This window comes from Zootoca vivipara, chromosome 4 (assembly GCF_965207765.1).
Source record: "Zootoca vivipara chromosome 4, rZooViv2.hap1.1, whole genome shotgun sequence".
Classification (NCBI taxonomy): Eukaryota; Metazoa; Chordata; class Lepidosauria; order Squamata; family Lacertidae; genus Zootoca; species Zootoca vivipara.
The window spans coordinates 23,915,133-23,987,221 of record NC_142587.1 but is presented as its reverse complement, the minus strand read 5'-3'; positions in this window follow the sequence as shown (position 1 = coordinate 23,987,221).

Below are 72,089 nucleotides of genomic sequence, written 5' to 3'. Positions count from 1 at the left end.
CTTGTTGTACATCATAGTAACAGTGGCAGCCGTCTCAGATCTTAGGTGTCGATTTACTGTATTCTCTGGCAAGTATGCACTTACTAGACAATATTAGGAGCTGTGAGAAGGCTTTCTTTTCTTCCTAAAGCCTGGTACTCACCAGTCAGAGCAGAACAAAATAGTCTGCTTCTATAGCACCGGCACACTCATTAAACCCCTGGAAAGGAAAGGGGTGGAAAAGGGGGGACGAGAATAATGTCTGCATATTCGGCTGATCTCTCTTGTAGTCCTCAAAATGTGACATGAGAAAAACATGGAGAATAGAAGCACTATTACTCTGGAGATCCATCTGCGCTTATCTCTCTAAAAGGGTCTCTATGTGAAGTCTTTTGCCATGTGACACAAAGGGAGGCCCGGGTTTTTAACCTAGCCTATTTCACATTTCACTGATTCCATGAATGAACTGTGAAAATTGTTTCCTGTTTTTTCTAACCACTGAGATGCTAGTTTGCAAAGTATGCGGGGGCAGGGGGAGAGTTAGAGATAGAAGGAGACCCCTCCTTGGTTTCAAGAAATAACATTCCTTCTTGGGAGTTAATTTCAAAGTTAATTTGGTTGAGGGAAGAGCTCAGTCCTTGGTACGTTTGAAGTAATCCATCTTCCTTAGAACCAGCATCATTACACAGCCACCGCCTGTTTACCACATCCAATTTATAGGAAGGGGTGGCGGTGGTGGGAAAATAGCAACAGGAAAATCAGACCTTCAGCTCTTTTGGATAACATAGAATCATAGAATTGTAGCATTGGAAGGGGACCCCATCGGCCATCTAGTCCAACCCCCTGCAGTGCACAAATCTTTCTCCCATTGTGAAGCTCGAACCCACAACCCTGAGGTTAGTTCAGAAAAACGTGTACTGGAGAAGACGTCAGAAAATCGGGGGGAAATTCAACAAGGACACTTATTTTAGCTAGAAGCCCAATTTTCTTGAGATGAAACTTTTTTAAAAAAAAATGTAGGATAATGTTGAGAATGGTTTGTTTGAAAATCCCTGCACTGACAAGAGCAGAGCCAAATATCCAAAACATTCATCTGGATGCAGATGCAGTCAAGTCACAGCCAGAATGTTGAGGTCTGGAATGCTTATTATCACAGGCAGTCAACGTATGGTTGGTTTTTACCATAGGCCTATCCCAGAGGCCAATTTAAAATCTACATTTCAATCAGAAGAGATGCTCCTTCCATTCAAAGAAAAAGAAGAGGAGAAGGGCAATCCCATGGACTTTTGGAAATATTGGGGTGGGGTGAACATGTGTAAATTGACAAGCAGGGGGGGGCACCCTGGGTAAATCTGTAACTGTGGGATGTAGGCAAAGGATCTCCCCCAATGCTTCTTTATGAAACCTGTTAGAGGTCAAATGGCCCAGCGTACCTTCAAATGAGAACTTATTTCTGCCCACCATCACCTTTGAACACTGTTGTGGTGATGATGCTAGTTTCAAGGCTTCCTGTTAATTAATGCAATGATAAAAACAACATTCCCCATATCTGGTGCTGCCAGTATCCTATCACGAATCTGATAGCATGCCCCAGTCACTGGTAGTTGACTTAAAAGATTAGCATTTAAATCAGCCTGGTAAAAGCTTGATAGGCAAAAGGTAGAGAGGGGTTCCTAGACCTTCTTCTGTGGCAATGAGGTGAAAGCTTTGGAAGTACTTTGGATTCAGCTCCAAAGCATAGCTGCCAAGTTATCCCTTTTTTAAAGGGATTTTCCCTTATGCTGAATAGGCTTCATCGCGAGAAAAGGGAAAACTTGGCAGCCATGCTCCAAAGATACTCCAAGGATGACAAAGCAAACCATCTATTGAAGTCTGTTACTCCATTCAGCTTATGTCGGTTGAGCAGAATTATAACATCAGTCTAGCATGTCCAAAAAGGTTAGATCATCGTGAAAGAATATTGCAGAATCTTGACTGGAAGCCTGGCATTATTTTTTGGAAAGGAAATTATATTTAATAAGATAGCATCAGGAGTTGAGTTGACAAGATGAAAAGGAGAGGCGAGAGCAGGGGGGTAGTAAAGCAGCTGTTGGGTGCTTCTGTGGGAAAGGAAAAACTAAATCAGCACATGGAAGGAATCAAGTGTGATTGAAAACAAGGACTGGGGTCACAGGTATGCAATAACACACCTGGAATTACACATCCCCATAGAACTATAGATTCACAGCTACTGAAAAGTGATTTTTAAAAAATGTAATGCTTTCCTCTGTCATCCTAATGTGCAGTTGATTTCTTTAATTTTTTTAATTTTTTGCTTTAAAGAGAAGCTTCCAAACCTGGGCATACCGTGCTTATGACTATAATGTGCTGTGCCCCATTCTTTTCAGAGACATTACGGTGGAATGATTGAGGATGATTTAATCACATGAGCTTTCGTAGCCAAGTCACAACTGGTGTGTGCTGAATGTAGCCCATGCAGGGAAAAGATATTAGAACTCTACTACAAGGGGTAATAAAGAAGAGATATGACTGAAATGTACAAAACCACGAGTGAGTGAAAACCACAGTTTACCATTTGACCGAATGCTGGGGCAACTGGGAGACTTGATGGCAGCCAATGAAACTAACAGGCAGCAAGGTTTTGTTTTGTTTTGTTTTTTTAAAAAAAGACTGACATAGTGTGAATGCAATCTAAGGGGTTCTCTGCCACAATGTACCGTATAACTATATAACTCCAACTCCCCCAGTAGCATGTGGCTTGGCTTACTTTCCTGAGTCATCTATACCTATTGTTTTAATACTCGATTGGCTGGGGAGACTCAACCAGATGGGCGGGGTACAAACAATAAATTGTTGTTGTTGTTGTTGTTGTTGTTGTTGTTGTTGTTGTTGTTATTAATCTATTACCTGTGTATCACACATTGGTATTTGATATTTATCACCTATTAGTCTTATGACAGAGTAAGCTTGATGGCTCTTAAATTTCTTAAATTTCTGCAGTCTAATAAATTGCATTCCAATCAAGACTAGACAACTTTTCAGGACCACCAACAGCTCCTCGGGATGGTGGTTATTCCATCAGTCCTAGTGACTTTTGTCCCTAAATCCCTTAGTGCAGGGGTCTGCAACCTGCGGCTCCAGAGCCGCATGTGGCTCTTTTACACCTTTGCTGCGGCTCCGGAGCGGATACGAGGGGAGGAGGCGTCCGAGCCATGCGCCGCCTGAGCCATGCGGCGGCGCCTGCCACTCCCGCCAGATACTCGCGCGGTGCCCACCGCCACCGGAGCACACAGTTGCGACTGCACGGCACCCGCCAGAGTCCACAACTCCGCTGTGCGCGTGCGCTGTGCAAAAAGGACGCAAGGTGACGTTAGCAGCCCGGGGAGCGTGGTCGGCCCCCTCCCTGCATCAGCCCCTCCCCGCCGCATTTCTGCAGCCAATAGGCTCACGGGGGCGGGGGCGGAGTTATTTATTTTTTAAAACGGGCGCGCTTCTTCCCGCCCAGCAGCAGAAAAGGCTTGCGGGCTCGGAGCGCGTTTGCTGCTGCTGCTGCTCCTGCCTGCGGCCTGCCTGTGGCCTCCTGCCGGCCTGGTCAGGAGATTGAGGTAGATGTATTAATCAATGGGTTGATTCAATATGAGGAAATTTTATAAGTTCACTTGATGGGAGCAACACACATGAAACCATACAGGTGTCCTAATAAGGGAGTCAGAGTTTTGCCCATTCCCAGTAATCAAGGCAGCCCAAACTCATAAGGCAGTGGTTGCTGGTGCCCGTTCCCAGTCATAGCTGCCAAGTTTTCCCTTTTCTCATGAGGAAGCCTATTCAGCATAAGGGAATTTCCCTTTAAAAAAGGGAGAACTTGGCAGCTATGTCCCCAGTAATCAAGGCAGCCCAAACTCAAAGTTATTTTTATAATGACGAGGATGACATTGGGCCCTCATTATTAATTATTATTTACATCAGGCACTGATTATGATTTATGGTACACTGGGGCCCTGATTAATTTTCTATGGCATTTTGGGACATTTATTATTGGGCATAGCAAATTTTGCTATGGGGCCCTCTGATTTCTAATTACGTCCCTGTTTTGCGGCTCCCAGTTTATTTTTTTTCTTCAGAAACGGGTCCAAGTGGCTCTTTCTGTCTTAAAGGTTGCAGACCCCTGCCTTAGTGGGATTAAAGAAGCCTGCCTTGGAAGAGTCATGGTGAGAACAGGTTACTGGCTGTAGGGTAAGCTGAGTCAATTTTGTTACTGTCTTCTTTCAATCTTACCAGAACCTACTTTTTAAATAATATAATTTTGACTATAAAAGTATACAATAAGAAGTATTTTTTAAAATAACAAAAGAGAAAATTCTTCCAGTCCAGTGGGGAAACATACGAAATTTAAGATTATTGATGTATAACCAATTACCTGGGAATCAATAAGTGAAAATTATTCTAGTGGTTGATATATAAACTCTTGCTTCTCAAATGAGCCTCCTTGTTAAAATCTTTTGCAATATGTAGGGCCATGACCTAAACACTCTCAAACGAATTAAAGGTGAACTTGGAGATTTCCAAAATGATGATGCCAAACTTCTCTAATTGCCATCAGTAATTAACTCTGCATCTTCCTCCAAAATAATATCTTTGAAGCATCCAAAAAGTGCAGCCTTAGGAGCAAAGAGAATGTCACAACCAGTAATGTATTTGGTTGCCAGTAACATTGCTTATTCTGCAAAACTCTTTTTTAAAAAAAAAAAATTCTTCAACTACAAGTATAGGATGGATAGAAACAAAAGTACATAATGCTTGGGGTGTTAATAATACCCCAAACTACTGGGAAACTGGGAGAATATGGGCTGTAATAACATAAAGAGATGCAATGGCCCAGCATCCTTTTCTCACAGTGGACAACCAGATGCCTATGAGGAACCCCCATGCAGGAATTGGGCAAAACAGCATTCTCCCCTCCTATAGTTTCAGGCAACTGATATTCAGAACAAGCACCGTCTCTGCCCAGAGCCATTGTGACATGCAGCCACTGCTTGTCTTAACCTTCATGAAGTCATCTAATCCTCTTTCAGAAGGCATCCAGTTTGGTGGTCATTGCTGCCTCTCATGGGAGTGGGTTCTGTAATTATTTTGTGATGTGTGCCATACATTTGCATCTTGCTTTTCCATCCAGGAGCTCAAGGTTGTATACACACTCTCCACGCCCTTTTAATAATTGCAACAGTGCTGTGAGGTAGGCTAGGGGAAGTTAGCATATGTACTGGTGACTGGGAGCGGCCGCCAAGACCACATAACGCCGGTCTTGAAAGATCTACATTGGCTCCCAGTACGTTTCTGGGCACAATTCAAAGTGTTGGTGCTGACCTTTAAAGCCCTAAACGGACTCGGTCCAGTATACCTGAAGGAGCGTCTCCACCCCCATCGTTCTGCCCGGATACCGAGGTCCAGTGCCAAGGGCCTTCTGGCGGTTCCCTCGCTGCGAGAAGCCAAGTTACAGGGAACCAGGCAGAGGGCCTTCTCAGTAGTGGCGTCCACCCTGTGGAACGCCCTCCCATCAGATGTCAAAGAGAAAAACAGCTACCAGATTTTTTAGAAGACATCTGAAGGCAGCCCTGTTTAGGGAGGTTTTTAATGTTTAATTGATTGTTTTATTTTATTTTTCTGTTGGAAGCCGCCCAGAGTGGCTGGGGAAACCCAGCCAGATGGGCGGGGTATAAATAATAAAATTATTATTATTATTATTATTATTATTATTATTATTATTACATAAACAGCAGTTTTTGCTGGTAGATTGTGGAGAGGGAGGGCAGGATGAGGGCCCGCCAATTCACATACAATGCACTGGGCCCAATAAATCATGTTGGTATTCCTGGTGACATGTGTGAGAGAGGTTGGATGGAGTGGAAACGGCACCCTCCCGGTGATGTCGGCACTTTGTTTGCCAGGAGGGGGCGAGGCAGTGGCAAGGTCAGGGGAACTCCAGGTTGCTGGTGATGCTTGCTGCCTGGCCAGCCTCTAGACTTCCTCTTCTGCCATTGAAAAACAAAACAAAACTTGTCGCAGGCCTGTGTTTAGAGCCCTGTCAAGGACCTGTATATAACCCTGTTCTATTAACCTGCTACGATATCAGAACCTATACAGATATTGAATAAGTAACTGAGATTTAGCAGGCAACGTAAGGATCTGCAGAGCTGAAGGGACACGAGGTTCCCATGTGAAATGATTGACAAAACGTTTGGCTGTAGACCTATCTTTTCAACTAATGCATGGATGTAAATAAAACTGCCCTGATTCTTGACTGATCTAGCAGCCAAAAAAATTCTATTGTACATTTGAGCATCTGTTTATTTGCTACACAGTGACAGGACTTCTTTCCCCCATCCAATCCTTTGATTTCTTCCTCTCTCTATATACATATTGCTTACATGGCTTTTCATAATCCATCTATGAACAGGCCCTCAGTTTTGTCAGTCTTCAGGTAACAGCTTGGGGTAAGCTGGAACGGGTCCATAAAAATACAATGTGTAATCTCGAGGACTTCCTGCACAGGAAGGCATAAGTTCAGACCAAACGGCACCAAGCAAACAATGTGACCCGTGATGACTTTGTGAGAATAAACACACCAGGTGAAGAGTTAACTTTCTGCTGGGGGTTTCCTCAGCAGTTCTGAAAGGATTAATACTTAGCTCTGTGGAATGTAAAATTGCAATTTGTTTCCACCAGTATTAAATAAACCTGTTCACTGGGTTGTTAAGGAGAGAGTTGGATTTCCCTTGCTACGTTTCAGAAACACCACAATCATTTCCCACTGCTTTAACTTCTTTTTTTATCTTAGCATTGCTATCAGCTCTGATAAAACAATGGCTGTGTTTCCAGCTTCTCTAAGCTCCATACTCTCATTCTTTATGTTAAATGTAAGTGGTTTGCACACCTGCACTGGATTCTTAAGGTAAAGATAAAGGTACCTCTGACCATTAGGTCCAGTCGCAGACGACTCTGGAGTTGAGCGCTCATCTCGCTATATAGGCTGAGGGAGCCGGCGTTTGTCCGCAGACAGCTTCCGGGTCATGTGGCCAGCATGACTAAGCTGCTTCTGGAGAACCAGAGCAGTGCACGGAAACGCTATTTACCTTCCCACCAGAGCAGTACCTATTTATCTACTTGCACTCTGATGTGCTTTCGAACTGCTAGGTTGGCAGGAGCTGGGACCAAGCAATGGGAGCTCACACCGTCGCGGGGATTCGAACCACCGACCTTCTGGTCGGCAAGCCCTAGGCTCTGTGGTTTAGACCACAGCGCCACCCGCGTCCCTCTAGGATTCCTCTTTTACACAACATTAAAAATCACCTGTCCGCAGCTTCCCCCCTTTGATCTGCAGGCACTTAGGGAAGGTTGCCTTCATGAGCGCTTGACGTCTCGTGACTACTGCTTTTTAAAAAAAATCCGCACTAAGTCACACACCAGGGAAATGTGAGATCTTCCCTGAAAATGTGAACACTGAGCCACTCCGAGGCAAATGATTCTCCATGGTTGGAGGCACACATGACTCCTTTTTATTATTATTGTTTTCACCTGTGTGTTTTCAATCACTTTAAAGGTTTCAGACCACTCTCTGGGGCTGTTTTACATGCTACCCCGAAGTCGGGGTGGGGGTGGGAGTGAAACAAGAGAACTCAATACATTTTGAAGCCTGACACAAAAACCCCAAAGGGTAAAAATACAACACTAAACTAAATAATGTTATGATTTGCTGCCCTTTTAATGGTTTCCTAGTTCATTATCAGAGCTTTGCACAGCTCCCCATTTTATTTTATTTTATTTTTTGGAAAGTGTTTGGTTTTCCCCAAATCTAACCGCCTGATACGTTCCAAGCACTGAACATATTTTATGAGTGCTAGCAGTTTGATACCCGCCCAGTGGCTGAATCAGGACAGAGGCCTCAGTTGCTCTTAAACATTCATACACACATTTCAATAAACATTATATACAATAAATATTCTATATAACTTTATAGAATGTAAGGGATACAACGTGGGTCTTGTGTCTTCAGGGATATTCCAGAAATTCCTTTCAAAAATGAAGTCTAACCTTTTCATTTGTGGGGCTATATGGGAAAAGGATATAGGGAGCAGCCTTGTCCACTAAGTAGTCAAATTTGCTCCCACCTTCCAGTTTTTTGGTTTGGTTTGGTTTGCCACTGAGTGAAAAGGCATTGATATAACCGAGAAGCACAAAGTGCTTGTTTTTTTCAATTTCATTATTTAAAAAACTTTTATTAGCATGCAAAGCAAATGAGACTGCAATCTTATACACACTTTTCTGGGAGTCTTGTTGAACTTTCTTTCTGAGTAGTCATATATGGAATTGCATTGTAAGTCATTTTAAATGCATTTCTATTCTGGCTATTTTGCAATTATTTCTTTACCAACACCAACACCCCGATACCTTTTCCATGGGGTAAAGGTAAAGGTAAAGTTATCCCTAGAAAGTTAAGTCCGGTCAAATTCAACTATGGAGTGCGATGCTCTCTCCGCTTTCAGGTCAAGGGAGCCGACATTTGTCTGCAGACAGCTTTCTGGGTCATGACTAAACCGCTTCTGATGCAACGGAACACCTGACGGATGCCAGAGCACAGGGAAACGGCATTTACCTACCCGCCACAGTGGTACCTATTTATCTACTTGCACTGATATGCTTTTGAACTGGCAGATTGGCAGAAGCTGGGACAGAGCAACAGGAGCTCACCCCGTCACGTGGATTTGAACTACCAACCTTACAATCAGCAAGCTCAAGAGGCTGAGTAGCTTAGGCCACAGCACCACCCGTGTCCCAGCTAGAGGCCTGCTTGCAATTGAGGAGAAAGTTCAATAAACAGTTCAGAAGTCTCACTTAGGAAAATGAGATATGCTGTACTTCTTAGAGACAGTCAACTCTCTCGGTCCCCACCCCCCATTCTAGCTAATTTGTTTAGAGACAGATGTCTTCCCAATTGGACCTTAAGCTGCATTCACACAGTAGCATTGACATGGAAATTCTGCATCCCAGGCAGAAGACAGTGATGAGCAGCACTGCATGTTGCAACAGCAGCAGCATGGAAATGTCATAAGCAGCTCTTTCTTGCCTCCTGTTAGCCTCTGCTTTCCTTTTCCTACCACCAACCTATCCCCCTGGCTCATCTTTCAAATTTTAGTCTGTGAGCTCCTTGGAGCAGAGACCTGCTTTCTTTCTTTTATGATTATGGTGCTAAAAGAAAATAAAGACTGATAGCACTTTATAAATAATATAAGCAAGAAGAATCAGGGGGCTGTATCCAGCAGTTCTGTTAGTGCCAGTCCTTTTGGCTGTGCAATGAAACCCTTCCCTTCTCCACCCCCCACCCTCCATCCACTCTTGAGGGTTTGGGAAAACCCACTTCTGTAGCACTCTCAAAAGTGCTTGTGGAACTGTTTCGTTGGGTGCTGCCCTTGTGGACCTCGGGATGATAAGGAGGGGAGCTGATGTCCATTCATTAAGAGAACTTAATGGGCTGCAGGCTGCAGCCAGAATTTGCCTTCGGTAGATGGTAAGGCTCTTTTGTTCATGAAAGCCTTGCAATCCAGCAAAAGGATCCCACTGGCAGGAGACACAACCTTTGCTGATTTCTGCCCTCCCTCTTAAAGTCTCCAGTGCTGCCTCCTTTAACAGCATGAGAGGTGGCACTGGGGGCTGCGAAGTAAAAGAAGAATCAGCAAAAGTAGCCTCCCTCCCTCCCTCCACCAGTTGGAATGGTCTCTGAGTGAAACTGGTCAAGAGAAGTTGGCTCAGTTGAATAGAGCGTGGTGCTAATAATGCCAAGGTTGGAGGTTCAATCCCCACATGGGATAGCTGCCTATTCCTACATTGCAGGGAGTTGGACTAGATCAGTGTTTCCCAAACTTGGGTCGCTAGCTGTTTTTGGACTACAACTCCCATAATCCCTAACTAGCAAGGTGAGTGGTCAGGGATGATGGGGATTGTAGTCCATAAACAGCTGGAGACCCAGTTTGGGAAAAACTGGACTAGATCAGGGTCCCTTCCAACTCTAGAATTCTATTATTCCATGAAGTGAAATCTAGACCCACATGACGCATATTTTATTAAATGGAAGCAACCATTTGTATGAATTTGGCCATCATTTCAGAAAGCCCTTTTATCTGCCCAGTATAAGATGGAGTTCTTGACGATTAAAAGAAGTCACACACACCCCTTCAGAGTAGGTCACGTGGTGTTTGAACTCTTTTCCACACCCTGATAATAAATATCTTGACATTTCCTCCCCTTGCACATACTTCACTTTTGCTTTGACTCCTGGTCACCAGGTGCTCAGCACCTCCTCGTAAGAAATGATAAGCTCTCAGCATCCTGTCAAACAAGGCCCGGCTTATGTAAACACAGTGGATTTGAATTATATCTGCGACTTTGAACACCAGGATGAGGTGCTTAGCTAAATGTGACTAAAAAGAAAGGGAAGATGCAGTCCGAAAGCCTCTCAATTACTATTTTGAAGGGCCTCATTCCAGAAAGAGACAGAAGTCCACATTAAAAGAATACCATCTTGTGGACAGCAGCTAACTAGACCTAAAATAGGGTCTTCCTTTTCTCCTTTGAACTGGCTTCAAAGCAGAGCAAGATAAGCAGGACTTCTTTAAGAGAGATATTTGTGACAAAAGGCCTGGTTTTTAAGAAAGGGGAAGGGCAATTTTTGCTCAGGAATAGCTCCTTTCCTTCAGAAGACAGGGGTGCATTTTAATTTATCCCACCGTTGGGATAAACAAACTTTTCACTCTCTTGAGGATCTTTCTAAAAGGGAACTCAAGAGTCTGTGCCCTTCTGTGTGCACCATGCCACCACCAATGAATCACAAACTCTTCAGGGATTTATTTTTTTCCAAAAATTAGTTTGGAATTAGTGCCTTAATGGCCTTCAGATATGCTTTGTTTTCAAAGTGGAAGCAGCATAAGGGTGACTATTTAGCTGCCAATAGGGAAGTGGACATCAGCATTGATTTTATTATTCAATTAGTGCTGAAAATAAACAGCACATGTGCGTTGGGGGGAGAATGGTACAGGAAAATCAGGATTATCTAGCTACAGCAGGAAATGGATGCTAATTATTCAAACATAAACACTGGGGATATTAATAAAGGTTTACCAAAAAACAACACCAACACTATTACACAAGGCCTTCTATAATGAGGTAGTTCTGGTTTGCGCCATGCCTTTTAGCAGAATGCATTTTCTGCTCGCCAGAAGGCTATCCTAACCTTACGGTAACCCTATGAACAAATTTTGGTTACAGGTAGGTAGCCGTGTTGGTCTGGGTCGAAGTAAAATAAAAAAAGTCCTTCAGTAGCACCTTAAAGACCAACTAAGTTTTTATTTTGGTATGAACTTTCGTGTGCATGCTTTCGTGAAGAAGTGTGCATGCACACGAAAGCTCATACCAAAATAAAAACTTAGTTGGTCTTTAAGGTGCTACTGAAGGAATTTTCCTATGAACAAATAGTAAACTCAGCTCTCCAAGTGTGGCCAAAGGGTGCAAAGCCCAAGGGGACAGTGTCTGCATGCAGGATTGTTGGAGGCACCATGTCCCAAATACACTCAGAACAAAGAGGACGAGTGACTGGATTTCTAGTTCTTTATTGGCAAAGCGCTCAGTTACATCAGCTCCTAATGTGCAAGTGAATGCAACAACACTCCAAGCTATCTAGGCACCTAAGATTACGGATGGTTGGAGCAACTGTGTGCCTCTGCCTTTTTAAAACTCCCTTGCCCAAAGCAGTGTGCTCTTCCTCAGTGGTAGCTCTAGTTGCTCCCAGTCCTTCCTTGAGAGTGGAGACAATGGAGCAGGGGACCTGGGGGGTTCCAAGGCCATGGCTGCCTCTGGAAGCACCTCAGGCTCTTCAGCATCCAAGAGATGGCAGCCACACTTTATTAATAAAATGAAGCTTCCTTCTTGCCCAGATTAAACGGGTGAAGTTTAAACCTTCCTCTGGGGCTGGCAGTATGCTCTGTAGCCTTAAAATAATAATAATAATTAATAATAATAATAATAATTTATTATTTATACCCCGCCCATCTGTTCTCCCTTAACTTGTGTCTGTTTTAGAGTGTCCAAAGGATTGCCAGTGATTGGTGATGGCAATTTCTGAGAAAGTACTTTCTAACAGATGAAAACACTATGCAGGCTTGGACAGAGTGCTTTCCTCTCATGCAAATACAGCCAGAAGTTTAAAGGCAGTAAAAAAGGGGGGGTACGGGGTTAAGAAGTCAATTTCCGATGCTACAAAGAGGCATGAAAACAGGAAGTGCGAGTCACTCACGTTTCCGTGCCCTCTACACAGGTTCACAAACATGTGGAACTACTCTGATACTTCAAACCAGACACATTATTCATATTCTAGATGGTGGGAGAATAGATCTCAGTCTTTGTGCAACATGGAAAGGATGCCAACTAAATACAGGGTGATACAAAGGGTACAGGAGAACAAGAACCTCTCCTTGCCTAGAAAGCTTCCAGCCTAACTATGTTCCACATGCCAGCTTTAAAGAAGACTGTCCCATATTTGAAGGGCTCTCAGAGGAAAGCCCTCTTTTTGGAGGAGTCCTCTGTTTGAAAGGTTATCCGCTCCAAGCTGGTTTAAAGGCATAAAGCCAAAAGAAGGGAGAGCAGGGGCATGGAAGTTGCCCATCAACAGCTAGATGGACAGCAAACTGAGCCAACATCGAGGTCTTAGAATCATAGGATTGCAGAGTTGGAAGCGAACCTGAGGATCATCTAGTCCAACCCCCTGCAGTAAAAAAAAAAGGCAAAGGTAAAGGACCCCTGGACGGTTACTGTAAGTCCAGTCAAATTTAACTATGGGGTGCGGCACTCATCTCCGCTTTCAGGCCTAGGGAGCCAGTGTTTGCCCGCAGACAGCTTTCCGGGCCACTTCTCGAGCAACAGGACACCGTGACAGAAGCCAGAGCATACGAAAATGCCGGTTACCTTCCTGCTGCACCGGTACCTATCTATCTACTTGCACTGGTGTGCTTTTTAACTGCTAGGTTGTCAGCACCTGGGCCTGAGCAACGGGAGCTCACCCCCATTGCATGGATTCAAACTGCCAGCCTTGCAATTCCCAAGCCCAAGAGGCTTGGTGGTTTAGACCGCAGCTCTACTTGTGTCCCTACTTAAACCCACTTCAATGCAGGAATATGCCGCAGTCCCATACAGGGTTTGAACCTGCAACCTTGGCATTATCAGCACCGTGCTCTAACCAACTGAGCTATCAGCTAGTCACAATATCCCCCGCTATGGTATGGTTACTTCACTCAAGTCATTATTCTACATTTACATCAGTAAACATGAATCGCATATGCAAGCTTTATAGAAATATGTGTTGTTGTTTGCCCTCTTTTTTATAATTAGGCCTATTTAGGCTGCCTTATCTGTAGAGCTGAGGTCCTCATCACTTAGGATCCAATATACAGTGAGTTTTACATAAATAAAGGATTGATCTGATCTATGGAATTAAATCTTGCGAGACTTGCTTGCAAATAGATGCATCTCAAGGACCACATGGTCAGGAGAGTCAAACTGCCTAATTCCCCCAAATTTCACCACCGTTTGTTGTGTGATATTTAGATTTGCAAGTCCAGCAAGCGGGAGCCTGGAAAAGTGACAGCTGGCTGTGATAGACTTGACAGCCACTGGGAAATTAGCATTACCTGAACCAAATTAGTCAAATGAAACACGAGGTTGAAATTGCATAAATGTTTTTCCCTCCCCAAAGCCTGACAAAAAGGAGCCCCCCCCCTCCTGCAACCCCATCTCGTGTTTCGTATGTAGTGGGGGGTCAATTGAGTGTGAGTGACGATTGTGCATGTTAAAGAGCCCCATTATTCTTTTGCTGATTTTTCTTTTTTGTCTCTGGATACTGCTCTCTTGTTTTTTTATCTGTGCTCTATTGTGGAAGAAAAGAGTGTAGGACATGCAGGGAAGGGCTGCAACCCAGATGTTCCAAGCCACCCACAGATCCTAGTCAATGGGCCATAAATCAACGAGGAAGAGAAAGATTTGCAAAAGAATCAAGAGGCAACCACCAGGGGAGGCTTGGATAAATGGGAAACTACTAGGGGCATGGTACCAGTAGATGGACAGGCTGAGAATTATTATTATTTTCCTAGGGTAAGGCTGTGCTCCCTAATGGTCCTGAATTTAAACAACACACATCAAGAATAATTGCCTTGCATGCTTAGACTCCTCATCAAATTGTCATATAACAAAGTCATGCAATAAACATCAGGGTCATTGAGCGACTGAATGCTAAATGCTGGCTAACAATTGTGTAAATACTAAGTGGGACTTTCCCAGTAAAGGGGGGGGGGTGTTTGGCAGCAGCAGTGGCGGAGGAAATATGCCTCCTTTTAAAATGCTGTTTAAAGTGTTGGTTGAATCGGGGCAAATGGTAGTGATGGCAAAGTAAACTTCAGCTCCTATTGTCTTCTGAAAGACCTGCTGGTGGCTGGCTGGCTGGCCAACTGGGAAGGGAGGAAGGAGGAAGAGGCATAGCTGCCAAGTTATCCCTTTTTTACAGGGATTTTCCCTTATGCTGAATAGGCTTCCTCACGAGAAAAGGGAAAACTTGGCAGCTATGGGAAGAGGTAAGATAAAATTCCCTGCAAACAGGGTTCTAACTGTTCTGTTTAACCACCCCGGGTATAGCACCAGCATTTGTGGCACTGGGTTGCATGACCAGCCCCCTGCAATAATTACTATTGCAATGATTGATCATTGCCATGCATCACAATCAACAGCATTCGTGATATGCCAGCAGTGTTGTGCATATGAGACCAGAGTTTGATCTGCCTATTATTCTCTGTTTACATTATCAAATATTTACAGATGCAGGTGTGATGAGCAATAGTTCAGCTATGTTTTTAAACTGTAAGATGTTCCATGACCCAGTGCACTGTGGGACTCAGGCCTGGCTTCAATAAAAATAAAATTTTTGGTTTAGAAGTAATAAGCACTTTGCCTTTCTTCCACTGAAAACTATGGTACATATATGCAACAGAGTAATGTCTATAACATTCCATTCCATTTGCAACACATTTGCACATACGGGTTTTAGGAACTATTCTAGATAAAAAGCTTTTAGCTCATTTGTAAGGTTCAGAGTGTGTACAGATAAGTTCTAACAATATATGCATGTTGGACTGCCTTGTGATGTTCTTAACTGGAAAATGAAATCTTGGGTGACCTTGTTCCATTTAATTGCCCTGATGAGATACCCTTGATTTTAAATCAAATGTCACTTAGAGTTATTTATAGGGCAATGGTGGAAGTCAAGCCACTCACTGAGAGTTAGCAGATATTAGATTTTACATCATACATTTTCACTAATGGGTTTAAGTTAACAAGTATAGAAATCCTCCAGTGATTCGAGCTATTTGAAAATTATCCATTCATAACTTTTACCAAACATATGTCTGAAACTTGCATTAAAACTCTGTATTTTCTCTCCTAATGGGAGTCTATTTGGTGACAATATCATTCTGAAAACATCAAACTTCTGATGCATCACTAAGTGCTGGTGGCTAAAAGTTTAATTGCCTGTGTCAGGATCTCCCCCCTCCCAAAAAAATTAGGCACTAAAATCCATCAATATGCTACAACACTTCAACTACTAACGTTAGAGTCTCTTAAAAACTCATTGCCATCTGCCCTGTCATAGTAATAAATGAAGCACTGAGATTTCCATGGGACAGTCTTTCAAATTAGTGAAAGTTTGGGGGAAAGAGTTATGCGTTTCAGAGCTAGATGGAGATCTCACAGCAGGAGTGGAAGTCAACAAAGTGGGTAGCAAGGGGATTCCATCAATTCACAGGATCCCTGGGCAGAGCTAAATGGATCAAGTGACAAGAAGACTAAACATTAAATACCATTGCTTTATATGACATTGTCTTTGTGTAATGTAAATGCAGGGCTGGTGTCAGAATTTACCCTTAGACGAAACAAGAACATTCTAGTGAATGTTCCGCAGGCACAATGTAGAATTCCGCTGCTGAAGCTAAGCAGACCTGATACCTTGTAACTTGCCTGGATAGAAGTGGCTTGGATGGAACTGCCTTTGATTGAATATCTTTAGCTTTTCCAGCAGCAGCAAAGTTGAGCTCAGAGGTGTTCACATCAATAACAAAGGAAGTGTGCTGCTCTGAGGATTTTTTTTGGGGGGGGGAGAGCAGGTTAATAGGAATAATTGATTAATCAATGAATGGCTGGATGAGGAGTCTGTAGTAAAGCTGCTCCCTTTGCTTGTGTTCATGTTTGCAATTAACTAAAATGTCATTTTAAAACCCTCTCGCTATGGTTTCTTGCAGCAATGGACAATTTGCAATGTGTATATAGCATGGCATTTGTGAGCTGTAATGTGTCCAGGGTGCAATGAGGACATCATCATGTGCCAAATTCCCTTAACATATCCAGGTACGGCTGGGAGAGACCCCTGTTTGAAATCCTGAAGAGCCACTGCCAGACACTGCAGACAGTGGCATTGCTACAGGGAAGAGAAGGGCAAGTTTTCCCAACTGCCTGCAGTGGATGGGTGGGTGGGTGGGTGGGGGTATTGTTTTTGCTGCTTTTTCATATAATAATAGAATTGTAGAGTTGGAAGGGACCACGAAGGTCACCCCTTGCAATGCAGGAATCTTTTGCCCAAAGTGGGGCTCAAACCCACAACCCTGAGTTCTCATTTTTGTATCTTATTGTTAGGAAGTGTTTATTAACATGAAACATTTGTTTTCCCTACTAATATTACTATGACTTTTTGTGGCTGCTGGTTTATTTTTGGACCTGCAAAAGAGGAGACAAATTTGCAGATGATACAAAACACAAGCAAATTGGAAGGCTCAATCCATATCCAGCACCCTGGGTTCAGGAAATCCTGTTGCCCTCCTTGCACCATGTAGGGAAATTACTCTTGTTTATCTTCTTAGTATTACGGCAACAATTCCTACATAAAATATCAGGATATGTTGGTGGTTCAATACTTGGCTTCGCTGCTTCCAGCTCCATCACTTGTGATCCATTGATTGTAATTAAAGTGAGCTTCATATAAAGCCTTGTTGCTAATGGGAGCTTTTGTAATTCCCCACCCCATCCTGCCTTTAGCCTTGCATCACACAAGACCCACTATCCTGCATCTAAACAACATTTAAATCACAGAGGGGGATATTAAAGCAGATAGATGAAATCTGCCAACTTAGTAAATTTTCCTTTTGAGTCCCTGCTATAAGGATAAAAACCAGATGCATTGATCCTTATCAAATTGAACGATCAAATCTAGGGGGGGGGCAAGCCATGGTCGTTCAGGTTGTGACATTTCAGCACGGAAAAGGCGAATGAAACCAAAATTTTAAGAAAATTATATATACCGTGTTTCTCCGAATATAAGACACTGTCTTATATTTATTTTCCTCAAGAAAATAAGCCTATGGCTTATTTTCGGGGGGTGTCTTATGGCGATTCCCACCTAAAATAAGCAGAGCAAAAAACGCCTGACCACGCACTACGATGTACTCTTAAAGCGAACAATTTAGGCTACCACAAACAATAATACAAACGCCTCCCTCTAGAACAGAGAAATAGCCACAGATCGCAGCAAACTGCCCCAACTGCTGCCCCGGGAACAACACAATTACTAGACGCAGTAACGGTTCCCGCTAGGGAGCTAAGGACCTTCAGGCACTAGCCCCCCCCCAACCAAACACCCCCTTTCCTTACACCAAGCCCCAGAACCAGCAAATCAAAATAATGGCAATGAACAAACATTGTACAGCAAATACCGGTAGCAAGGAGAAACTCAGGCTATGATTTAGAGCAGGGGTGGCCAACTTCCAGGAGACTGCGATCTACTCGCAGAGTTATCAATTGGAGGTGATCTACCCCGTTTTAGTGGGGTTCAGTGGGCTTTTTTTAGAGAGGGGAAATGACCTGTTTCATCACCCATTTTATTGGGGTGCAGGGTTAAAATTTCAGTTGGGAGGCCACCTAACTTTCAGGGGCAAGGGGATTACTTGCTCACCAAAATATCACTGCAAAAACTCTGTTCTTCATTCCACGGAACATTTTAAAATGCAGGGAGGGGAGAGGGGGTGGGGCTGGGTGCTCTTAGACAAAAGCAAAGGAAAAGGAGCCCGCAATCTAGCCAAGAGCGATGGGAGAAAGATAAGGGTCGGGGAAGAGATGGAGGGAGGTGAGGGTCAGAAGGGAAGGAATGGAAGAGGGAACGGGTGGGGGGGAATTGGATCGGAAGGCAAAAAAAAGGATGATAGAACGAAAGAGGGAAAGGTTAAGAGAAGCTAGAAATCAAAGCGGGGGGGGGATTCGAATTTAAGCAGGGGGTGGCATTCCAAGGCACCGTGAATTCAAGTGAAATCACGTATATTTGAAACACCATTGGGGAAAAACCTTATAAACACCCCATTCTGCCCCTGCCCCATGGGCGTACCCAGGATCAAAACTAGGGGGGGGCAAGGGGAGGGGCCAAGGCACGGAAGGGGAGGGGCCACAAAGTGGGCGGGAACAGCGAACTCGCGCTCCGCCGGGCTGTGCCCCTCCCTAGAAGCAGGGCTGGTGGGCGGAGGCGGAGCCCAGCCCAGCGGAGCGCGAGTTCAGCGTTCCTGCCCGCCGCGCCGCGCTCTCTGGTTCCCCGCCGCGCTTGGCCTTGCCAGAGGGCGCGACGGGGAGCTGGAGGGAGGGCGCAGCGCAGCGGGCGGGAACGGCGAACTCGCGCTCCGCCGGGCTGTGCCCCTCCCTAGCAGCAGGGCTGGTGGGCGGAGGCGGAGCCCAGCCCAGCGGAGCGCGAGTTCGGTGTTCCCGCCCACCGCGCCGCGCTCCCTGGTTCCCCGCCGCGCTTGGCCTTGCCTGAGGGCGCGCCGGGGAGCTGGAGGGAGGGTGCGGCGCGGTGCGGCGGGAATGGCGAACTCGCGCTCCGCCGGGCTGTGCTCCGCCTCTGCCCACCAGCTCTGCTTCTAGAGTAGGGCAGCTGCCCTAACTTGCCGCATGGTGGGTACGCCCTTGCCCTGCCCCACCTCTTTTGTGACGTTTGCAGGTCACTACAATACTACTTTAAACAGTCATGGCTTCCCCCAAAGCATTCTGGGAACCGTGGAATGTAAAGTGCACTGAGAGTTGCCGGGAGACCCCTATTTTCCTCTTAGAGCTACCATTCTCAGAGTTCCCTGTGGAGAGCGATTATAAAACCACTCTTGAGAATTGTAGGTCTATGAGGGACAGAAGGGCTTCCCAACAGTTCTCAGTATCCTTCAAACTACAGCTCCCAGGATTCCTTGGGGGAAGCCATCACAGTTTAAAGTGGTATTAGAGGTGCTTTAATTGCATGGTGTGAATGTGGCCAATGGTGTGTGCTTCTGGTGATGCACCAGAAAGTGCCTAGGACTTAATTTATGCCAGGACTCTCCAAGGCTCATATTTTCAATGTCTTGGCTCAACTATGGAAACAATAATAAATTGAAAGTGTTCCTAAGCAGGTGCAAATTTCCTCATCACTGGCAAACTTCAGCAAGTCCCTACTAATCAGAGATGAAGGGCACACACCTCTGTGTTTCCACACAGACCTGAGTTTTCCAATCTGTCTTTCTAGAGAAGGGTGTAGCCAGTGTGGGGTGATCCAGATATTGCTGAGCTCCCATCAACCCTGGTCAGCATGGCCCATGGCCAAGGATGATGGAATATGTAGTTTGGCTCTGGCTCAACCATTCTTGGTTCTGGCAAGGCCTTTTTCATGGGGAACTCACAGGAACTCAGTTCCACCATCTCTCAGGCGGGCTCCGGCACTTCTCCATCACCGTTCTAAGAGAAGGAGGGAGGTGTTCCGGCACCTCTTTTTCTAGAAAAATAGCACTGGTTCTGGCTCTGGTGATGACTATACTCCATCACCCCCAACCAAATACCTCCAAGGTGATGTGTGACATGCCATCCTATGTCTGCTGGTTGTCCACCCCTGCCAAATAGTGCTAGCCTAAGTTGTCACCTAATGTTGTCTAGCGCTGATAAGACCAGCCCTTCAGCCAGCACATTTTTTTGCCATGAAAGGAGAGTTGATTGGGACACAAAGCAGTAGAAATTGCATCATTCATACCGCCCCCCCCCCCTTCATGTCTCCTAATCTAGCTTGTTTACAGCTCCTTGGAAATGCAGGGTCTGAACCTTCTGTTCCTGGTATAAGGTCAGAGTAATGCTGCGATTCTAAGCACCCTTATCTGAAAGAACATCTCATTAAAATCAACGGGGCTTACTTTCGGGAAAGTATGGATGGATATGCTCAGGCTGTGAGAGGAGGTTTTTATTTCGCTTCAGACTGCAAACACAATCTGTACCTCCATCTCTAGCTGCCTTATCAGTGGCTCACTTAAGTGTTATTTAAAACAAATTTCCAGGCCAATAAAGCCTCTCCCCTCTGCAAACGTAAATTATATTTAATATTCCTGGGAACATGCAATGCTGCCAAAAGCTGAGGCAAGCCAGCTTGCATGACTTCAGTCCATTCTCAGCCCTTGATTACAATTTGATTTCCTTTGGCATCCAAAAGCAAAACTATTTTCGTGAACAATGTTTTTCCTTTACCAAGCGCGAGATCCCCCCTACCTGGCAGAGGGCCCAATCATTTGTAGACAACTTATCCTGCCTCTGAGCAAGAGCTCAGCCCCATCCTTTGATTTTTAAGCAGCACAAAGCAAGGAAAAGGGAACAGAATATCTATTGCTCACTTGAGAAGTGCATTGTTTGAAGGTGCAAGCTATCATTCAGCTTCCCTGCAATCTTTACCACCATCTTGTGCCTCTTTAACATCAAGACATATGGCCACCCTGGGGAAGCTGAAGGTAATTTCACTGATATTGGATAACGTATGCGCAACTGGTGCTAACCTAAACTTCCTCGCTTATCCAAATATTACACAGCGGGATTTCTAAATGCTAGTTAGTTGAAATAAAGATGCCCGTTCGAAGTATGACAAATGTGCACACTAATCCACAATGAGGGTGTGGTCCCCCCCCAATAAAATATAAGCTTGTCATTTCATTCAAACAGCACAATTATCCTTAAAAAGGCATGCGGAAGATTGTTCTTCCATTCACAGGGCTTAGCACAAAATGTTCCCATGCTCCTTCCCATGATCAAATTGCTAAAAGGATGGATAATTGTTTGCAAAGTTACATGCTTCCCTCTCAGTTTTTAGTCAAGCCTCAAACTTTTTGCCACTGAAGTAGTCCCTGATGCAGTTTACCCCCCCCCTCCACACAACACACACAAATGCACCGCTGAACAATGAAGGCCTTCTGCCAGGAGATGTTTTCCAAACAAAAGCCACATTTCATCGCTTAACGTTTCCCTCCCACATATCCCATGCACACCCTACTTTGAGAAAATCTGCTGAACTTGAAGGAAGAGCTGGGGCCATGTAGCTCTTTTGATTCAGCTCTGAAATTTGCTATTTGTTTGGCCCTGAAATTTCCCCAGGCTGTGACACTGGAAGAGGGGGATGCAAAGAAGGAAGAAGGCTCAACTTGCAACAGTACCCTCTTCCTCCCAACGATTTCACATCGAGCCTAAGTATCTTGTGCCAGGTCTGCTGTCGTCTTGGAGGAGGCAGAAGTGCCCGTAATACCTCGGTTTAAGTATGCTTTGGTTTGAGTACTTTCAGTTTAAGTACTCCACGGACGTGTCTGGAACGGATTAATCCACTTTCCATTACTTTCAATGGGAAAGTTCACTTCAGGTTAAGTACGCTTCAGGTTAAGTACTCCATGGACCCGTCTGGAACGGATTAATCCACTTTCCATTACTTTCAATGGGAAAGTTCGCTTCAGGTTAAGTACGCTTCAGTTTAAGTACTCTGCGGACCTTCTGGAACAGATTAATCCACCTTCCATTACTTTCAATGGGAAAGTTCGCTTCAGGTTAAGTACGCTTCAGGTTAAGTACAGACTTCCAGAACCAATTGTGTACTTAAACCAAGGTACCACTGTACAAGCTTTAGAGACAACAGGAAAGGTTCAGTTTTCAATAGGGCTTGCCTTCCTCTCTTGAACATCTTGCCCACAGCTGTCTCACTCTCACAACAGTTTATCTCATCTGTTGAGAACTAAGGCCAACAGGGCCAGAGGTAGCATTAGGCAGAGGGCTGAAACTGCCTTAGGTGATGGAGGCTGGGGGGAGGGGCATAGCTGTCAAGTTTTCCCTTTTCTCGCGAGCAAGCCTATTCAGCATTAGGGAATTTCCCTTTAAAAAAGGGAGAACTTAACAGCTATGTGCCGGGGGCCAGCAGCAGTGCTAGCAGCTACCTCCTGTTCCTTCTGAGCTCCTCAGGCCTCCTTTTTCAGGTGTGGCGATGGACAGGATCATTTCTCACTGCCAAGTAAGATTCAGTGGCCATGATGCCAGTTGGCTTCTGTACACAGACAAGGTAAGAAGTGAAAGGCAGTGAAAATTCTTGAGCCCTGAAGGCCGAAGGTGAATTATGCCCTTATTTATAGCTTTAGTCCAATAGCGTTGGGCCTGCCAGCCAAGGGGAGCTGAAGCACTGTTGAACTCCAGCGTCACATCCACTCTGCCAAAGAGATTCAAGTGTAGTGTGTTCTGCAGAGCCCCCTCTCCTCCCCGCTCCTGTTGGCTCCCATTGTGTAAGGAACATATTGGCCTCCTGAGGATGGATGTCATGCAAGAGGCATGTCAAATGGCAATTTGTTAGTGTTCAACGCACAAATGAAGCAGGCATGACCAGAAACCTGGGGTGCAAAGCAAGGGTGAAGGAGCCAAGTTTGTTCTGGGTATTTAGCTGTAAAGCACTACTGAGGATGAATGAAAAATGTTCCTACAGTAGTCTCAACTGCCCTGGCCTGTACCCTCCTGGCAGATACGGCAGGCAAATTTTCCATTTTACACAACCTGCTGCTCCTCCTGCTGAGGAGATAAGGTGTTGGGTCACATCCTGAGTCTCGCCTATGGCCATGTGGGAGCCCTGCTTACCTCTGGAGGCAGGCAGGTAAATTTATAAGAAGGATGAAAATGGGTTTGCAAGAGGTCCATGCTATGCACATACACTTATTTCCTCCTGCTGTTTCCCTCTGGTCAAAGTGGCTTTGGAAACAACAGAAACTTGGGGAGGGGGGAGGAACCTGTTTACGAGGAAGCTGGATCAGTAAACAGACTATGGATAGGTACATACTATAGATTTAAAGCATATGGTTTCCCCCCCAAAATCATGGGAACTGTTGTTTGTTAAGAGTGCTGGGAATTGTAGTTCTGTGGGAGGGCAAACTACAGTTTCCCAGGATTTTAGGGGGAGGGAGTCATGTGCTTCAGATATATGGTGTGCACGCAGCCTGTGAGACTAGCCCCCCTTTTAAGCTGCCTGATACTATCTGGGGGAGAAACTTGCCTCTGTCTTTCTCCTAAGCTTCCCAGAGAAAGACTCAGATGTACCCAATTAACTAGTGGCTGTGTATTTCTGCAGATACTTATGCTATTAATTTATTACATTTGTATCCTGTTGTTGTTTTTTATTTTGTTTTTTGCCCTGTAAGAGTCTTAAAAGAGAAAGGCTACGGCAATAATAGTTGAACCACACTGTACGGAAACAGCATCATTTTGTTCATTACATAAAACTCGGACCCTGGATAGTCCCAGCTTCTTTCATATCCTCTATCAATGGTCTCTCCCTTCCTTAAAAAAAAAGCTCCCCTTAAATAAACTACTGCCAAAACAACCCACTGACGTCTTAAAGCCATTTGTACAACTTGCAATGCAAAGCCAAATGAATCCAGCATTTTGACTCCATTAAGTTAATGATATTACACCAGGGACGAAAGCATCCCAAGAACGAAATTAAATGAATAACATACATATAAATATATATATAGCAGCAAAATCCGGTAATGAGCTTTCATTAACTTTGTTCACCTAACCACATATTTCACCCATCTCCATAGCCCTGACTTACTGTCAGTGGGACACAGCTCATCACAAATGCCAGATTAAGTACATTAATTATATAGAGCACTCAGCAAGTTGACGTTTCCTTTTCATCTTGCATCTACCTCTCAGTGGACTGCTTTCAGATCCACTAAGCAAAAAGCAAATATTGCTTTTCCCCAGAAGGGGGAAGTTGCAAAGCAATATTACCGGCAGCTGCAAAATGCCATCGGGTCTCCTCCTCCTCCTCCTCCTCCTCCTCTTCCTCCAACTGGGTCAAAGCCAGAGGCTGCATTCCACCACCTCTCAGGCAAAACGATCTCCTTATGTTTACTACCAAACACACTACAAACCTTATCTCAAACTGGTAGCATTGTAAATAGTCACTCCATCCTCTGGCTTTCCCACCACCACCACACCCTGACATGCAAGCCATATTCTCACAAAAGAAGGATATAGTCTTCTAGTCTTTCAAGGAGTTTCGGCTGCACACAATCACAGAACTGCAGAGTTGGAAGGGACCCTGAGCGTCATCTAGTCCAACCCTGTGCAATGCAGGAATCTCAACTACATTGTGCCTATCCCATTTTGTCCTCTCGACAACCCTTTGAAATGTGTTAGAAGAGGTCTGTCCAAGGGCATTCTGGGAGGAATACTCATGAAAAAAATGGAATGAGAGAGAGAGTGTGTGTGTGTGTGTGTGTTTCCCCAAGACATTAATGTGAATGTGAGGCTTGGGAACATGTGCAAGAGAGGAACGGTAGGTGGAAGAGACAGGGTGGATCTTCTAGACCAGGCATCCCCCAAACTTCGGCCCTCCAGATGTTTTGGACTACAATTCCCATCTTCCCTGACCACTGGTCCTGTTAGCTAGGGATCATGGGAGTTGGAGGCCAAAACATCTGGAGGGCCGTAGTTTGGGGATGCCTGTTCTAGACACACCAAAAAATGCATTTCAGGAGAATGCGTTGTAAAATTCATAATGGGAAATCACATTGGCGAAAGACAGGTCTCTACAGCGCCATCTGGTGTTGCATTGTTATAACACATATAGAATGCATAGCTGAGTCCAGAGTTGCTTAACCCTGCCAGTTCTTCATTGCAAATGCTCCAAGACATTTACAATGGGATCCCTCCCCAGCTAGGGCTCCAAGTGAGAAATAAGCCCAGCTGAGGGGGAAATGAACTGGGCACCAACTGCAAGCAGAGCCAGGAGGTTCACAAGGGTTAAGTACCTTTTCCTCTTTCCTTGCGGATAAAGGTAAAGGGTAAAGGGACCCCTGACCATTAGGTCCAGTCGTGACCGACTCTGGGGTTGCGCGCTCATCTCGCATTATTGGCCGAGGGAGCCGGCGTATAGTTTCCAGGTCATGTGGCCAGCATGACAAAGCCGCTTCTGGCGAACCAGAGCAGCACACGGAAACGCCGTTTACCTTCCCGCTGTGGCGGTTCCTATTTATCTACTTGCATTTTGACGTGCTTTCGAACTGCTAGGTTCTAAATGCCCAGTTGCCCCTGCATTTCTGCCATTTTGACAAACGCTGGTTCGAAAACATGTGTTTGTGTAACAATGCAATGTCTAGATCAGCCTTTTAAAACCCCAAAGAAAGTGTTGCTGAAGTGATAGAAGTGATTGAAGAATTTGGACAATTGGCACGATTTAAAATGAATAAACAAAAGACGAAAATGATGATAAAAAATTTTGGTAAAGAAGAGAAGGAAGATTTGCAGCAAAGATATGGTATTGCGATCGTAAAAAAGGTACAATACCTTGGAATATGGATGACAACCAAAAATATAAATTTGTTTAATGATAATTATGAATTGGTATGGAAAGAAATAAAGAAAGATTTAGAGATATGGAATAGGAGGAAGTTGTCATTCCTCGGTAGAATTGCAGCTGTAAAGATGAACGTATTGCCCAAAATGTTATTCTTGTTTCAAACAATACCTATTATAAAGGGGACAAGACAATTCAAGGAATGGCAAAAAAGATTTACAAAGATTTGTCTGGCAGGGGAAGAAACCAAGAATAAAATATAAAATATTGGTAGACAAGACCGAAAGAGGCGGATTCTCCATGCCAGACTTGAAATTATACTTTGAAGCGTCATGTCTCTGTTGGATAAAAGAATGGATAACATTGGAAAATACGGACTTGTTGGACTTGGAGGGATTTGACAACAGAGCAGGTTGGCATTCATATCTATGGTATGATAAGAAAAAAACCCATAAAGGATTTACGAACCATGTTATAAGAAGATCGTTATTTGAAGTATGGGAAAGAAATAAAGCCTTGTTAGAGACCAAGACGCCATGGTGGATCTCACCAATGGAAGTGATTATAGTGAAAAAAGTGAATATGGAAGGTGAGAGACCAACATATGAAAATTTTCTAAGACAATCGGAACAAGGTTGGAAACTGAAACCGTATGAAGAGGTGAAAGTATATTTGACGAGTTGGTTGCAATATCATCAAATTAATGATGTATTTGTGCAAGATAAAAAAATTGGTTTTGAGGAGAGAAGGTCCAAATTTCAAACAGAGTTGCTAGGGGGCAGAGTGAAATTGTTGTCCAAAATGTATAACTTGCTGGTAGAGTGGTATACTAAAGATGAGTTGACAAAAGAGGTAATGATAAAATGGGCTAAGGATTTGGGGCATAATATTGAATATGATGCGTGGTTGAAATTATGGAACCAAACAATAAAATTTACAGCATGTACTGCTTTGAAAGAGAATGTTTGGAAGATGATGTATAGATGGCACTTAACTCCAGTGAAATTAGCGAAAATGTATAGAATGAGTAATAGAATGTGCTGGAAATGTAATGAAAAGGAAGGGGACTTTTATCATATGTGGTGGAAATGTGAAAAGGTTAAAGGATATTGGGAAATGATATATAACGAACTGAAAAAGATATTTAAATATACTTTTCCCAAAAGACCAGAGGCCTTTCTGTTAGGACTGATAGGCCAAGAGATAACAAGGGAGGATAGTACCCTTTTCTTATATGCGACAACCGCGGCGAGGACATTATTAGCCCAAAAATGGAAAACCCAGGACTTACCGACAATTGGAGACTGGCAGACAAAGATGATTGAATATGCAGAATTAGCGAGACTGACTAGCAGGATTCGAAACCAGAGGGAGACAAGGTTTCTAAGGGATTGGAGTAAATTTGTGGACTATATGGAAATGAACTGTAAAGGTTTAAAGACACTTGCAGGCGTGAAATAAATCCTACGAATTGACCCTAAAGATTAGATACAAAGGAACTGCGAGATAAGAACTGATTAGAAAACCTTTTGAGGGGAGGGAGGGAAGTCAAGCTCGGCGGAGCATGTTTTTTTGGGATGTTTGTATTTTTGAATGTTTGTTTATGTGTTTGTTTGTCTTGTATAATGTTTTAAATGTGTTTATTTTGGAAAATTTAATAAATAATTATTTAAAAAAAAAATAGATCAGCCTTTTAAAACCTTGTTTGTGTTGGCCTTTGCAAGTCTTTGTCCCCCGTGTTTTGTTCTACTTCTGAGGTCTGCGGTGCACAGGGGATGGAGCCCACGTCAGTTTGCTTACTTTCGTTTAATGACTTGCGAGACCCTGAGAATCACAGGAGAAGATTTAAGGAACAGATGTGACACTAGAGCTCACTTATATTAGCTGAAGTTAAGTGTTTTCCCAGCATTCGAAATGCAGACTAAGATACTGGCAGATTCAATTTATTATTTGTCCAAAGTTGTGTGCAGATGTGATGATTTGGGTCTGAATGCCCTGGAGGTGCTTCAGCGAAATATTCTGTGTCTGACTAGATGTAATGTGAGAAGAAGTGAGGTAGGCTGAGTGAAATGTAACAGCTACTTATTCCAAACATATTTATCACTTTATTTACAGTACCTTGGTGCTGCTGGGGGCATGCCAGAGATATCTTGTTGAGGCACACAAACATACATACGACTATCGCTTCCTAAACCCTTCCCCCTACATGTTGCACCTTCATCAGGAAGAAGTTATCGTGTCTGTTCATCTGATATTATTAAAGAGTGATGCAACTTTGGGCAAAAATATGTGTGCAGAGGAGAAGAGGGGCTGATAAAATAAATCCTGGCTCTCTTGCGCGGAAAGCCATGTCCTGAAAGAAACTGCCTTACACCTGCTTCCTCCCCCTCAAAAAGAGAGAGACACAGAGGAACTGAAGATGTTTCCAGGCAGGTGCTTATTGTGGGATAGATGCTTGTCATGTGTGTAAGCCTTTTTGCACCACCCACACGACATAGCTGGCATCAAAATGACGGTTCGTATTCCCACCCCTGCCCCATTTAATCCAGATTTACCCTTTCTGGGGGAGATCCAATAAGTAAAAACAAACAAACCACCTGTTGCCAATGTCCTGTTTGCAATATCTCAGCAACCCGTTTGCATCCCTCCCTCCCCAATCTGGAAGCATCTGATACTCAGCCTAGAGAAGCCTCCATAGACTGAAACTTATTTGAACAGCAGTGATTTGGAGATCAGTTCTGGCAAGTGTCACACAGTATAATGAAGCAAGTTGGCAAACTGTAGGAATGACGGTGTAATTCCAAACTGCAGGAATACGGTATAATTTACACCAGCGTGATGTATGCCAGCATAGGTTACCCCTATGCCAGACTCCGTTCAGGAGACTTTGGGAGAGGCTGTTTTTTTTATAAAATACCTTTTATTTTCAAGACTTTGGAAGGACAACAGCACTAGTAGATCCCAATACATAACACTAAACAATCTGCAGAAGGGCTTCATAGGAAACCAAGGTACATGCAACAGAGGCACAGGGCAAGGATGAGTGTGGGTCAGAGTTTTGAGCATTGGGCTTTAGGTCACAAGACTGAGCTGAACAGAGTTGGGAATAGGTGTTCATCTCTCCTTGCCTTCTCACAGGCTCCCCAGAATATCCCTTTGGAGAGTGTACACTAGTCTAAATTACACTGGCTTAAATTACTAGGGACCCAGGTGGTGCTGTGGGTTAAACCACTGAGCCTAGGGCTTGCTGATCAGAAGGTTGGCGGTTCGAATCCCTGTGACGGGGTGAGCTCCCGTTGCTTGGTCCCAGCTCCTGCCAACCTAGCAGTTCGAAAGCACGTCAAAATGCAAGTAGGGAAGGTAAACGGCGGGAAGGTAAACGGCGTTTCCATGTGCTGCTCTGGTTTGCCAGAAGCGGCTTTGTCATGTTGGCCACATGACCTGGAAGCTATACGCCGGCTCCCTCGGCCAATAATGCGAGATGAGCGCGCAACCCCAGAGTTGGTCACGACTGGACCTAATGGTCAGGGTCCCTTTACCTTTTTAAGTTGCCATTTTCACTAAATACACTTTTAAAAAATTATTTCATTGCTGTATAATTAAAATATGTTTGTTGGCTATTACGTACATTTTAATTTAAATTGGCTGTTTTCCAAAATACCCTGCACTCAACTGTTCACATGTGCATACAAACAAGAAGAATGTTTCGTCGTGTGAGGATTCCTTCCATCTGTCTTAAAGGTCACAGTAAGTATGCGCTAGTTTTTAGAGTCAAAGAAATGAGGACCCGCCATTTTCCAAATCCATTAAGCCGATGTGCTTAAGCACAGGGTATTTTGTGCCGAATCCAAGATTCCCCAAACTTCTTGCCATTCTGATATTCCTCGGCTCTATAGCTCTGGTGAATTCCTTAATAGCAGACTCCCCAGCAACACCGTGATCCCTCCCCAGACATTTCTTACTGTAATATTAATGCAAAGTTGATTTGGTAACCCTAACCTCCACAGCCTAAAGGCCTGGGTGCAATCCAGCTCTCATTGAAGCCAAAAACAAATGGTCCACTGAGGTTGTTTGCAACTTCAAATGCTCGTATTATCGTAACCATAAACTTTGCTTTCAGCAGAGTTCCTTGGACGTGCAAAGAATATGTGAAAGGTTAGCCAGATGTCAATCAGCTGGTTACACAGATGCCTCTTCAGTGCTGGGGGGTGATCACTGAGAAACTTAAGGGAAACTGCCTTCTGGGTGTAGTTTCAAAGGGTGGGGATGGACAGTGCGATAGATTCCTTTTCCCAACGGTTTCTAAATCTGTCCCTATTGTTCTTTACTCTCTCCCTTTTTAACCTGAATACTAAAACTGGACGCAGGCCAGTGAAGGGACAACAACATCTTGAGAGAGAAATCTATGTGTTCAGCATGGAGTCATCTATATTGTCTGACTCCCATGTGCATCACAGATTACACCAGTGGAAACAAAAGAATTACGCAACAGGAGAGCCTTGCCCCCAAATAAACAAAAGGAACGTGACTTTCTGGGGGAGCTCCTTCCTGCTGATGTTGCAGCAAAGGAATAATAAAAATTTCCACCCCGTCCCTCTTTCCCCCACACTGAAACGATTGCATAAAAATAATCTTCTAGGGGCTCAATAAGAGCAGCCAAATAAAGTTGCTCTTCCTTATTTTTAAAAAAATCATCATTTAAACTCTGCATCTTATCACATGTAAGCATTTCATCTGTTGTAGAGCTCAGTCATCTTGATGTTCAGCTTGTCCTAATGTCTGGGCTTAGTTACTAAGGATTAAAAATCTCCTGTACTATTTTAATGCGCTCCTCCAGCAACCATGGAATGGCATAGCAAAGTTAGCGAGTAGAGAAAATAATTATTAGCATACATCTCTCAGCTGTATTATCTTCCTAATAGACTGCAAGGCATAGGTGATTTGCTTGACTTTTTTTATTAGGAAAAGGTGGGGGAGGAGATGTATCATGGTGCCAATATTAGAGGACAGTGATAGAATTACCATGGTATTAGTGGCATTGCAGTGCATTCACAAGTGCTATGATCAGACTTTTTGGATGTACCGCTGATAATCATATTAGCTGAATAACTCAGCAAGGAAAATGAATTTTCAATAACACTGCTGAGCAATTTTCCAGACAGTTTCATGCCTGGCATAATCTTGTTTCCTTGTTTTTTATGTTTTGTGTGGATTTAGTGGGGCAATTATCGTCTGGCATTTGGAAAGGAAGCAAGTGCGACAGCTTGCCAATCTGCCCCCATTGGGGTGTTTTAATTAGGCATGCCAGTTTTTATTAGCCCATCAGAATGGAATGCCATATTTTTCATTATTCACTTTATATGTTTGTGTACCATTTGGAATTTGTTTGCAATGGCAGAATTTGAAGAAAGGGCTCCCAATGCACTTGTCAATTAATGCACCCAGATTAATTAACTTAGGACATCTGACAAAGTGCAATGGTGGTTTTGTTTTGTTTTTAATTTGCAGAGATAGTGGTTTACTGGCAGGAAGTTCTTGTAGGATTTACTCTTGGTAAATGTGTTATTGAAGATACAACTAAATTTTTGCAATAATTAATTCACCCAGTCATCCTTGCAACAACCCCGTGACATAGGGCATCAATTGTCCTTTTGACAGATAGGAAAACAGATGTGGGCAATATGTGATGTGGCCGGAAAGGTTTGTGGCTAATTTGAAGAACAAGGGTCTTTGAGGTCCAGACCAAACAGTCTTTCCACTGCATCAGTCTGGACCACACAATAATAAACAACAATGATAAGAGTAACTAGGATCCAGAACACCACTTTGGAACCTTGTGGAGGTGGGCAGGATTTGGGGATCTGCATACAATTGCATACAAACATGTGTATTAGGAGAAAACTGCACTAGAATTTTCATGAGGATTTTTTTCCATTTAAAAACTGATGTGGGAATGTGGAGAACTGAATTTAAGATTGGAAAAAGGAGACTCTGTGAGAAAACAAAACAGACAAGAGCCAGACATCCCTACAGGCAGCTGAAAATGACTTCAGCACAGCAGCAGCGTTGACAATAAGCAGTGCCTGACAAAGGAGAAGCAACTTGCATTCACCACCAGGCACTGAGCAAAATGTGGTTGGTGCAAAGTTTTTAGGCAGTAGGGTGGTATCCTACTTTACGAAGGACAGTCCTGTATTTGAAGGGCTGCCTGGTCTAAAGCTAATTTGATCATTAAGCATCATAAGAAAATAGAGCAGCTGCCTTGAAGTTGCCCATTCACCATTCACACCCAGACAGAAGACTGGGGTCACCCAATCAGTCTTCCCCCACTACGGTAAGAAAAATTGTGTGTGTATTTAAATTATTTCTAAAATTGCATATATACATTAACATACGCAAACTTTATGCAAACCTTGGAGCTTCTCTCCTGCTTTCCCACTGTGCCTCCATATGAGCTGTGCTTGGATTTAATTGTTAAAATATTGAATTGTATAATCCAAGCCTCTGCAATAGCCCACAGAGTGGACACTCAACTGTCCAAAGCTTTTAAACTCCTTCCTACAGAACCCTCATCACATGACCATTCAGGGTGTAAAAGATTGGCCATACTAAGGCTGTAATCATATACAAACTTGCCTATAATTTGCAGTGCAATTCTATATATGTCTACTAAGTCCGACTGACTTCAGTTAGGCTTACTCCCAGGTAAATGTAGGATTGCCTCCCATGTCCCATTGAGCCCAGCAGGGATTACCTCTCAGCATATAGGCATAGAATTGCACTGTTAATTTTTTTGTTTCTGGTATTTTAAGTGTGCTGACTGCTTTAGTAGAGAAAAATAATTCCGACTGAAGTTAACTGATTTATGTAATATGTAAAGCACTACAATTGCCATCTCATTGTGTGAATTAATTAATCAGAGCATGAGCGAATTACTGTGCTTGTGAGACTTTGATCTGACAGATGGAAGAAATATTTGGGAAACTACTGGGTATCAAACTACAGTGTTGGAACTTAAAATGTTTCTCCATGCTAGTCACAAGTTTAATTATTCCTCCCCGCCCTTCCCCTGCTGACAGACCCAAATTAAAATAAATGAGCCACATCGAGACAAATCTCAGATGCACAGTGTGCCTTGGCCCATATTGTTCTTCTAATATTGGAGCCCTATAAACTTTATGAATAAAACCGTTCAGCTTTCATTTCAATTTGGGAGTGTTAAGAGGAAAGCGCTATTTAATGTACCAAACAACTTGCACTGGTCTTTTTATTTTATGCTAGCTAAGTGCCCATCAGTGTGGCAGGTTGCATTTTTTTCTTTCTCTTATTCCATCTTGTACACGATAAAGTGACAAAACAAGGATATTTGGTAAGCAATGGCTGGGATCCAAAGAGTCCCATTTCCAAGCAGAAAGCAGCTCTGTCAGTCCAAGGGTGGTGGGTGGGTGGGTGGGTGGAGACCCATTTTTTCTCCTGCTGCCTCCTCAGATCAGATTCTGCTTTTCAGGGGACATGAGAGATTGCAACAGGAAGGAAAGTGGGAAAGTTCTTAGGATCATATTGAGCATTGTGTGTGGCCCTTTGACCTATCCCTTTTAGCACACAGGTAGAGATTCTCTGAGGGCTACACCCTGGCATAGCTGACCAAATGATAGCACTCCCTACAGCAGGCATCCCCAAACTGCGGCCCTCCAGATGTTTTGGCCTACAATTCCCATGATCCCTAGCTAACAGGACCAGTGGTCAGGGATGGTGGGGATTGTAGTCCAAAACATCTGGAGGACCAAAGTTTGGGGATGCCTGCCCTACAGCCTACAGCAGTCACACTCAAATGTATAGAGTTCTATTCAAAGGGGACGTTGACAGATTCACATAAGATGAATCTGTGGTTGTTACCTATGATGGCTACATGGAACCTCATTGTGTCCAGAGGCATGCCACTGAACACCAGATCCCGTGGAGCATCAGAAAGAGAGAGATGCTCACACCACAGGAAGTTCACTATAGCTTTCCCCAGGTACTCTTCGAAGCAGTACAGAAATCTGCAAGACCTCATTGGCTGGCTACCATAGCTGCCAAGTTTTCCCTTTTCTCGTGAGGAAGCCTATTCAGCATAATGGAAAATCCCTTAAAAAAAGGGATAACTTGGCAGCTATGCTGGCTACTATAGCAGGAATATGTGTATCATTACAATAGTGCTTCTAACTCTATGTAAGTTCTAACTCTGTTTGCTGCAAGCAGACAATTATTATTTTTTAAGAAAGTTGAGAGATGTTTCATTGCACATCCACATTTCTTCTGCCTGGTGGCTGCCTCCAGAGAAAAAGGTGTGGGGTTGTTTTTTTCCATCTTTTTCAATATACAGTAGTGTTATGTGTTCAGGTTCCAGAGTTTGTGGGTGCAAAGGCATCCAGAAGTCCTAGAGTTAGCAAATATCAGAGATTGCAAAATATTTGGAAGTACTAAATGCTAGGAGACTTCATCTGGTGTCAGACAGTGTGAGAATTCAAGCTGGGCTTGTTTTTCCAGACTGGGGCATTTGACTGGAGGATAGGCCGTTTAGAGAAGATAATGATTGTCTCATTAGTCCAATGACAGAGTTGGGAGGGAAGAGGTTTCCAGGGTTACAATAAGCAATGGCGTAGGTTGCAGGAAAAATTGCGGCTTTTTGCAAGAGGCCTAAATAGTGGGGGGGGGCGCGCCGGGCAGAACTCTTGGTGGGCTGGTGGAGACAAGCTGGGGCAGAGGCACAGAGATGGCATTCTGACTGCCCTGGAATCCAGTGCTGCACACCTGCAGGAAGGAAGCACCTCTTGACATGCTGAATGCTCTGAACTCTCTCTGCAGTAGACTCAGGTGTATATAGGTATAAATAAAAACCATATACCTTTAAGACACATTCTCTGCTGCGCCTCATTTCTCCAAAGGAACCACAAACCCTGGATAAGTGTCAAGACCCCCTGAAATCTCGCAACGCTCAGCAGGGGCCCTTGGCAAGAACTTGGTTTATAAGAGGCAAAAGCTGGATGACTGTGCAAACCACAAAGGGTGATTTATCTTCTGAATTGCCACTGAGTTTCTGGTGCGCAGCCTGAGAGCACTTTGCCTGTTAGCTATTTGAATATATGGGTTGTCAAAAGGCTTCACGGAGCAACAAGTATGTTTGTTTGATTTTGATTCATGTGGCAGAAGCATAAAAAATATTGTCGAAGGTTGGCACTGTGGACTCTGTAATAAATGCAGAAGTACGCAGCCTCAGGAGATCGTAAGATTAAACAGAAATAAAACAAATGCAAATAACACCATCCCCTTAAGCCGTCTTTTAGCAAGAATATGCCTGAAATCATAAACTGGAGTGCTAAAGACAATGCCCTTTGCCAGTCCCAGCCTAAAACTATATCCTTCCTGAGGCCCCGTTTCCCTTCAGACAGCGGGGTTGTTTTTCAGAGTCCTGATTGGAGTTTGAAGACTGTCATTTATTGAGTTCACATGTCATCAAACTTTGTTTTGCATCCTTGGGTTCCCAGGCCATTTCTGAAACTTCCTTGCATCTTGCTTGAGTGAAAACATGGATTCGAGAGGGGAAAACAGGAAGGCGAAAGTTCACTCTGAAATCTTAGCTATGAGATTTTGCTATGTAAGTTACACACAAATAAACTTAATGGTGTGGAATAACTTGGAAAGCACAGTTTCCAAACCTTTTTTCCGTATGAACTGTCCCTGGTGCAATCTCATTCTTCTGAATGGTTGGGAAGAGGGCAGGTGGACAAGAGGGACATCTAAAAGAGGAACCAGGAACTTGTGACCCTCCAGATGTTGTTAGCATCAGCCTCAACCAGCTTGGTCAGTGGTTGGGGATAACGAACATCTGGAGCAGCATCTAAAGAACCACAGGGTCACCACCAACACTTAATCATAAGATTGGATTGTATGGTGATTGCTTATGCTTCAAACTTCTAGAATATGCCAGAGGATGAAAGGGGAGAAGGTGAGAGCAAGCCAGAGATTTGTGTGGCTAACGCATATAATGCTAAACCATGATTAAATGTTATGTCCAACATGGCCCATTATGGCTCTCACTGCCCAGCAAATAGATGGTTTATGATGCACCTCATCCCAACTCCTGAACTCAGTTAGTTTGCCAATTCCATGTTCCTTCATGGAAAAAAATAGTGGCTCAGTTACAGAAACCTTGGTTTCCATGAACCATAGGTAAGGACCCAAATGATGTTCTTAGCTTCTTATGGAGCAATCTTATGCACAAGAAGCTGGTATAAAGCAAACCCCTGAAAATTAAGATAGTGTAAAGTTACATCAGATCCAAACCCCGTTCAGCACCAAGGCAGCTGCTCTGTCTAAGTCTGGCAGAAGGAAAACAAACATTTAAAGTAGTGTTCTGTGTTGAATTGCCAGGTCACATGACTGAGCTGAACAGGTTTTAGGATTCAGTCTAAGTCTCCATGTTCTGGTCCTGCCCCTGTTGTGCCCCCCATAATGCCCCTTTTTGGTGACCTGCACCCAGTGTGGATGAGCAAATTATGCAAGCAAATTATGCATGCATATATCCTAAACAAATAGTTACAGAGGAAACCTGGTTTGCAAGCCTATTGCAAGCCATAGTTTCTGATTCTGGCTCTTGCTTAATCACAAAGCATGTTTAGTCCATTCACTGCAAATCCATAGTTTAAGCTTCCATATTCATGGAATAAACAGAACCTCAGTTCAACCATGTTGGTTTACTTTCATAATTTTCACACAGATTGTGTACATTTGCACAGTGCACTGCATGAGCATCTGTTTGTAAACTATTTATGGGAACTGTTTACTCTATTTATGGTTCAGGGAATAACCAGAGGAAGATAATCCAGGATGTTACTGCCCTTGGCAATGATCCAGGGAAATCCTTCTCCCATAGACTTTCTCCAGGAAGAAGTCAACATAGGAAAGCTATCCCTGCACAAATCAGGAGTCTTTTATCTTTTTCATTGGAATTCATTTTCTTCAAAATTATTTCTCTTATTAAAAATAATAGGATATTTTATTTTAAAGGCCCAGTATGACTATTCTCATTTAATAATCATATTTGCAGAGTGCTTTCAAGAGTTCAAAGTACTTCATGTACATTATTTCAGTTAACCTTGTAACAGCTCCACAAAGTAGGTTAGTATTACTATTTGCATACTGGATATTTGAGAGATCGTCGTCAATATGCTGACGACAACGTAGTGTGTGTACACTCAGAGGATGACCTCCAAACCATCCTAAATACCTTCGCATAAGCTTACGGAAAGCTTGGCTACACCAACAAGCACAAATCAACCCCTCTACGGTGCCACAAATCCAACTTAATGGTGTAATGTTAGAAAATGTTGATCATTTTTCCTACCTGGGCAGTAATCTTTCCACAAAGGCCGACACTGATACTGAAATCCAGCATTGTCAGAGCTCTGTGAATGCAGCTTTCTCCCGATTGAAGCACAGAGTGTTTGAGGACCGGGACATTCGCAGGGAAACCAAAATGCTTGTTTACAAAGCTATTGCACTACCACCTTTACTGTACACTTGTGAAACACAGATCACTTATAAACGTCATCTTCAACTCCTCAAAAGATTCCATCAATGGTGTCTCAAAAAAAAATTTACACATCACTTGGGAAGACAGGCAAACTAATGTCCGTGTACTGGAGGAAGCAAAGATCACCAGTGTCAAAGCAATGATTCTTCAACATCAACTTCGTTGTTCTGGTCATGTTTTTCAGATGCCTGATTATTGTCTTTCAAAGCTATGACTCTATTCTCAGCTTAAGAATGGGAAGTGAAATACTGGTGGACAGAAAAATCAGTTTAAAGACGCTCTCAATGCAAATCTTTAAAAATGCAGTATAAGCATGGAAAATTGGGAAACACTGGCTTGTGAGTGCTCAAATTGGAGAATAGCCTCTACGAAAGGCATCATGGACTTTGAAGAAGCACAAACTCAGGACGAAAGGGAGCAACAAGCTGAGAGGAAGGCACATTTGACAAATCCTCACCGTGATCAATTCCTGCCCGGAAACCTATGTCTCCACTGTGGAAGGATGTGTGGATCTAGAATTGCCCTCCACAGTCACTTATGGACACACCATTAAGACCGTGTTCATGGAAGACACTCTTACTTGGTCACGAGTGATCCCAAAAAAAGAAGAAGACTGGATATGTGAGGAGAGGTGGAGCTGTAGCTGAGAAGGTCTGACTTTCCTGAGGTCACCTAGTGAGTTCATGACAGAGGTGTGATTTGGACCAGATTCCCAGATCAAACTTGTAGCTGTTCCTATCCCCAGTCCATGGAGCCCATCCTCATTGCAGCCTGATTTGAGAGGGAGGATAGTCTGAAGTTCCTGATTTACTCAGTAGTTCACCCTCTCTTTAGGATTTTGCACACAGAGAGGTCCTGGGGAACAACCCAGTCCTAAGCTGTCTTCCTGATCAATCTCAAGCCTCCTTCCTTGGAAACAAGGTGTGGTTAGGGGCTCCTTTGACATGAAAGCAACTCAGGAGGCTTGCTGTTAGAGCAGTGCTTCTCAAACTTTTCACCCCACAGACCACTTGAAACTTGCTGACTACCTTGCCCAGACCGCTTCATTATTTTTATGCTTCCTGTAGCAATTGCAGCTTGCTGCGCTGGACTCTGCACGACTGCTATAGAGTTCTCCCTGTAATACAGTGACAGAAGGAATAAATTAAGCAATTAAAAATACTGTTAAAAATCATTATGGATATTTAATGGGATGGATGTGGCCATCTTCTAACTCCAACCACAAATCCACAAATAACTTTGTGGACCACCTGAATGAAGTTCATGGCCCACTGCTGCTCTGCAGACCACAATTTGGTAACCCCTGAGTTAGAGAATGATAGGTGCTCTTATTCTCAGAGCTGCCAGCCAGCACTTGAAGTGCTCAGTCATATAAATCATAGCCCATGTCTGATTTAGAAAACGTAGGGGCTCAACCGGCTTCCCTCACCGCCCACAAGAAAATAACTATGCAAGCAGGTTATAGTGCATTTTTATAGAAAGCAGGAAAGACATATACATGTACCTAAAAATAAACCCTAAAGATAAGACAATGTAGGTTTTTTTAAGGGTTAGGTTCACACAAGAGATGTGCAGGGGTCCAGCGCCCTGTTTATGGCCTGACATCAAACATAAAGAAAACATCTAGTCCTTTCATGCAGTCAGAATTTCATAATCCTTTCCTTATAATCTTCAATTATAATGGTAGTTGTCAGGCTCGAGAATGTGGACAATGTGCTTGGATCAGTGAGAGTGACCACTTACTTTCTGTGCCTTTGGCTGAAAAAAACCCAGCAGGAAGGGAATATCCAGCTGGGCTAGAGAGGGGATCAATGCCTTCTTGCAACAATTGGTGGTCCCTGCCTGCTTGAAGAAGGCAGTGGTAAATCCACAACTTGAGGAACTTTCCTTGGATTTGGCTGCCCTAAAGTACAAACTTAAAACACACATTTCAAAGCCCGGTCATGGCAGACAGCTCTCTCCCTGGGGGGGGGGGCTTTCTTACTACTCTACACTTTGCTGGAAGGAAAAAAAGGAGAGGAATTCAAGAAGCGACCGTGAAGGAAAGCCAAGCAGGCCTTCACAAATGGGCGGCTGGGAGAGGGCAGGTGGGAGGCCGTGCGCCTTGAAAAGCAACCAACCCTCCAATTTCGCCTCAACAATGTTTGCATTCCCCCCCCCCTACCGGGATGGCTGGAGGTACAGCTGCCCTTCCATTTGTGTCCGTGTGCCCAGCTTTGGGTGAGGCTGCCCCCTAACAAATAACATGGGAAGCAAGCGATACACTGAGTGCTTTCAAATATTAAACACACACACACACACACACAAAACAACGCACACAAATTGTATAGGGGCTAAATGGAACAATAATCTCTCCTAATGCAGTGTGCTCCAGCCGGCCATTGTCCGCCTGGGAACGCCACAGCTGCAGAGCAGAAAGCCTCCCTCCCTCCCTCCCTCCTCAGTGTGAGGTGGATTCCAGCAGCTGTGCCAGCCTCGAACTAGGGCTGAGGGAAATGGAGACGGAGCCCTCACAATGGGAGAGATCGGCGCTGCGATGCACTGCATTTGCATGAGAAAAGAGGGTGCCAAACTTGGAGTATATCTTCTTTTGACACGGGCGGCTATAAAGTCGCTGAAGAATTCCATTTGTCAAGTGGAGTCGAGAATCGAGGCAGCAGCATGTTTCCTTACACAAATATTGACTGGAGCCCTCCGGTTTATTTGAGGTCCCCCTGATGCAATATGGTAATAATTGCCTCCCCTCCCCTCCGCCACCCACATCACCCTTTTTTCACACATTTGTTCTGACTGTTGGCACCAGGAAGTGCTTATTGTTTTCATCAATGCCGCGGGAGTGATGACATGTCCTTCCCAACCCGCCACCACCCCCCCACTCGTATCAATTGTCATGCTGTACTTCCTTGCTTAAAAGTTCTCATGAAAAGGTCTTTATGTCTGCAGAATTCTGGGACTTCCTCGCCCCAGTTCATTGTCGTCTATTGTGTTCCTTCAAGGCCTGATCCTTCTCCTTTAGAAACGCGACCAAGTCTTGCACATTGCAGACACGGAGATAGCGCCTGCTCAATACATTTTGCTGCCTGAGTTAAGGTCCAAAGGGTGTCCCCCACCCCACCCCACTGCCCCAACCCAACACCCAATACAGTGGTACCTTGGGTTACAAACGCTTCAGGTTACAGACTCTGCTAACCCAGAAATAGTACCTCAGGTTAAGAACTTTGCTTCAGGATGAGAACAGAAATCATGCTCCGGCGGGGCAGCAGCAACAGGAGGCCCCGTTAGCTAAAGTGGTGCTTCAGGTTAAGAACAGTTTCAGGTTAAGAACGGACTTCCGGAATGAATTAAGTTCTTACCAAGAGTTACCACTGTACTTTTAAAGAAGTCTTGTTAACACCATTCAGATAGCAAGCACTGCACAGCACCACCTGAAGCCACGCACAATCCTCAAAATACTTACCCCCCAGCTGAACATAGTGGGATTTATTTGACATTCATGAGATTGTGGTGCTGCCGCCTCAGTTCATTAGCACATCTTCTCCAGTCTGGGGTGTGTAGAGGAAGAGTGAGGAAAATAGGGTTGTTGTTTGATTGTAAACCGCTAGATAGATATTTGGATACTATCATATTAAAGAATGAAGGGATCGTTGAGTTGTTTATATGTATTCGTACGATATTTTAACTGCATTCCCCCCTCTATATATGTATGTGTGTGTGTGTGTGTGTGAATTAGGATTGCCATCTTTTTAAATAGGTCATGCCCTCACATGTGCTGTGTGGATAAATGTTTTAAATGCACAAGCTGGTGAAGCTGCCTTGTTTCCTTTCACTAGATGGAGCTGAAAATTTAACCTCCTTCATGCTTTAATTGTGTACAAGGGCTCTTCTTCTGCTTAGAGGGGCAGCAGGGCTACACCCAGAACTTTTGTTCTTAAAAAATGTTTGAGGGTACTGCACTCTCCTTTTCCTACTCATATTGAAATACTGCCCTCAACGAGGCCAAACTTACGTAGATTCGCAAAATCAATCAGCTTTATTTGCATAGCTGACAGCCCTAGCAACAGAATACGCGCAATATTAAAAACAACATGGATAAAAGGATCAGTCAAATGACTATGATTATCGTTTAAAAGATAGCCCTTAGTCTCATTGCACCCTCGATGAATCTGGCAACTTGTGTTGTTCTCAGGTCATTTTGATCTGATAGAAGAAAGAACAATGTGGCCTCAATTGAGCGGCCTGGGATAGTTATGAGTAGTGGTGTAATAAGATTGAGCTGCAAGTCTTTATAGAGGGGACATGACAGAAGGATGTGAGCCACTGTTTCCGTGTTGCTGATTCCACAGGGGCAGTCGTTTTTCCGCTGGAATCTTATGAAATCTGCCCTCGAGTACGGCAGAGGGCAGCACATCCAATCTGGCTAAAGTAAAAGCACGTCTGAATTTAGAGATGGTTAATTTATACAGATAGCGTGACAGGGGTTCCACCTGGGAGGGAGAAAAGAAGGCGAACTAAGGGCAGGATTTCTTTGTGATGGCCAGATTGTTCTGTTGCTCAAGGTCCTTGAGGCGCTGTCCAATTAGCCTTTTTGCATTGGTGAGGCCCATCATAAGGAGCTGATGTGGATGGAGTCCGCAGGAAATGAGTTTTTGGTGCACTAGTTTGGACCACGCACTTTTATGAGGGTCCTGTAGGACTAGGGGCAGTAGGCTGGATGGATTTAAATTCATGCGGAGCCAGTAATTCAGTGTTCTTTGCCAGGATAGGGTTTCTACAGAGGGCAGACTTGCTTCCAGACATAATGCAGCATTCACAAAATGTTTAGAGGTATACGTACCCCTGCATCCCCCCAGAAAAAAGCACTAGCTTCGCCATTGGATCTGACACCCATGGTTGCATGGTTCCCCACCCCAGTGCTTGAGCATTTGAGAATGAGAAGCCTGTGCGCATAGGCTTCTCACACACAGCTACTTCCATAGTAACCCATTCCTCTGTTCCCAGGTGTGCAAGATATTATTATGATACTGTTAAAAAATACTCAATTTTAGGCACCTGATTTCTGCACCCACTCAGGAAAGGCTTAGCTTACACAAATCACTTCAGCTTTGTAAGATTAGCATTTGGGGCTCTAAAACTTTGCTACTTTTAAACAGTCCATTAAGAAGTAGTTCTTGTTACCTGCAAGCCTGGAAGGCCAAAACTAGGTGAAATCAATACTTTTTTTTTTTTTAGTAAGGGTCCTTGCCGAAGCCTTATGCTCACCCAGACTTGTGTTGCCATGTAACAGTAGCTTTGCTTTTGAAGTGGAAAAGCTGTAAAGCCATTTAAACATGTGCACTGCTTGTGGAATTTACATGATACTCAAGTACAACATAAAAGCAAAGGAATATAAAAACACACACAAGAAGAATATACTTAGTTGTCAAAAAGCTGCAATTTCATAATGCATTTGTGGCTTCCTGTTTCATTGGCAAAGGATAATGGTAGAAACCTAAAGACGATAGAGAATGCTTTTATGAAATAACACTGAGACGTGGCTGTTGTATATAAAAGCTGGAAATGCTGCCGACTCCGGGGACCCTTGAGTTTTTCAGAAGTGTCTTGAGTGCTTTCGGTTTCTTATAGCCATCGCTTTAAGACACACATTTCTTACACAGAGAAGTACCTGTTTGTGAAAGGAATTCTACGAATCCCTTGCATAGTTTGTTAGGAGTATAAACAACATTAACATTTATTTTACATGACGCTGTTACCGTGTGCATGTGAAGTCAACATTTTATGCTCTGTCTGTATGCAGTGATATAGAGCCTGGTTGTATTGGTGCTGTTTTTAATTTTTTTAAAAAAAAAATCTGTACGTGATGCATTCTAAATATCCTTGGCCAATAAATCCATATGGCGAATATAGAGATGCATTTCCATGCTGTTGTGCTGGTTTCTGTGATCATCAAACACCACTTTCTCTAGCTGCTGCAAACACAGGAAGAGTGCCGAGGTAACTGCAGCTGGACTGAGGGGGTAGAGAATACATCTTGTGGTGCAAATTCATCTCTGGGAAGACGTGTGACAATCATGTGGGGGGGAAACAAATCAGGTAAACTAAACCTTAGATGTACAGCATGCATTTCTCAATTCCTACTGCATTTATGATTCATTCAATTTTCTACACAGAGAAGTTACTTGCTTGTAAGACATTCAGTTTGTGGAAAGTGATCCCTTATTGTGCCAACTATTTACACACACACACACACACACACAGAGAGAGAGAGAGAGAGAGAGAGAGATTGACTTGGATCTGCAAACCTGATGGCCTTAAAACAAACTTTGTATGTGTTCTTCTGCCTCAAAAACCACAGCGATATGAACACTTATGGACACTAATAAACCATCTTCAGGGCTGAAGGAGACCCAGATAAGGCAGAACTGCCCCTGACTTGTCTTTAATTCTTCCCACCCATCGCCCACATAACATTTTGACACATTTACTTGTCTTGTATTATTGTCACATCATATTCATGTCCCTGTCATTGACTGCTGCCCACAAACTTGACATGGAGATGCCACATTTGATAGCATCCCAATGCCATTATGTCTAGTGATAGGAGCATAGGAAGTTGCCTTATACAGATCAGACCATTGGTCCATCTAGCTCAGTATTTTCAATACTGATTGGCTGCAGTGGCTGTCCAGGATTTTCAGGCTGACTCCTCTCACAACCCTACATGGAAATGCTAGGATGGGACCTGGGAAACTGCATGCAAAACAGATACTCTGACACTGAGCTGTGGCTCCTCCCCTATGGTTGCTGTGGTAGTGGTTAGTTTGAGGTTGAATCCTGACAAGACAGAAGTACTGTTTTGGGGGGACAGGGGGTGGGCAGGTGTGGGGGGCTCCCTGGTCCTGAATGGGGTAACTGTGCCCCTGAAGGACCAGGAGCGCAGCCTGGGAGTCATTTTGGACTCACAGCTGTCCATGGAGGTGCAGGTTAATTCTGTGTTCAGGGCAGCTAACTATCAGCTCCATCTGGTACACTGGCTGGGACCCTACCTGCCCACGAACTGTCTTGCCAGAGTGGTGCATGCTCTAGTTATCTCCCACTTGGACTACTGCAATGCGCTCTACGTAGGGCTACCTTTGAAGGTGACCTACGTGCACTTTGCTCTCCATTATGATTATTTTAAATATTTTCCATTAAAATAGATTTGGGTGTGTGTGTAATCAGTATCTCTTACTAACAGTGAACAGTATGGCCCATGTTTAAGTGTCCTGGCTTCTGTTCTCCGCACATGAAGTCAATGAACTGAGGAACAAAAAGAGCAAGGACCTCCTATGACTTTTATCAAAATTCTGTTTCAAAGGTTGATATCAAGTTCAAATTGTGAACAGACCATATTATCATTAAGATGAAATATTTAGTGAAACTGTATTTTGAGGAGTTATCTTTTGATAGTAGTCCACCATGTCTCACAGGTGACAGGTGCTGGAGAATTCAGTCAATAATTTAAAAGGTACTTCTCGTTTTTCAAGCGAAAAGGTCAAAAAGTGTGAACTTTTATGAGGCTTTGTCTGATTAAGCAAAAGTATAGTGTAATTTAGCATCCTGAACAAATGCTGTAAGTGTTTAATAATTGAGACTGAATCTTTTACAATAAGCTGCTCTTGAAAACTTTAATACGTTACTAGCAAATGATCAACCTTGTTGCCCTACACCAATGAATTAAATGAATCTTTGTCCTGCAGACAACAGAAAATTACCTTTTTTATTTGACTGTAATGTTCTTCAGCAATAATACTGCCACAAATTACTGCTACTAATAATACGTTTCAGTCTTCCCTACAGGATGGTTGCAAGGAGAATGGAAGGTTGAAAAGGAATTATGGGACTTGAAAATTACTCTTGTACTATTTTCAGACTAATATTGAATGTTGAAATGTATGAAAGATGCGAAATATTTGAGGAGTTGTTCTAATTCCAAAACCAGCATTCAAGTCCAACAGCATTTATTTATCAAGAAGTTAGAAGACAAATACAAAGTTTTAGGGGAGAGTTTTAGAGTTGGCTAAGATGTGACCAGGAGTGGGAACAGCATGATGTTTGATTTCTGTCTGAGTCCAAAGCTGTGGCTATGGGATAAATTAGGACCTATTGGGGGTGTTAATGCTGTGAACTCCTCCATCGTAGGTTCAGGTTGTATATATACTGGTATGTGTCAATAAACCATATATCATTAAGACACCACAGTCTCTGCTGTGCCTCATTTCCAAAAGGAAGCCAGAACTCTGGGTAAGTACATGGAAACCCTGAAATCTCACACCATTCGTAAATCGGGTTGGCATGCAACAATATTGTACTATATGCCATACAATCCACTTTTGCCAAGCCTAACACTTTGAAACTTGTTAACCGTTCAAAATAGTTCACCCAGCAGAAACGCACTCAAGGTCTCCAAAACCATCTGCCCTTTCGTCAGGTTGTTGTTGTTTAGTCGTGTCCGACTCTTCATGACCCCATGGACCAGAGCAGGCCAGGCACTCCTGTCTTCCACTGCCTCCCGCAGTTTGGTCAAACTCATGTTCGTAGCTTCGAGAACACTGTCCAACCATCTCGTCCTCTGTCGTCCCCTTCTCCTAGTGCCCTCAATCTTTCCCAACATCAGGTATCATTCCATAAAAGGAGTCTGAAGGTTTTGTGAATATATTCATGTCTGCACATTTCTTGGGAAGTATTGTTGATATTTTTAAAGTCATTCATTGTGAGCGGTATGAATTCGAAGGATGAATAAAGAACGTCAAAGAAGGAAAGATTAAATAAACAGGACTTTCTAAGAAGCAACATTCATTGGAAGCAGAAATGTCCCAGTGCAGCACAGTTGTGTTCGTTTGCCTAGAGATTTTGTTCTTTGGCCAGGTAGCCAAAAGGGGGGGGGGGATAATCCAAAAGGTCTGCAAGCAATGCATCTGTCTACTTGCCATTTACCAAGAGACTTTTTGATTGTTTGAATTATTAGTCTATGATATGAGTGAAAAACCGACATTGGCTGGAACCCACATTTGAATCACTTTTTCATTCATTAACAATATTAACTACAATCACACATTCATATCAGTCTTGCAAGGGAGGCTCAAAGGCAACTTCAGGCTCCTGGGTGAAAAAGGATCCCAACCTCTTTTGAAATTGACCTTTGGTGATCTTCAAATAAGAAACACAATACTTTTAAAAGAGTGATGTTGCCATGGTGAATAAAAACCAGTATGCTTAATTTGCTTAAAAGTCAAAAAAGGCTTGTAATAAACTCTTACGGTTTTACATGCTGTTATTCAGATTTGACTCAGCAATAGTTTGGCTGTAATTAATAAGTACAGCTGGATCCTCTTCTGTCGTTGAGGAAATAAAAGGGTACAGTTTCAGTTTGCCGAGTCACTGGGGACACTATTACAAAGCATTACAGTGCCAGACTTTACCCAATTCAGCTGGATTCCAACATAATCTTGTATGTGGCCAACCATTCTTGCACATCTCAAGAATACCCCCCACAACATTCTTTCCTTAGCAGCTTCAGGAAAATGGGCAAACATCACCCACTGGAAATTTTAACATTGAAAATCTTTTACCTACTTATCACCTTCTAACTATTTAATACGAAAATGCACTTTCTGAATGTCAGTGCTTCTGTAAAGCAGCCACACACCCAGTGCTGGACTTACGTATAAGCTAAACAAGCCCCACTCTTAGGGCCCCACTCTCTTGGGGGCCCCAAAAAAATTTAAAGGAAAAAAAAACCTGGATGTACGTTTCCAAAATATAAGATTAAAAAACCAAATAAAATAAAACCTACATACAGCAACAGTGGCAAATGGCTTTAGATACCTATTAGGTCCATAAATTACCATACAGTGGTTTATGAACACAATTGGTTTCGGAAGTCTGTTCATAGACTGAAGCGTTCATAAACTGAAGCGAACTTTCCCCTTGAAAGTAATGGAAAGTGGATTAATCTGTTCCAGACGGTCCGCGGAGTACTTAAACTGAAGCGTTCATAAACTGAAGCGAACTTTCCCATTGAAAGTACTGTAATGGAAAGTGGATTAATCCGTTCCAGGCGGGTCCGCGGAGTACTCAACCTGAAGCATACTTAACCCGAAGCACGGGTGTAATTGGTTCCGGAAGTCTGTTCATAAACTGAAGCGTTCATAAACTGAAGCAAACTTTCCCATTGAAAGTAATGGAAGGTGAATTAATCTGTTCCACATGGGTCCGCGGCATTTGTAAACCGAAAATTCGTAAACTGAGGTGTTCGCAAACCGAGGTTCCACTGTATAGCATATATTCAAAACAAAAAACAGTGACAATTTGTTGTTGACAAAGGACGGCTGGACATATGAAGGGTCCCATTGCCTTCAGTAGCTTAGGGCCTCATCAAACCTAAATCCGGCCCTGCCCACACCCATGCAAGGCTATGCAAGCCGCCCAGAGTGGCTGGGGGAACCCGGCCAGATGGGCGGGGTATAAATAATAAATTATTATTATTATTATTATTATGGGATAGGAGGAAAATGTTGATTAGATTATTTGAAAATCAGGACTGGATCCTCTTTATACCGGCAGCTTGAGGTGGAAATGAAGTGATAGAATCCTGACGTCATAAATAGCAGAGTTCAGACTCCCAAGTGGGGTGCCATCTTTTTTATGATCCATAAAATCCAATATGGAAAGAAAGAGAGAATGAAAGAATGAAAGGAAAGAAGGGGGGAAAGAAAACAATCCTGCAGATAGAAAGGTAGCACAGCAGGGGCAAAGCTGAGGTAAAATATTTCCCCTGTTATGCTCATTTTCTACTTGCAGAGAATTTTTATGTGGGGCAACACACAAAGCTCTCCTTGCTTGCAATCTAAAGTTGCACACTTCACTTTGCTACCTCGGTTTTGTTACATTGTACTTGCACACTTGGCCGAAACTGACATGTTTGAGTGTAAACAGTTGGGGGAAAAGCAATACATTTTAACACTTTTCAACATCTGTTTCAAAGCGAAATAAAGCAGCTAAATTGAATTTAATAATCTCTCTTCCTTCCTCTTCTTTTGAACAGATTAGACACTACAGGCAGCCATGTGGTTTCGATCTGGCCCGGTATTTCAAGATGCAAGCGAATTCATTGTCTCTGGCGCATGTTCCGAATAAATCATACTTACTCGTAGTGGAAGCGGGGAGCAGATTTGTCAAAACAGTGCCAGATTGGCATGTATATCATATGCAATAGCAACAGGAGCATAAGACAGAATAAATATCTGTAATGTAACATGCATACATGAAAGAGGTGAAAGAGGAGAGAGCAAAATATGGTCTGAAGCTCAACATCAAAAAAAACCTATGATCATGGCCACTGGTCCCATCACCTCCTGGCAAATAAAAGGGGAAGAAATGGAGGCAGTGAGAGGTTTTACTTTCTTGGGCTCCTTGATCACTGCAGATGGTGACAGCAGTCACGAAATTAAAAGACGCCTGCTTCTTGGGAGAAAAGCAATGACAAACCTAGACAGCATCTTAAAAAGCAGAGACATCACCTTGCCTACAAAGGTCCGTATAGTTAAAGCTATGGTTTTCCCAGTAGTGATGTATGGAAGTAAGAGCTGGACCATGAAGACGGCTAATCGCCGAAGAATTGATGCTTTTGAATTATGGTGCTGGAGGAGACTCTTGAGAGTCCCATGGACTGCAAGAAGATCAAACCTGTCCATTCTTAAGGAAATCAGCCCTGAGTGCTCACTGGAAGGACAGATCGTGAAGCTGAGGCTCCAATACTTTGGCCACCTCATGAGAAGAGAAGAATCCTTGGAAAAGACCTTGATGTTGGGAAAGATGGAGGGCACTAGAAGAAGGGGACGACAGAGGACGAGATGGTTGGACAGTGTTCTCGAAGCTACGAACATGAGTCTGACCAAACTGCGGGAGGCGGTGCAAGACAGGAGTGCCTGCCGTGCTCTGGTCCATGGGGTCATGAAGAGTCGGGCACGACAGAAGAAGAAGAAGAAGAAGAAGAAGAAGAAGAAGAAGAAGAAGAAGAAGAAGAAGAAGAAGAAGAAGAAGAAGAAGAAGCATGCATAAGAAGAGTCATTTTGGATCTGTGCTTTCAGTTGCCAGATACATGACTATCGGAAGCCCACAAGCAAGATCAGAGTGCTTCAACAATCTCCACGCTTGTGATTCACAGCATACTACTGCTAACACTGGAGACAGAAAATAGATGGGGCATGCACTGGCTCTGTGTCAAAACTAAATAACAAGGGGAATTGAGGGGATTCGTCAGTCTCCCCTCATCCAAAAAAACGTCTGATGAGGGCCCCTACAAACCTTCATGGCACTTCCTTTCTGTACTTTTCTGTCCTGTATTTCTTATATATCTGTATGTTTCTCTGGGTTTGTGCGCTTTGCAAGAAGTGAGGCTGTCCAAAATGTTGCCTGAAGACCCTACAAGTGTCGCTATTTTCCAGGGACAGTCCCAGGCCTTCCTGGTTTCTGATTTGATCCTGCAATGCCCCCCCTTTCTTTAGGATGTTCCTATTTTTATCTGAGAAATGTTGGAGGGTATGAAGTTATGTGACCCCCCAAACCAAGGAGATAAGTAACTATACAACCTTTAGAAGACATTTGAAGGCTACCCTGTGTAGTTTTATTATATTTTTGTATATGTTGGAAGCCGCCCAGAGTGGCTGGGGCACACCAGTCAGATGGGCGGGGTAAAACTGTTGTTGTTGTTGTTGTTGTTGTTCCCTATTTTCAGAGAAATTTTGGGGGTATGTGTCTGCCAAGGACTGAAGAGATCTGGGGTTATGGGGTTTTTTGTTGCTATTGCTGCTGCTGCTGAAGCACAACATCATACCTTCCAACATCTTTCTGATGAAAATAGGGATGTCCTGTTCCATAATTATAATAATACCACTCTGGGTGGATTCCAACATATATAAAAACATAAGTTTCTATCAGTTTTCAAAATTGTATGCATGCATCTATTTTGGCTTTGTGAGAAGTTTGGTAGTGGTCAAAAGGGTTTATATTCTACTTTTACCCACTGTGTATTTAGAGGGAGATTAGTTTTCTAAGTTTATTTAGCCATATATATTTTTTGGAACAGCAGTGGTTCTTTAAAAGTAGCATTCAGTGACAGAGACAACAGAATGATCAAGAGTTTGTCTGTTCATTCGGTTTTTTAAATGGTCTACTTTTGCCGTTGCAGCCTGGAGTGCGGTTCCGAAATGAAAAACTATTTCCTTGGTTGTAATTACTTGTCATGAAAGCTCAATGTCTATTTTTTTTTAACTTGACTGTAATTCCAGCAGCCTTAGTTTTAAATGATTTAAGTAATTATATTATTTCATGCTTGGCAGTAGCTATTCTATCTTGTGAAAATTAGGCAAACATCACCAGATCCAAGGGTTTAATCATCTTCGTGTTTGAAGGCATTTAAAGGGCAGGTTCAGAAAGTTTGTCAAATGCCTGGCACTACTTCCATTCAGCTCCAGCTTATCAGTCTACACATAGGTTGTTCATGCATACGGCAAGTGTTATTAGATAAAGGCAACACACCTATTGTTAATGCTGGTGTTAATTCCCGAATGTCTGGGTCCTTGGCTTTATATCTGCATTGCCAAGATAAGTGTGGCCTGTGTGTCAACCCTTCCCCAAAAGCCAAGAGAAAGAAACAACTTTGTGTCTAGCCAGAACTATTTACAGGATAAACAAGCAGTTTACTGCTTCCCACATAATGTGGAAGGCACATCAGAGGCTGGTTGTTATACAATACAGGGAAGAAGTTAATGGAACTGGATCAAGGAAATTACTATAACTCAGCACTTCATAAAAAGTGCAATTTATCACTAATTAAAAAAATGGAAACTTTTCTGATAAGTTAACAAAAGGAAAATGTAGACCTTGAATTGCCGCATCAGGATAAATCAGTTCTGTCAGGTTAATATAGCTCCGAAAGCCAAACCTTCTAAAATTACAAAAGCTGTAATCGCACTGTGCATTTCTACCTGGAACACAACCAATAAGAGCTCCGTGCTTTAATGGGCCCTGACAAGACAAGCATGACATCACCTCTTAAAGTGACAGCTTTATTCATTTTACCATTGTATGGTATTGATTTCACATGCAAAAAGTAGGCCACTGAGTGCTTTATATGTGCCACACAGAGCAAGTCTTTTCCAAAGATGAAATTATCTTTCCTTTTTCTTTTTCTTTCCTCGCTCCCCTGTCCTGCAGCCCAGTAACAGGGTCTCCAGCACTTTATGATTTTACTTTTCTCCATATATAAAAACCATTCACCATTCAGCCTTCCAAAATGCACACTAAGATCAGCCTGTAGGGATATTCATATGGAAAGAGACACATCATAAGACACTCTGAACCCAGGTCATTTTGTTCTGGGTTCAGCCATCGTCTACAGAATAACAACTGTGCTCTTACCATAACCTCAAAGTGTCCCTGTTTTCCAGCGACTGTCCCAGAATTACAAAAGCCATCCCAGCTTCTGATTTGATCTTGAAATGTTCCCATTTCTCCTGCCAGTGCTTATGCTGCCAGGCTTGGGGAAGTTCTCCTTAGCCCTTTCCATGACCCAGACCCCTCAAGTGTCCCTATTTTCCAGGGACAGTCCTGGATTTCCAGAAGCCATCCCAGTTTCTGATTTGACCTCAGAATGTCCTGCTTTTCCTTAGGACGTCCCTATTTTCACTGGAGAAATGTTGAAGGGTATAGTAGGATGTCCCTATTTACATTACAGAAATGTTGGAGGGAACATCTCTATGTGCATCAAAGAAATGTGGGAAGGTAAGGAATAAGCTGTCCCTATTTTCACCGGAGAAATGTTGGAGGGTATGCATGACCTCCAATGCCAGCGTCCTCCCTCAGGCAGCTCATAGAGGCTGTTGGAGGAGAGGCAAGGGGGAGGAGAGGCAAGGGGGAGGAGAGGCTACTACCACTGAGCCCCAGCCCAGTGTGACATGGTGGCTCTGAGGGGCAGGCAGAGGGCAGGGCCACCCTGGGCAGGAAGGAAGAGGGAGCAGAGTGGAACACAAGGAGTCTTTTTTATGCTTTGTGCGTCTGCATCTAATCTTATCCCTTGCTAACATTTATTTATTGATGTTTTTCTTTTTGCAGATCTACCAAAGAATAACATAAAATCAGGATTCAGGGGTGCCACTCTCCATTCTTCTAATAATAATAATAATAATAATAATAATAATAATAATAATATATTATTATTATTATTATTATATACCCGGCCATCTGGCTGGGTTTCCCCAGCCACTCTGGGCGGCTTCCAGCAGAAATATCAAAATACAATAATTTATTAAACATTAAAAGCTTCCCTAAACTTTTAATAGGAAATGCACACTGGAGAGCCAGCGCGGTGTAGTGGTTAAGAGCGGTGGACTCGTATTCTGGTGAACCGGGTTCGCTTCCCCACTCCTCCACATGCAGGTGCTGGGTGACCTTGGGCTAGTCACACTTCTCTGAAGTCTCTCAGCCTCACTCACCTCACAGAGTGTTTGTTGTGGGGGTGGAAGGGAAAGGAGAATGTTAGCCACTTTGAGACTCCTTAGGGTAGCGATAAAGTGGGATATCAAATCCAAACTCCTACTCCTCCTCTTCTTCTTTGGGGGCTCAGAAACGGGGCATAGAGGAGGGTCAGTTGGGGGGCAGTGAGAAATGTTCGTATTTTCATCTGAGGAATGTTGGAAGGTATGTTATACTATATGTGCATACCATAGCACTGTATATATAAAGGTGTATATAGAAAAAAGGAATCACAGTGCAGTAATGCATACACGAGTCTACTGCAAATGACTTAGGCTACAATTCTATATTCACATGGGAACAAGCCCCATTGGCCTTAATGAGACTTTCCTCTGAGCATAGAAATTGCACTATAATATATCACCTGACAAGAAGTGCCTTTGGATTTGTTAAATTCACATGCTAAGCCAACTTAGCAACTAAAATGCATTTGCACCAATGCACTCAGAAGAATACTCCATTCCATCATTTCATTCCAGAAAGAATACTGTATTCAGATTAATTTCAATACCCTATGATCTGGACAAACAGAATATTGAAATGAAAACAAAACCATGTAACTATTTTAGATAACATTTCACATTCATGAATCCTCTAGGGCAAGAATGCGCAACCTGAAGCCATGGGCCAAACATAGAACACAAGGGCTCCCCAAAATCTCCAAAGCAATGGTCCAGTCTTTGCCCTGTCTCCCGCAATAATATCAACACATTTCCGGTGACTGAGACACTTGGGGCTATCTTTTCTGCTTAGCCAGTCATAAAAATCACTAGACTTAGATCACTCCTCTGTCTCCAAGGTGAAGAAACCAGGCATAGAAATAGGGAGGGAGGGAGGCACAATTCCTTTCTTGTTCTCCATGCTTTTCTCTCTCTCGATGCTTAAAGCTTACATTTTAGGTTAAGCTTTAGGAAGTGTGGCACAGTTCTTGCATAGCTCAAGGGGCAGAGCCACAGAGTGGTTGACTTAGTCAAAATTACTCACACAAGAGAGGAGGGTGGAGGCCTAGGCACAATCCTCGTCACCTCTTCTAGGTGCACCACTAGGTCTAGGTTCCACCTCAAAGCAGATTACACTAGTAATGGGAGGACAGATGGTTATGTTTAATCAAGAGTCCAGGGGAATCTGGATAACTATTTACTTAACTTATTTGCCAGTATTCAATGCTGCCTGGATGGCTCTGTTGGTTAGAGCATGGTGCTGATAATGCCAGGGTTGCAGATTTGGTCCCCCGTTGCATATTCCTGCATTGCAGGGAGTTGGACTAGGTGATTGTCAGTGTCCCTTCCAACTCTGATTCTACTTTTCACATTGTTATCAGTCACTTTTTACACCTTTATTTATTTATTTATTTATGAATGAATGAATGAATGAATGAATGAATGAATGAATGACCTGGTGAATGAATGACCCTTTACTTTCTTTCTAATAGACAGGAGCATAGGCATGGGCTTCTTTGACAATTGGGAGTTGGGGCACCTCCAGACTTGTGTTTTATCCGGGTGTTCTTGACACTAGTGCATAAGTGGCAGACTTATCCTGTTTTAGTTTGTTCTGTAATGCTTCTCCAAGGCTACCACACTATTGCTGTTCATCAGCACAACAACAACAACAAAAAACAGGATGAGAAGAAACCAGGACATTTCTGGATTACAAAGCTGCAGGATTTAAGCAGGAAGTTACAGGATATGTACTGACTGGGGGAGAGAAAACAAAACCTAGTGTGACCACCCCAAAACCTTTGTAGGCACAAATGGTATTGAAAGCTCGACCACCCCAGTAGTATCATGAGCACAAGCCATCATGCATGTGCTATTCAAATAATGTCTGGAAGTCATAGTTGCAGGCAATCTGAGAAGTTCCTGATCAGGGGCTTAAAATCTCAAAGACAGATCAGAGGTCGACAATGACAATGAAGAAGAAGAATCAATGAAGAGAGGAGGAAAATTGCAAGGCACATACTTCTAGTTGTTTCACAGCTTGCTGATAGATTTTGGTCTCGTGGAAGCCAAGTCTAACTTGATTTTATTGTGGGATAATCTCTCCATTCTGTAAAAGTACTATGAAATCAGCCACAGACGTTTCCCCCACAAACACATAATCTGACAGCATAAACATCACTATGAAAGCCAAAGCTAATGGAGAAAGGTTGATTCAGAAACGCAAATAACACAGTCCAGAAGTTGCCAAAAAGCATGCAATTTGCAGGTTTGCAATGCTCCAGACTGTGCTGCTTTACTCCTAATTTAGATTCTACAAACCAGGAAAGTGTTTATAGTACATGCACATCCACAGTCCTGAGCAATGCTGCAAATAAAGTTAGCAAACAAAGAAGAGTTGTATACAAAGTCTATGAATAAAAAATAAAGTGTATGGGACTGCATGAAATTTTAAAAATTCAAAACACCCATATTATTTTAATTGAAATGTCTGGACCAATTACCGTTACATGCACCAATATGATTCATCATTCTAGAGTCCTGCACAAAGCAGAGTGGTAAAAGGTGATGTATCGAGAAATCAGGCTGTAATGATCCATGCTTTGGTAATCTCCTGTTTGGATTTACTGTAAATTTGAAAGGGGCTGCCTTTGAAGATGCTCCACAAACTTCAGATAGTTCAAAATATGGCAGCAGGAGTGTTTAACGGGAGTGGGCATTATGAACACATCATGCTGGTCACATCATTTATCACCTGCACGAGCTTCCAATTCATTTCTGGGGCCAATTCAAGGTGCTGGTTTTGGCCTATAAAGTTCCACATGGCTTGGAACCTCAGTACATGTTCGGAACAGAACATCTCCTCCCATATGCACCCCCCATTTCATCTACAGAGGCCCTTCTCTGTTCTCCCCCCTCAGCCTAAAGCTTGGGAACTAGCCATCACAGGAAGAGCCTTTTTGGTGGTGGTCCCTCTCCTGTCCCTAAGGAAGCTCTCTGGCAGCCCACATTGTTTTTTCAGTGCCTTTTGCTCTTGTTTTAGTTCCCTTTGTTGGGTTTAGAATACATATTTGATGTCCTTTTTAGTTCTGTGCCGTGTACGCTATTTCATAACATCTTGGAGGTCCCGGGCCTCAAGGAGATTAGACTGGGCTCGACCAGGGCCAAGGGCTTTTCAGCCATGGCTCTGGCCTGCTGGAATGCTCTGTCACAAGAGACCAGGGCCCTGCGAGATCTGACATCTTTCCGCAGGGCCTGCAAGATGGAGCTGTTCCTCCAGGCCTTTGGTCAGGATCCAGTCTGACTCCCCCTCTCTCCTTATAAGAACTTACATGAAAGTGGCCCCCTAATGTTTCTCACAGGCTCATATTAGATCAGTATAAACAGTTAGGCCTGGTGAGCATTTAATGTCAAAAATCCTAATCTGCAGGTTGCCATCTGATTGGATTTCACTTTGATCCTGATTTGATTTTAGAATGTATTTTAATTGATTGCTTGATTTTATGTTAATAATCTGATGTTAGCCACTCTGAGCCCGGTTTTGGCCAGTGTGGGTGGCGTATAAATAAATAAATAATTTATTTGTTTATTATTATGTTGGTTTTGTATTTGCTGTTTGTGCTAGTTTGTTGCTTAAACTTATCATTGCTTTTAATGGCACCACGACTTTATCGTTATGCTTTTTCTTTAATTATTTTTTTTTTTTGTACAATGCCTAGACTGCAGTATTTATATTACGAGGCACCCCATAAAGGAGAACGATGACGAAAGTGGTAGATTGCACAATTTACTCTTTCCATTCACCCAGATCAAAAAAACAATTAGCGGAACTTACTCAGCGTCATTATTAGTGCAACATAACTCAAATGTTCTACATGCAGTAAGTGCTTCCATGTGAAGTAAGTAAAAATAAAGGAATTATGAGACAGCCGAAAGGCTATTTTAGCATCACAGATGATTGAGACATCACTTTATCTAAAGTGCTTGGGAAAGCTAAATGGATGAGGCTCATGAACAGATATTGGTTACCACAAAACTGTTACTGTGCATCTTCACATTCTTTGCGATACAGCTCTCAGAGCAATGGAGACAGCTTCCGAAGAACAATATAACCACACAGCTGTTAAGCTCTTCCCTCTCTTTCTATATATATATATATATATACCCTATTCTGAAAGCCAGAAGATATGTGTTTTCCTTCTCTTTAATAAGAGATAGAGCAAAGCCATTTTAGTACATCTTGGATTCTGTTTGATGTTCATTTTGAACAAGGCTTTTAAGTTTCCCTTTCTTTACAAATACTTGTGTTGCTATAGTTTTTGACCCTTACTCTCAAGAGAGCAGCTTTCCACCTCCCTCTTCCAGGATAGAAAGCTTTTGATCCCCTTTGTCTCCCTGCCTACTCATAGCAAACAAACGGCAGACATGATCAAGAAGATGCCCTCTTAAGTGCCTTGTTGAATTGCAGAGACTTGAGGACAAAACTTACTTTTTCACTTAAGAAGAGATACCCATCTATGTGGCCTATGCATGCTTTTTGCAGAGCACTTCAATGGGTGCAGGCACCAGCCATGTTTCTCTGACTCAACAAACACACTAAGGTGCAGTGAAATTTCTATGCATGGGCACCATCGCAGCCTCAGGGAGCAATTTGGAGGAGCCATCTAAACACCAGGCACTAAGCAACCAAAATCGATGGGTTCTGGCAACCATGGCTGCCATGAAAAATGAGACATGCATTCTGTTTCTGAGTTTAACATGAAATCACTTTGCATAAGACACTACTCCAAAAGCATCTCCACCCCCATCGTTCAGCCTGGATACTGAGATCTGGATCCAAAGGCCTTCTGGCAGTTCCCTCACTGAGAAAAGTGTGGTTACAGGGAACCAGGCAGAGGGCCTTCTTGGTTGGTGGTGCCTACCCTGTGGAACACCCTCCCATCAGATCTCAAAAAGAATAAACAACTATTTGACTTTTAGAAGACATCTGAAGGCAGCCCTGTATAGCGAAGTTTGACGTTTCATTATGTTTCTGCAAATGCTGAAAGCTGCCCAGAGTGGCTGGGGCAACCCAGTCAGATGGGTGGGGTACAAATAATAAAATACAAAGCAGGGCTACAGGATCCTGTCAGAGCATCGTGTCTAATCTGAGCAAATGCTTCCTGGGCTTGGGTGTGATGCTCTGACGGAAACTGAGATTCCTCCTGTCCCAGAAGCAGCTGGTGCTACTGCATAACATTGCATACCACCAGAAACAGCACTGTATGTGCGTGTGAATGCGCGCGCACACACACACACACAAATACACACATATTGCAGTGGCGTGCAACCATAAATCATCAGCAAGCCTTCTGGTTGAAAGAATTAAAGGTTTATTACTCTTGGCAAACAAAGCCATTCTGAGTATCAGCTTACATGTGACTACATTGGAGTCATGAAGTTAACAAAAAGAAGGTCTAACTATAACTGAGGAAGGATGAAGGAAGTAAAGCGGGAGGTGGGGGAGGATTACTCAAAAAGGAACCAGTGAGGAAATAATATGTTGCCTTTCTATCTTTCTCCTCTGCCTCCCACTCCCCAGGGTGAGGGTATTTACGGTAAGTGTTGTTCCTTTAACCCCAATAGTCCAGACCTGCCCTAAATAAAAGGGGCCAAATCAATGTCAACAAAACAAGCACAGAGTGAATGCAGAACTTCCAGACCTCAAAATGGGTATAGTGCACTTTAAAATCCTAAGTCTTAGATTTCTGTTAATGCATGAGAATATCCATTTTACAAAAGCAAAAAAAAAAGGAAAACAATTACTTCAAACCACAAGTTTCAAAATCTCGTATACAAGCAACAAGCCAAGCAAACCTAACATTTTTTATCGTCTTTAACAGTTTTATGAATATTCAAACAACCTGGTGATTTACAAAAGCATTTGGTTGAGAATGATGCAATAAGGGACCAAGGCACCACATCCATCTATCATTGGTTTCAACAAACAACACTCACCGAACCCTGCTTTGCACAATGAAGGATGATGGTTAAGAGAGCAAAAGAAACAGTATGCATGTTTGGTTTATAAGGTACACTCGTCTACATCTGAAAATGTTGCAGGCAGAGCTATCAGTTCATTGATTAACTGACAGTGAAATCTGGGGGACACATGTCTACACTGAACTTACTCCCATGCGATTCCACATAGGATGGCAGCCTTAGTATATTAATAATCTGTACAAATGGCCCCCAGTTGAAATTGCACAGGTGAATTCTGGGATCTGGGCTTAGAGGAAGCATGTCACCAGATGACAATACCCCACCCCATGATCCTTTAAACTGCATGGGGGGGCAGAATAAAAGGGTTCAGTGAGAACATGGGGGGGCAGCACCCATTCACAGCTCTTGGTATCCACTGCCATGGGGAGAAGCTGGAGTTGTTGTTTTTCTGAATTGAGGTGTCACTGCCATTTCATGGGATCCTCTCCTACCTCTCCTGACCCAGGGACAGAGGAAGGGGGTGCAATGGGGGCAGTCCACCCCGGGTGTCACCACTGAGGGGAGGGGGGCAAAATGCCGGGCGGTACTCACCACAGGGCCTGCACCATACCCAAGCCATGTGTCTCTCCTGGGAGTGATGTGGTGGCTTGGACGCCCGCAGGCTGTGCGCTACCCAAACAGACCGCCCGCCACCTCCCCCTTAGCTGTAGGGTGGCTGAGTGGAATGACTCTTCAGAGGCCTCGCAGAGCGTTCTGCCCCAGCTGGCCCCACCCCTGGGCGCAGGGCACATGCGCCGCCCCAGGCATCCGGACAGCTTGCTCCACCACTGCCTTGACCCACCCACCCCCACCTCCTGTTTCAGCTGCCAGCACATTTGCACACGTAAACTCACACTTCACCCATGCCAAGAACACATTTAATGAGTTGGTGTGTGTTAGGGAATTTTATAGGGGGGGGGCACCCAAACGAGGCTTCATTTGGGAATCAAGATTGGCACTAATGCCCTCAAGGGGACCCCATTTGATCCTACAACACCACTCTAGTATCGCACCAACACGAACCCCTCAAGATCAAGCCCTGAGTAATAAAGGCTCCCTTTCCTACCCTTTCTCTGTTGCCTGAGACTCTATGTAACCATATTTCTTTATGAATGAATACAGTGTATCTTTATTTCTAAATGAAACCTCCTTTTTGCGACTCTGGCCAAGGGCTCTCAGGGATGCAGGGAACAGCCATAATCCCTTAAGCAAGAGGTCAGGTAGCCAGGGTGGTGCTCCTGCATATCCATAATCCATTCAGGTACCATCTCCTGCCATTCCCAACCCTCGAAGCCAGAGGCAATACACACAACTGGACCCATTGTTTCCCCCCACCAGGTACTCAAGGATCCCTTCCCAGATACTTACTGGTACTTGCTTAACAATGTCCTGGGACATCCTTATGCTAATCCTGCTTACCTCCTGTTTACCTGTATGCTAATGCCCCTTGCACCTTCCCCTTTTCTGACGTTTTACCCTGTCACAAGTGATGTATGTATGATGCTTTCGATGTGCATTATGGGATGGTGGTGGGAAGTTTTAAAAGTTCTTGCAGCCCTGTTCACGGTGTTCAGTCTGGCATTGAACCTGCTGCGCAGTAATAAACCTTGCTGTTTGCTCCGGATCATGGCTGGACTCCTTCCTTTTATACTCCGCAACGACCACAGGCCCTTGCCTGATGAGCTGGGTGGCTGAGCATTCTCGCACCCAGAATTTTGCCCTAACAGTGTGCATTTGGAAATCAAGTATTTCCAAATATCACACCAAGGGCAGGATTTCCCTCCAAACTATTTGCGTGGTGATTGGAAACCCTGGTGGAATTATCCAGCCTTTCAATGCTATGTTGGGGCAGGGATGTTTCACCCACAGAAATTGCAAAGGGGATTTATTCCACCCCCTTTCCATTATTATTATTTTTATTCCACCCCCTTTCCATTATTATTATTTTTTTACAGCTGCTACATATTTTCTTGCAGAGCTTTTAAAAAGAGGCAACAGCTCTCGGTGAAGACCTGGAGTTTACCCTATCTCCTCCCCATCACAAATGCTTTAATAATCCTCAGCATTATCAGACTCCTTGCTCTATTTTCTTCCCTGTCTTCCAACCAATGAACTTTTTCTTCTCCCTCCCTCCCTGTTTCCTTTGCCCATTGGTTTCGATAAAACATGTTACTTTTCAAGCAAGTGCACTTGATTGATTAAGTCTTTAATTTCTATACTTTTTAAATATTTTTAATATCACTTAGGATCACAGTGCTCTCATTAGGACAAAATCTGAAAAGTCCTGATCTTATTTTATTATTTTGACAAACACACGGGCAAGGTGCGGCACAGGATGATTAATGCAACTTGTCTAAAATGATGCTGTGCCACTCCATAGGTTATTATTTTCTAATTAATTTTTAAGATGCCATCGGAGGTTTTCTGTGTGTTTCTGCTGCCAACCTTTCTATTAGCAGATCACTTAGATGAACCGCTTTGTTCAGTGCGTCCCAAAAATGCATAACACTAAGTGCACTCATTTATTACCCCGGCTCTTTTTTTGGCAACTGAGACATAATGGAGTTATACTGGAAGTGAATATGAGGTCACTGCAAACTATACTGTTCTTTATAAACTAAGGATGACGGCTCAAGAGGGCACACATCCAAATTTCCCATAGCTATGCTTTGGGGAGTTTGAAATTTTAATAACTGGGAAAGGGATATCTTTTATTAATTTACTTTGATGTATTTTGTCCTGTACACTGGCCTAATTCCACATAAACTCAATTCATATATAAAGGTTCCCCTTTTCTTAAAGGTGTGAACAACTACCTGGTAGGTGAATGAATATCCAATTCTGCTGCATGCCCTGCTCTAACCTTATTCAGAGGTAATGCTGGTTTTGTGCCTGCCGCAGCAGGTGCGGTGGGGAAAGTGCTGTGATGATTGTGGGTAGAGAAAATAATAATAATTTTTTTATTATTTTTTTTAAACATACTTTTTATTAATTTTACAAAATACAAAAAAAAACACTGTACATACATAAACACCTTTTCCACCTCCTTCCTACCCACCCACATGGGTCCTCCCCTGCCACAGAAGTATCCCATGTATGTGAACAGTCAGAGATGGTCCATTTTATGCTTGGATTTCTGTCCTCCTCCCCCTCCCCTGACCCCAAAGCCCCCCCCTGCCACCAGGGAGCTCCAGCAAACCAGGGCAGTACGCAGGAGGCCATCCATCCAACCATCTATTGTCATACCAAAAAAAGAGAAAAAGAGAAATAGGAAAAAAGAGAAAAAAGAAAGGGCAAAAAAAGAGAAAAAACAATACAAAACAGAAAAAAATTTCTTACATTCATAATTGTAAAACCATATTTTGTTGGCTTCCCCTCCCCCCCCTTCCCCGGTTTTCATCCCTTTTTTATCATCTGCAACAGTTTCTTACTTTATAAAAAAACACCTTTGTATCTTATACAACTTATAAATCAATTGTTAACATTTTCATCTAATTTTTATTATTTTTTTATATGCCGCCCATCTGACTGGGTTGCCCCAGCCACTCTGAGAATATTAAACACAATAAAACACCGAACATTAAAAACTTCCCTATACAGTGCTGCCTTCAGATGTCTTCAGAAACAACCAGAAAGACCTCATAGAGTGCCTGCAAGTATTCATATTCATCCATATTTGATTAATCAAAAGGTTAATCTGTTTTCCTGTATCTCCTCCCCATATACAGAGTTAGTCAGCATTTCTGGGCAACTGAGCGTGGGGTTTGTTTTGCTTACTTGCCCCAAATTTTTCCCAGGCTAAAGTGGGGTGTTTTTTTTTTGGTACTTCTGCAAATCTTGGGGCTTCTCCAAATCTGTTGATTCTCAATCTCTCTCTCTCTCTCTCTCTCTCTCTCTCTCTCTCTCTCTCTCTCTCTCTCTCTCACACACACACACACACACACACACACACACACACAGAGAGAGAGAGAGAGAGAGAGAGAGAGAAGAAGAAGAAGAAGAAGAAGAAGAAGAAGAAGAAGAAGAAGAAGAAGAAGAAGAAGAAGAAGAAGAAGAAGAAGAAGAAGAAGAAGAAGAAGAAGTTCACCATTAAGGCAAACAGTGTGTAAACTGATAATGAAGTTTCCAGAGTTGCCTACAAAGATCAGCAAGAAGACTAGGCGGCCATAATGTAGGTCTCGTTAGAGTGAGAAATTCAAAGTCATATAAATACACATAACCAGTTTTCCTGGTAGAAGGAGCTGAGAAAGTGTGAACGCAGAGTGTGGGGAAAGAGAGAGATGGAGAAGAAGGGTTGAAAGAGGGAGAAGTGAAGGATGGAGAGGGGGAAAGGAGTACTGAAAAGATAGCAAGGAAGGGTGAGAGGGAAGGAACAAGGAAGAGAAAAGGGAGGGGACAGAGAAGGCAACCAGAGGATGTATTGATGGAAGGATGAAAACGAAGAGGTGAAGAATAGAGAGGAAGGCAGTTGGAGGCAACCCCCAAAATAGATCCCCTCTGACCTGGCCTACCACTGCTGCAGGGCCTGTGAAGGTAACATTATCATCATTAATATTGCCTTAATGAGTACAGTACAAGTAAATCATTGGTGTCTGTGTTGTATAGTGGTTAGGGCAGGCATCCCCAAACTGCGGCCCTCCAGACGTTTTGGCCTACAACTCCCATGATCCCTAGCTAACAGGACCAGTGGTCGGGATAGATGGGAATTGTAGTCCAAAACATCTGGAGGGCCGAAGTTTGGGGATGCCTGGGTTAGGGTGTCGGACTAGGGTCCGGGAGATCAGGTTTCACATCCTTACTTATGAAGTTCGTTGAGTGACCCTGGCCCAGTCACTGTCTCTCAGCCTAACCTACCTCACAGGGTTGTTGTGGGGAGTAAATGAGATGGGGGGAAAACCATGTATGCCTCCTTGAACTCCATGGAGGAAAGGATGAGATATAAATGCAGTAAATAAATAAGTAAATGTGCACATAGGGATAAAATCCACACATCCCAGCCTTTTAGACTGGTTTATGGGTCCATTTGCAACACAGTAATTTTTCTCTATCTGCTAACTGCAACATACATACAAAAAACCCCCAAGGTCCCTGCAAGATCTCACTGTTCTTAACTACTCATTTTATCACAACTCTACCACATTACAGGGTGTGCCAGTTTCCTCTCAAACACACTCTCAGAAGACAGTGTGGGAAGAATTCTCAGCTCCTATGGTGTGAAGAAAAGGATAGAAGTTAAGGGACCGCCAGGCGACTGCGTTCTCTCTAGTGACAAGCCAATCACGGCTCTGGCTTCATAGGGATAACCATGTATGGTTGCGTGCCGGATTTTGGGGGGCTGTTACCACGTTAGGAAAACGAGTTTGCTGGATTCCACTGCAAACTGCCAATTTCCAGGCTTTGCATGGACCAGAAAGGCACAGATATTTTCTGCAGATTACATCCCTAGAACATTTTGTGATACATCCTCAGCTGGTTCAAATCAACGTGGTTACACTGTTCCGAACAAAAAAAACCTCAACTCACAACAGATATAATCTGGCCTTTCGCATTGCTTTGTTTTACGTGCCCAGTGGGCTGCGTACCCAACATTTTCCTCGGTGATTCCTTCTCAGGAGGCGGCCCCCACAGAACCCCCAAATTGCTACTTAAGCTTCTCCTGAGTTTGAAAGGCCGTTTGGGGGCTCTGGCGTAAGAACTCTGAAAGGAAGAAAAAGGAAATGTTGCCAACTGTCTCCACATATTACTACGCTTGCCTGCTTCGAATTTTTTTGCTTTGAAGAGAGGCAAGTACAACACAGCATCAACTGAATGAGGAATGCAAGCTTGGATTAAGAGGAAGAGTAATTGCACCTAGCATTTATGTAGTGATTCGGAGAGTCTTTAAAGCACTTTAATGAAGGTTTGAATACTCTAATGATTCCCGCTCCCCACGAAGTGGAGCTTCTTTGTCAATATAAAGCCACATATTGGCTAAAAAGAGAGCCAAACGAAATAAACTGGGCAATATCCAGCTAAACAAATCCACTAGCAAGGGGTGGAGACTTTGTGGTGTGAATTATCTTTTGTATATAGGATGAAAGGTGTGGTGTAATTGAAGAGGACGATTGTATTATAAAAATGTTTATTATTGTGATATATGAAAACCAATAAAAGTTTTTTTTTAAAAAAAAAAGCAAGGGGTGGAGAAACTTTCCCCCCAGTGGGCCAAGTCTTTTCCCGTGCTGTGGGCCAACTTTGGCAAGTGGGTGGGGCCACCCACTTGTCAATCATCTGACGTCATAATAGCCAGTGATGGATAGGTGGCCAGCCCCACCCGAGTTGCGGAGAGGTTTGCTTCACCTGTATGTTGCCCACAGGAAACATGCTACAGAAGTCATCACACATCTGCTATGGAAACCCAGCCAGATGGGCAGGGCATAAATAATAAAATCAGAATCCTGACCTTTTTGGCTGTGTGTACCCCTTCCCTGTGGGAAACTGATGAAGGCAGACAAACTTTTTTTTTAATGCAGCAATTTTCACAATATTTAATCCCAAAACTTTCATCTTAATTCTAGCCATGTTAATTTACAGGTATTGTTACTACTACTATTCATTTCATTTCTATACTGCTTTATATTTTTAGGGGGAGGGGACCTCAAAGCAGTTTACAACCTACATTAAAACATCTAATAAAACAATCCAGAGTAAAACATTACTGAAGAAAGTCAAATATGAAGTACACATTTAAAGACAATTAACATTCATTCAAACATAATTAACAAGAAGGACTGGGAGTAGTTGGAAAAGACAATAATAAAATATTATCCTAGATATTTTTAAAAAAACACTACAGAGGAGGTCAACTGCGGAATGCACATTTAGCAGAGCAAAGTTAACAAAACAAAAAAGATCTTAAACATTTCAAAAGAAAGCATTGCTAAGTGAAGTCACATATATATAAAAGGCACATTTGAAACAGCATAACTAGCAAAATAATAAAACATTCTCATAGAACATATGCTTATAACTGCTGTAACTGCAAATCCTGCCAATGGTGGCACATGGCAGCGACTATGGATGTTCATGCTCAGTGAGCTGGGTCTACTCAAAAAGACAACCAAGAGAGTCTCTGACCTCTGGTATATGTCCTTAAAACTGCAGCCTTGTTCCCCGGTTCCCCACAGCACAGACTCGTAGAACTTGTTAATATCAACATCTTAAGAGTATCCTGTATAATAACCAGTTTTGCATTTGTTTGTTTGTTTTCCAAACCATCTGTGCCCTGAAATAGTGGTATTACTGTCTTTTCCAACTCCTCCCAGTCCTTTCTGAGTACATAATAATATCTAAACATCTCGTTAGGTGTGTCTATTCAAAACAAGGTACAGAGTTAAATGTGATTTACAACCAGGTTTATTTCCATGTATGCACAGGAATGTATCTTAAGGCTGCAGTCTTGACTTGGGAGTTATCCCTTTTCGAACACTTCTGAGTAAATGCAAAGGCTGCATAAGAAAAAAAACAAAAAACACACTTATATGAATTCCCAGCAGTTTCCCTCTCCCTATGAGTTCTGTGCGAGAGTGTATAATTTTACTATGCCTAGGAATGTAGCTGTCCTTTGTGTCACAAATCTTTTTATTTTTAAACGGGATGCAAAAGGAGGCATCCCAAACCGTGCCTGTTATAAGTTTGCCCGCTTCTCTGAAGCTCCAAAAACTTAAAACTAGCCTAAGCTCCAAACTTCATGCAAAAAAAATAAAAATGGAATGAAACTTTGAATGCCAAGTCCTTCTTGGGAAGAAACTGTAGGAGCTGTTCGCGCACATGAGGCACTGGAGGTGGGGGGGGGAGATAGAAAACAGTTCCTAATGGAAACGCTGACAGATTGCTAACCATAAGTGCTGCTGCCCTAAACACAAACACATGCTCAGACTCTGGGGAGAACGCTGTGCAATCTTTAATATAACAAGCACAATCCCACAATGCTTCACTGTGCAGTACAGGTCCCTACTTGGGAGCCCAGACCTATGTTTGGCTTAACTGCCAAGTTTCCTGTTCCCTAAGAACGGCCAATAAAACTCTTGATGGAACAGACCCTGCTAGGTCCTAGTCCAACGGTGGGCACTCCTGTGGCCCTCGGCCTAATTTAATGCATTCCTCCACAAGTTATCAGTTCATATATCGTGTGCAAAAGCGATCTCCTTCTCCTGGCCCAACCACTGCAGTCTGATGGGCAGGGAGGGAGAGGATGGGTTGCAAAAACAGATGAAGGGTGATGGAAGAAAGAGGGGGAACATGGAGGCCCTGACTCTATCCACTGCCAGCATATAGCTCCTGACAGACTAGTCCGGAGGAAAAGCAGGCCTTGACAGATTTTTTTTTTAAAAGTAGTTTCTCACTCCTGTTTTAGTGCACCATCATATTTCCATCTGTGGTACCCCAGGTGTTTCCAAAAACCTATAGAGTTAAACGTGGTGGCAATTGTCACCCCTTGTTGTTTGTCCCTTGCACCTAGTACTCAAATTCCTGTACACAAAGTTCTCATTTCACTGCCATGGCTAATAGCCATCAAAGAGCCAGTGTGGTGTCGTGAACAGAGTGGCAGACTAAGGGAAGAGCCACACCATACATTTAAAGTTCTGGTTAATTTTGGTTAAAGGAAAAAAATATGGTATAATAAAAGGCAACCAAGCCTTGTGAGGAACGGTTGAAGGAGCTGGGTATGTTTGGCTTGGAAAAGAGGAGACTGAGAGGAGATATGATAGCCATCTTCAGATATCTCAAGGGCTGACACATGGAACATGGAGCAAGTGTCTTTCCTCCTGCTCTGGAGGGTAGGGCTCGAACCAATGGCTTCAAGTTACAAGAAAGAAGATTCTGACTAAGCATCAGAAAAAAACCTTTCTGACAGTAAGAGCTGTTCGACTGTGGAACGGACTCCCTCGGGAGGTTGTGGACTCTCCTTCCTTGGAGGTTTTTAAGCAGAGGTTGTATGGCCATCTGTCATGGATGCTTTAGCTGAGATTTCTGCATTGCAGGGGGTTGGACTAGATGACCCTCAGGGTCCCTTCCAACTCTATGATTCTGTGATTCTATGAATCTACGAAATGCAACAAATCTTTTGTCTCTGAGAATCATAAAGCATGAAGGTGTATTCTATAAGGTGTACACAAACCAACATTGTCCCCGCCCCCAAGCAAGCACTTAATGGTTTCTGTGTTCGTTTCTTAAAAATCCATTTAAAACTCGTGTTTTCCAATAAGTCAGCTTGGCTGAAAACACCACAGCTCTAACTTATTTTTTTCTCTCTCTTTTCAGCACCTATTTAAAAATGAACTGTCTTTCCCCCCAGTGCTGAAACATAATGACATCCTAAAAGTTTCTATCTGATAAGGATGCAGCAAGAAACAGAACTGTACCCATCGGGCCTGGTTTCCATTAGAACTTGGCAAAACATAGTCCTCTTATATTGAGAGATTAATCAAGGCTCTCATACAGTAGCAGGCCAAAGCCAAGAGGAAATTCGTAGTTATGAAGATGTGGCTTTTTTTAAAAAAGAGAGAATCAGAGGAAGGCCATACTGTTCATAAACGTCTCCTGCCCTGTCTGACCCATTGAAAATGTGACTGTGTTATATCATGTTCCTCCTTTTCTAGGAGTGGTTTCTAAAACATTAATCTTCTCCACCAATGAGACCAAATCATGTTCCTTTCGGGAATATTTTACAAAATCAAATCCAGCTGTTGCAGCCACCATTTGGTTCTGAAACAGAGAGAAGCTCACTCAGGCAAAAGTGGACATGCTTTCAAATTTATAATTAGGGCTGTCAAACCATTAAATATTATTATCTTGAGATGTGCATGCACACATATACATATGGTATACATACTGTATACATAGTGTGTGTGTGTACATATATATACGCATACTACACACACACAAAAACCCCAGTGTGTGTGTATTTTATATTATAGTACGTTTAGCGAAGTTATATAGTATCACCACTCACTCACTGATGAAAGCAGTTGTATTTTGCATTATTAATAAAGAGTTTTGTTTATTTGGGAAGTGGAAGATGCCTGGATGAAGATATCAGAGGGATTTTTTTAAAAAAAATAAAAAGCACAGCACAGCACAAATCCAGCCACCACTTTCTTCTTCTACGTGAAAAGAAGGGGAAGCTGACAGGAGATGAGAAGTGGCAATGAGGAAGTGGATAAGCCACCACAACATATTCTGCTCAACTGGTTGTTTCTTGATGCTCAGCAATGACACTTAATGATTCCCTCTCTGCATAGGAGCATCCATCAATAGAGCTGTTCCTCTGTGCAAGGAAAAATGTGTCAGGATGCATTTAGGAAACTAGTGCACTGCTAGTGCAGAAGGGATGAGGAGGAGCGGCAACAAGCCCCAGGGTCAGGGAGGAGGAGGAGGAGTAGGATTGGCTATCCCGCTTTATCACTACCCTAAGGAGTCTCAAAGCGGCTCACAATCTCCTTTCCCTTCCTCCCCCACAACAAACACTCTGTGAGGTGAGTGAGGCTGAGAGATTTCAGAGAGAAGCGTGACTAGCCCAAGGTCACCCAGCAGTTGCATGTGGAGGAGTGGGGAATCAAACCCAGTTCATCAGATTACAAGTCCACTGCTCTTAACCACTACACCACACTGGCCCTATCTCCCCCATGCAGAGCTTTCATTTTCCTGTCCTCTACAAGTTCAAGACCCATCAGAGTGGCAGAAGTAAACAGCAGGGTAACACAGCATTCTTCACTGGAACTGCTCCCAAGGTATTTTGCATTGCACAATTAAAATATAGAAAGCACACAATAGGGGAAAAAACCACACTTGTAAATAAAGCAGAATGATAAGCAAGGCATCAAAAATGGAAATGCCTGCGAGAATAAAAGTGGGTTTTGCCTGGCCCCTAGAAGAAAGCAACATCAGTCCCAGGCAAGCTTCCCTGGGAAGGGCATTCTACAGACTTGGCATCAGAGCCAAAAAGGCTCTCAGATTCACCTCTAACCTTTGAAGGTATCAGATGACCTTAAGAGAGCAGGCAGAACATAGCAGTGGCGCAAGGATTCGCCCAAAGATGTATGCAGGACGTCCACTTTCTCTTTTTTGCCCTAGAAACCCCACCCCAATTATTTCAGAAAAGGTTTTGAGTTGGGAAAGGAGAAGTCAGTTTGTGCAAGTAGATGCCCACTCAATCTATGTTGTACCTGCTCCTACTGGTTGTTGTTGTTGGTCTTTCTTTCTTTCTTTCTTTCTTTTATGTGCATTTGCAAACCTTGGGATTTCCCTGAGCATGCCAATACCTCTTCCTCCTTCCCAGTGGTCATGTTTTGGGCTCCAATACGATGGCACGGTGGCACTGAGTCAAGTATGAAAGAGTGTGATTTAGATTTCAACTTGGTTTTCCTTTGAGGAGGGTGGCCACCTCTACTTAACTCCATTAATGGCAGCTGCCTTCAAATTATGCACAGTCCTACCTTGAAAGTCAAACAGAATCTGTTCCGGAAGTCCGTTTGACTTCCAAAACGTTTGGAAACTGAGGCGCGGCTTCCGATTGGCTGCAGCCAAAATGTTCCGACTCGCAAGGCATTTGGGATCCATGGTACGACTGTATCTGTATCTCATTAGATCTCAGTTGTTTCATTTTCACTTCTCAGTAATCCACCTCCTTGTCAGTAACACTAGTATTACCAATTGCTTGTGTGCTGGGTGCATATTCAGGTTGCTCAGTGCAACATCCAAAGTTTTTACTGAAGTGACTTTCCCCCTGACCTTTTAATGAAGCATTTCCTTCTTCCCAAATGAGCCTTTCAGTAGTTTAATGCCTCATGACTATTTCCCAACAAGTTCTAAGAGATAAAATGATTGCTTCTTATATTACCACCTGCTCTGTATGTCTGCTGAAATTTTTTTAGCCAGATGTTTCTCCTGATCTCACAGATGTTAGGCTTCTCTTGTGCCTGCAGAGAAGTCAATCAATATCTTCATTGCCCTAAACGCAAAGCAACTGTGAGAAAATACAACACGCCCTAAACAACCATTCTGAAATTAGAAAATAAAAATATATTAGGAATGTAATCAGTCATATATGCTGGTTCGTATGCATGCATGAAGTCTCACTATATGGAATTGCTGATTTAACCTAAACATAGCCAATATACCATATTTGATTAGAACATTTCTTTCTTTTCTTTTCTTTATAATGTATTTATTAAGGCTTTTCTCAAACAGCAAAACATACAAAAATACAAAACACAAAAAGAAAATACAAAAAACAGAAAATACAACAATGCAAGACAAAAAAATACAAAAAACAAAAATTCTAACTTATGACCCTTATCAATCTATTGACTTCCTCATTCCTCCTCCTTCTGCGATTCTTTACATATCATCCGTACTAAACTCTAAATCTTATATAATTTCTAATTATTACTTTAATATAATCTTATTTTTCTATCTTTTACATCTTGTCCTTTTATATTGTATCCAAATCTTACTTCTTAATTAAATTATCATTTACTTCTAGCAATACTTATTTCACAACATTGTATTATCTACAACCTCTATTTTATCTCCCTCACTTCCACTAATTCTAATCTATTATATGATTAGAACATTTCTTGTATGGCAATCAGTTAGTTAACGTTATTATTTTAAATAAATATAAAAAATAAAACAACTTATGTGATTAATTAGTTGCTTGCTACATAAAGTGTCTATAAGCAACTTCTTAAAGTTCAAGAGCACAAAGCATAACATAAATTCCGGGGGGGGGGGGGATCATTTCCAATAAAAACCATCCATAGAACAGACCTTCTAAAACAGCAGGAAAAAAAGGATCATCAGAAAAGAGCTAAATCTTCATAATCTGTCAAATGCCTGGGAGAAGTTTTTGCTTGAAGTCAAAAAGGTGTTAATAATGGCACCAGGCAGCCCTCATTTGGAGAAAGCATTCGACAGATAGGGGACATAACTGAAAATGTGTTCTCCCTTGTTGCCATCCTCTAAACCAGCCATAATGTTTTAACATATATTTATATGGTGGCCAGGCTGTGACCCAGGAGAGGTATCTTGCCCCATGAGTTGAAGACTAGTGTAACAAACTGAAACCAGAGTTTTTGCAGTCAGTACTAAAGAGATTTCAGAAGCTGCAGCTGACTTTTACCTCAGATTTTTATTTTGGGGCCATTCCATATAAAGTGATCCACTTTATTTTTTACCT